This window comes from Hyposmocoma kahamanoa, unplaced genomic scaffold, assembly GCF_003589595.1.
Source record: "Hyposmocoma kahamanoa isolate Upper Pololo Valley unplaced genomic scaffold, ASM358959v1 88, whole genome shotgun sequence".
In the NCBI taxonomy this organism is placed as follows: domain Eukaryota; kingdom Metazoa; phylum Arthropoda; class Insecta; order Lepidoptera; family Cosmopterigidae; genus Hyposmocoma; species Hyposmocoma kahamanoa.
In genome coordinates this window covers 12,643,734-12,707,762 of record NW_020654466.1, presented here as the reverse complement: position 1 = coordinate 12,707,762, position 64,029 = coordinate 12,643,734, and the positions used below count along the sequence as shown (strand labels likewise).

Below are 64,029 nucleotides of genomic sequence, written 5' to 3'. Positions count from 1 at the left end.
CTTAATGGTGACCGCCGCGAATGTGTTATTTCCTAACAAAAATTTTCAATGGATATTTTCCTTCTGCATTAAAAGTGGCTTAAATATGTCATTAAATACCAGATGATAGCGTTTCTTTTAATTATCATCCGCAAGGCCTCCTAGAATTGATTCAAAAAAAATCATTGCTACTTTCGTATACGCCGTCAATTGCACAATTGAAACTTGTAAAAATGTATTCAGATAGAATCGGTGGAGGTTTGGAAATTGTTATCAATGTCGCCGGTCGAATGCTGTTAAAATTATTGCGTATCCTGTTAAAGTTAATTGTGTGTCTCGCCGCTTAATTGTTTCGTTTAAAGTAATTGTCTTGTGAAAGTACCTAATTGTTAATTGAGTCTCACGCTTTCTCTTGATTGAAGTTAATTCACCCCACTTTATGGGTATATAAGTTCACTTGTCTTTAATATTTTCATTCAGTGCATCATCGTCGTCATGGAGCAACCTACCTCTTCGTCGTCTGCCTTGGCCCCTCGCACCCGTGCTCTTCGACCACGTGTGTTGTCTTTCCGGGACCGATTTGTTTTGTAAACCATATTTTTGTAAATAAATGAACACTTTCGTCGTATACTGAGAAATTAGCAGAGGTCTAGTTTTAATACATGTTTTTAAATTATTTTTAATACTAGTTTTGTTAGACAGTTGTTCTATTTGTAGTGAAATATTTTATTAGATGTGCAAGTTATTTGAATAACGAACATAATTTTATATGTATTGAGTTTTCTGATATACACTTAAATATTTCCCATTTTACAATTCAGAACCAAGACGATTTGATAATAATTCTATTTAAGCTGCTTGTTAATAATGCGAGTGATGTGCGTTGTTGAAAAACACATCGATATAGTTCATCACAGTCTTTCTAACAATAACGATCAAGCTAGCGATGTATCGACAGATGCAAGCAATCGATAGATTAAACAAAATCATAAAATGTTAGAATCCCCACATTTTCCTCACATAGCGCCAATCCCCACAAAATCCCCAATCTAGTTGAAATTCCCTTGAAACGCACTCAAAAGCACTCGCTGGCACTTGCGGGCACTCCTGGCTCTCGCGGGCACTTAAAGGCGCTCGCGGGCACTCGAAAGCACTCGCGGGCATTCCTGGCTCATGCGGGCACTCGCGGGCTCTCAGAGGCACTCGCACGCACGCCTTGCTACCTCACACATCTCTGGTGGAATCGGAGCCTAATCAAATCTTGGATGTTATATTACAGGCGAATGCTCGCCGGTGAGGGAGGTAGTTTGTAATGTAATGCCCGCAAACGAATCTTGAATGTTACATTACAGGCGAATGTTCTCGGTGAGGGAGCGCCCTAACGTAATGCTCAAAATCGAATTTTGAACTATTACTACAGGCGAATGCTCCTCAGTCAGTAAGGTTGTATTGTAACGTAATGGTCAAAATTGAATCTTGTATGTTACATTACAAGCGAATGCTCGTCAGTCAGTGATGTAGTATTGTAACGTAATGCTCAAAATCTTTGTAATTGAAAAAAAATAATTGTATCTCAGGGTCGTATTCTAGAACTCTACTCAATGCTCAAGTCAGGATTTGAGTATGGTTTAAAGCACTCGAAATCATACTCAAGTCCCTGCCGTTAGGGTCGTATTTCCAGTGCTTGTGTTGCCAGTGCAATCCTGACTTGAACATTGAGTAGAGTCCTAGAATACGACCCTAAGACTCACAATGTTGTTCACTGGAACATCTTCTAATTAATTACATTATAACTTATAAAAACTCACAAAAGAAGGTTTAAACGCTATCGACCTCGACGCTATCAACCTAAGACACAAAAGAGTATAGATTATACAGTTTCCTTTCATTAGGAGTAAAAAAAACATCATTAAACAAATATTTTTATTTTTTTATTTTTTCCCAAGATCGAAACGCTCTCCTGACAAATTGTAAAATATGAGTTACGATGTTTTTCCTAGAGGATGTCGATTTATGCATGACCCATCTCTAGTTGTCGCATACCATACCTAAAAAAAAGTAAGAGTACTAAAAAAACCGACCTCAAAAGTTGAATGACTTTTCCCTTAGGTTTTCCCACCCTTACAGGTGGAATATTTTCTTCAAATTTAAACCACTACTGAGATACCCTCTTTTCGACAAAAAATAATCATCAAAGCCTGTTCACAAAGTTATCGCGTAACATACAAAAAAAACATACAGTCGAATCGAACCTCCTCCTTTTTTAAAGTTGGCTAAAAATTCCGTCATTGTAAGAAAAATACCATCGTGTTTATTTAGAAAATGAACTAATTACCATGTTAAAGTAAATAAAATACAAGGAATCACACACCAGGCGTAAGTTATCAAAAATATTTACATTGTTACTATATTATATTTATTTTTCTGTTTATTTTAATAAAAGAACAGTAGCTAATTGAAAATAGGGATAGCAAATTATTCCTGTGGCGAGTGCGATAGTGACGCATGAACTCCAGTCACAGATTATAAGCAATGATCGGAAAAAGGAGTTCCACATATCTGCCGTCCGCTAACTAAAACGCGGTTAAGTGACGAAATAACTTTGTAAGATATCATAAAAAATCATAACCCAGTTTTAGAATATTTAAATTGTTTAATGATATTTATAGATATAGAGAATTTTGTGCTCTATATTTTGCTTATAATCATAGACCTAATGAATGATATTTGCCCATTTGTCACTTAGCCGCGTTTTAAATAGTTAGTGGATGGTAGATACATAGAATACATGTATAGACATACTACAAGGAACGACATGTAGTTGTTAAAACCACCAAATATTAATTAATTACTTTATCGAATTCCGGATTTCCGGAAATGGTTTTACTGCATTGTAAGACAAAACCACTGACCTAGGAAGTCGATGTTAGATTTTAAAGTAATTCTAATGGTGCCATGTAAAAAATGCAGTAGATAATTTATCTTTTACCAAAGCAGAGAATAAAAGAGAAGCGAGAATGATCACTCTCCACCTCTCCCAAGCTTTGAATACCGCATCGAGTCCCGCATATTGACGCTCACATTGACGGAACGGCAACAAGGCTCAGTTCCATCAGTTCTGCATTTTTTTACAAGGCACTATTAGAATTACTTTCAAATCCAACTTCGACTTCCTAGGTCAGTGGTTTATCCTACGATACAATAAAACCATTTCCGCAAATCCAGAATTCGAAAAAGTAATTAATTAATATTTAGTGGTTTTAACAGCTCTATGTCGCTCCTTATAGCTACGTCTACACAATGTATCTATATATTATGTAAAACACATTTTTCCGACCAATGATTTGCAGATACTTGCATTGTAGGCAACAAAATCATCAATTTCGTAGATGACTAACTGTATTGTAGTCGGGAAACTTATTTATACAGATTTGTAACCCACGTCTTTATGCTATCTTACATTATACAATCATTTGCTTGTCTGTATATAAAAAAACACAGAATTAAAAAAAAAATAATTTTTGATTTGTATTGATCAAAAGAGCAAAATAATGTTAATGTTTAAATAGCGAGAGAACAATTTATTAAATTTAATTTAAATTTGTGGCGGTCTTTATGAAAGGTTTTAACCAGCAGAGGACGTTTTATTGACTGAAATGATAGTGATGATGGAAGGATAGGGACACAACAAATAAATCTATTTACTAACTTAGAATTAGCATTATTACAAGGTATATGATTATAATTGACTTATAAATATTTTTCCCCTTTGTTTAATAAATAACAAAATAAATTTTCCATTGTGATCTACTTTTCACCAGTTTCAGCCACTTTTCGGAATATTCATTCTATTCAACAAAATCATGATCATCTATAATGAGTCAACGCAAATTGACACGCGATTTTCTGAGAAATCTTGGGTAACATTTTTGATTAGCACGGTATGTCTGCTTCTTTACATTACGTAGAGATTATGTGAAAAACTACGTAATAACATGATTTCTCACAAAAATTATATTGCAAATATGCAGTTGCACTAAGACAATGAACTTTAGCAAATTTTTCATTAACAGATATCGAAAAAACACGTCAAGCTTGACACTTTGTACTTTGGACCGTTCTTATCATAAGCGGCACAGAGTTGGATTTAAGTCTTAAGTGTCAAGCTTGACGTGCTCTTGACCCTGTACTTGTACAAAATTTTTAACAAACGTTATATAGCGACCACAGCGACTATTGTTGTTTAGCACCTTTTTTTCCTATCCTAGCCATCCTAGCACAAAAAAAGAAAAAATATCGTCAGCATGTTATCTATAAACTCTATGCAATTACGCAATTTATGCGTTCCGTTAGCCACACTTAGTAGAATCGTTGTTTTATTACAGTTTATGGTTGTAAGATATTAAACTATTAAAGTCAATCGGGGCTTAGAGGATGGAAAAAAATAAATCGGGGCAATGAAAGTAATGAAATCGGCCCGTTCTTAAGGAATCCCAAGTCAATCCAAACACGCCACCTCAAATTGCCTATCCTCTTTGTGACGGCCATATTTACAGAAACATAATTAAACGAAGACATGGCTCAAAGGACTTGTATCCAAGCCAAAATTATTAATAAAAAAAAAAGAAAGTAATGAAACTGAAGCATGTATTTTCTTTCGTAACTGATTAATTTATGAATAAATTAAAAAAACCTTGATAATACTCACGTACAACGTGGACTCCATATCGCTTAATTATGAGTGTGATATAGAAATATGTTTAAAAATGATTGGAAATATGAAAAATTCCATGCGATTATAACGCATAAAAAATGTTATTATTATACGTTTTACTGGAGCACAGTTGGTTTAAACCGTGTAATATTGTTGGCGATACGATGTGGTATGCGGCTGTGGTGCGTTTCATCAGACGACGCCTGGTTTTGGGTATAATATTTGCGTCTTCCCTGACTTACTGTATTGTCAGTTTTTTAAGAGAGGTTAGTCATAATTTTACGCAAATTGAAACAGTAGTTAGTAGCAGTTAAATAGATATCAAGATACATAACAAATTGTGAATAAAATGTTACATGGTTGCGTTGATTAACCAAATATTTTTTTAATAACTAGTATGTGATGGTTTTATCTTTATTTAACCACTCATTATATTTGGTTTGTTGATAAAAGTATATCTCTTTTGGTTTAATTTAAAATTGTGTTTTAATTGAGCCACCACCATCTTATGTTGAATCAGTCAGCTTAGCTTGAACTCCATAATGTAATAGATATAAATTTAAATTCCAGGGCAGTCACCATCCAATGATGTACCAAGACATATCTATAGAGAGAAAGCCGTTTGTATGGAGAACCTTGCAAGAGCACAATGATACAGAAAGCATCATTTGTAGAAACTCTGTACAGGGAAAGATATTAATTGTTGATGATAGAGGTAAATTATAATATTGCCTTAACTGAAGTATCATTTTTCTCGCACTACATAATATGATAAGTGTTGTATCGTCTTCTATAACACTAATAAACTCAATTTACAATGATAGAAACAAAATATTTATATCCAACTATATAAATTTCTGAATTAATTTCCAAACTATGCATATAATTTTTTGTCAAAATTGTAAGTTACATTCCTTTGTCATAAAGGACTAAACATTATGCCCACTATTACATCTCAAAGTATTATTTGATTTTTTGTTATACAGTGTATACTAACCCCTCATCTGCAGCAAAATGACTGATTGTAGAATATTTTGAAACGAAAGAGATAAATTGTTTGGTAAATGTATTAGAAATGAATAAATATCAAAATTCAGACAATGGGGTTGTACTGATCAGTGCTTAGTTATAGAAAAAAAGGCAAATTGCTTATATAAAAGCTTACGATAATTTCTCTGCGTACATAATTTTCAAATGGTCCACAATATCAACTGTTATAGCTTTTTGCCCATTAAGACAGTTTAGACATTACTATCATTGTAATATATGGACTTTGAGAAGTTTTCGCCAATTTAAACATTTGAAATTGTGATATCTAAGAGTTATGTGGACATGCTTATTGGCTTAAGTGAGTTACTTTATTATTAAGGAAAACAATTTGAAACAAGTAAGCTGAATTGTTTTTATTTAATTTTTTTTGTCCAGGATATGTTTGTCAGCGCCCAAACCTAATGAAAAATGGATGTTGTGACCCTGATGCGGACTTCACAAAGAAATACAGTTGTGAAACTTGCATGAACAACAACTGTTGTGTTATTTATGAGTATTGTGTATCATGTTGCTTGGATCCCAGCAAGGTTAGTATCTATATCTAGAACAACCTTTTTCCCCAAGTTGCTAGAGTGAGGACTATATGTTATAATGAGATGTACTTTCCCGAATTAGTATTAACAGACATTTCCCATGTATGCATGATACAATGTTCAATCATATTGTAACATAAGACATACTTGTATAATTTGTTGTATCATACAACACCATATTGCTTATTTATAGTTACAGTGAAGTTGAAATATAACAGGTAAATGATGCCAATGCATCTGTATTCCTTTATTCGTTTCGGTTACACTCCTGCTCAACATCATCATCAACAGCCTATCGTAGTCCACTGCTGGACATAGGCCTCTTTCAATGCGCAATAGGGCGTCCTACACTACGTTTTCCGAGACATGGTCTCTACTCAGGAACTTGCTTCCCCCATCGGTTATTGGTTCTTCGACAGATATGGCCAGCCCACTGTCACTTCAGCTTGGTTATTGTACCAGCTATGTCGACGACCTTAGTTATCTGTTGGATAACCTCGTTCCGTACCTTGTCCTTCAAAGAAACTCGTGAAAGAAGTGGCCTGAATAACTTCTCGTCTTTTTGTCATGAGCTGTGGGACTCTACACTGTAGAGTCCCGTCCAAGAGTTTAGACTTCGAGTCGGCGCGCTGCAATCAGCAGAATTCCTTCTTTCCTCAGCATTTCAACCATATTTCGTAGGGCCTCGTCAACGTCCTCGGTACTCACTGCTCATTTTACAATTATACAAAATTTAACAAATAAGTGACTTACTTATAATTTTCAATAGGAAAGTTTGTATACAGATGTACAGCTAGATAGCTGCGGCCTGTACAAGTTAGTCTCTGTGAAAGTGGTTTATCATAGTTTGAATTATGTCCAAAATTTACACTTTTGTTCTGAACAAATTAAAAACAAAACTTGCTTGTTAACTTTATAACATTATTTAATTTCAGAGAGATATGTTAGAACTCATACTGTCAAAACTATCAGCAGAAGAAAACGTACTATTCCGATCTCTCAGTGACGACTATGAATTATGTCTAACAAAATGCCGTACCAGCTCCCACAGTGTTCTACACGAGAACTCTTACAAGGACCCTGCTTACAAACATTGTTTTGGACATGAACCGCCTAACTCAAGAACACCAGACTAGCGATGTGCAGAATCTTGGTATATTGTTATTATTGTACTCACATTTACTACAGTTATGTGTAACAAATAAGCAAACAACCGTACAGCACCCAAAGAGAATGTGTGTTTGGTATAGAATGACATTTGCATCTGCAATGGAGCCTGATACAAATGTCACTCCAAGTTCTTTATTCATAAGCGCTGTACTCAATAGAGTATAGATAAGCCATAAATATATTATGGCTTATTCTTAATTCTCATCCACATTTAAGGGCACATTCTACTTGACTTGGATTGTAATAAATAAGTATTTATGTGCCTATTCATTACATGGCAAAACAAGTTGCTGTGAGGATATGTGCCTTTGAACGTGCACTGACGCACCAAGCTGTTGGTTCGCTTGTTCCATGAATTACAGGATGTAGTAGCGGAACAGATTTCATGTGTTTCTTGTAGTTTGTATTTTATTTGCATGATGCCTTTTTCTAGAATGATACAATGGATACAGGAGAGAATGTGTACCATTCTCATCCGAATGTTCACTTGCAACTTGTGTTGTTTAAGCCTTTAAAAAAAGATCAAGTAATATACTCCTTTGTGACTTTTCTACCTGTAGTGGCGCTATTGTTTGTCATGGAATAATATTTTTAGATTATTATTTTATTCATTTTTTTACTCCATGTACACCAATTGACGTCATCTATATAACACCTATCTCGTAAAATAATAGCAAATTACAATCAAGTCAATAAATTATTTTATTGGGAAAATGCATAACACTTAATAAATTCAATATGCAATGTAAATAAGTTTTATCAAATTGACTTCTAAAGGTAACAGATAACAATGGCTATTAAGGTTTAAGTATAATATATTATAACATATTGACTTCGTGATACATTTTCTAAGTGATTTCTTTCAAGTAATGAGAGAATTTATGTCCATAATACATTGTTTATGCTCATATTGAGTATTTAAATGTGTCTGCGTGGTTAGTAGGAGCAATCTCAACCCTAAAACTGCGGATACCGTGGTAGTACTTAATGGACTTAGCGGAAAAGACGTGCACGTAAACAACCAGTGCAGTTCCATTATTTTCATAAAATGTGAGCAACTATGGAATAGTTTATTTCTAAAATACATCTCTCCACTCCGCTTCTTTCGCGAATAAACTTGCGTTGGCTAAGTGCGCTTTTGTGTGCAAGGGGTACCGTTTTCTTTTATACAATAATGTTACTGCGCAATAGTAATCCTAATAATATTATCCTAATTTTAATTACCCTTGATCATCGAATATATAACCAGAATACTCGATGCTATTGATTTATGTGAAATTTTAAAAGTGTATGATTACTTCCATTTCAAGGTTTTCTTTCAAAAAGCATATATATATATATATATCCATAAAAAAGTCATCAACAATGGTCAGAATAGGGTGCTGCAAATGAGTAGATAAATATCTATATATGGTAACCTATCACAAACTCGACTTTTTTCCGAAATAACGTTTGTTCGAATTTTCATTACACCGAATTATAACGAAACTGTTGTTCTTTCAGGATATGTTGGATGTTTATCGCAAAGACACGATTCGGTTCGGTTAGGTTAAGTTAAAGTTAAGTTAGGTTTACATTTACCTCTCAAAATTACTTTCGAGGTCATGAAAATTCGAGCAAACGTGTATATATGTATATAGATACAAGGAGTGACATGGAGTGGTTAAAACCACCAAAATATTAGTGGCACCATGCAAATACTAGTGGCGCCATGTAAAAAAATGCAGCAGATAAGTAACCTTTCACTAAAGCAAACATTTTTTATAAGCTTCAAATAATCGCTTGTTTTACTAAGGCGGATATTGTAGACACTTTTAGATTCATGGAATGCAAACCACCTCCGCCCTAATTGATGATGGAATTAGAAAAAGGTAATTAAACAATATTTGGTAACTTTAACTACTCCTTGTATCTATAGTATATATACGTATAGACATTTGTGTACTCCTTTAAAACACCCTATTCCGACAGTTGATCATTTTGATGGTTAACCTCATTTACAGTATGATAATGGATCTGCCCTCAGAGCTTGAGTTCACTATATATTATATGAGACTATTTCGAATGAGATTATTTATTTATCTTAACTACAAAATTTTATCTATGAAATTTGTTTCTTTAATAATAATAATTTTATTATAAAATTGTAAATATAGATATTTTTAAAACTCTTGTTGCATCTTCAGTGTTGGGGGTATTTTGTACTAATGTCTTTACTTCAGCATTTTAAAATAAACAGAGCCTCCATGTACCCTGTTGACTTAAGAAAATTATGTACATTTTTATCACAATCTACTATATAGTACGATAAATCTACCTCTACACAAATAAATTTGCATTCGCATTACTAGATGATTAATTAAACAAGTTCGACTGGAATCGCAAAAGCTTTGAAATATTTTTCAAAGGTTCTATCAAGTTAAGAACGTAGGAAAAGTAGGCACCTATGGGTATCTACTAATCAACATGTAGCAGTGTTAACCGCACAGGGAGCTCTGCGTTAGTTTTAAGAATTTGTTATAATTAGTTTTATGTTTTTCTATGGGATGAGACATAGAAATAGCAGTCGCAATCTTAAATCAGTTGTCACAAACAGTTGAAAGCGTTATTGGCAACACACGTCTCACCATTAAATTATGGAATAAAAATTTCACTCGACTCGTTTTATGAAATAAAACAAAACACAGTGAGTCACACGCACCGTTATTTCGGCAATGCAAGGAAGAGTATTTATACCCAGTTTGAGGTATATCGATTAGAGTTGTTATACTATTGTATCAGTTATTATTATTATTATTACCATAATATTATGGTATTCAAAATAAATGCCCATCACCACTTGATTTTGACGACATGCGTGGTAGAGTGGCTTACGTACCGGTTTTCATGGTGTCGCCATCTCTAAGATTCCAGGTTCAGAAAAACTGACCTTTCTATATTGTTCTGGGTCTGAATGTTTGTGATACCGTCGTGTCCGATTTCCATAACACAAGTGCTTGCTTACAACAAGGTACTTGCTTTGCGATCAGAGCAACGTATTTCGACGCCTTGCTTTCTCAAACTCGTATCTTATAAAGAGTGATTATTCAGGAGATAGTAAAACTTTGTATTTATTTTAATTTTCTTATAGATAAAAACCAGTGTATAAATATGAAGAAAATATGATGTGATATGATCAGCGTGCAAAACTTGTATATATAAACCATTTTTTGCTTTTCAGTAATTTTTTGTGTTTTAAGATGCGAATTTGAGAAAGTAAGGCGACGATTTAATGTAGGCATACAGGGCTATTTTTCAAATACTAATTACCTCGCAAGACTAGATTACTAACATCATAAACAACAACTCCATTTTGCTTTGACTTAATAATTCATCAGATTTTACTTTCATATAAAAATAAATAGATTTAAATAGATCGCTATAAACGGTAATAACTTTGTGCAGGACGGGGGTGGGAGTCATCGCGGAAGACGCGTGCACGTTTGAACTTATTCTACGAAATACAGATTTAAAAAGTTTTATATATTACTACAAAAACTTAAAAGTTTAATTTTTGATAAATTTATTACGTTTTTAAAAAAATCAAAGAACATAAGTTGTTGTTTATGATGTTAGTCATCGCAAGACTATATTAGCCTGAGAGGTTGTTAGGTTTTTAAAAATAACTCTGTATATATTAATTTTATATATACATGTATATTTCGGCGCTATCACTTCTTCCGATCAGAGATCGTTCTTTTCTTGCTGTCTATTTATATGACACAATAGTTCTGATTGAAAAAAAAATGGAAGTGCCGAAATTGTGCAGGTGATGAGATAATTTCGAGGATGTGGCACTACGTGAAGGTGCGATATCAGCACACACTATTACAAAAATTTGAATAGTAATGAATAACGAATGGCCGCCTTAAATTCAATTAACTATGTATTATTTAATTTAATCAATTTCATACGTATAATTAAGGAATGTAAATAATGTACTTTTCGTAATTTAACAAACATTGCGGCAATATATTTAAATACGTTCATGCAGGTGTCACTTAGGCTTTACACCCAAGATTTAAATACGACTGTGTCACTTGTGGTCAGGACTGTCTAATGTTCAAAATTACAAATGTAGTAAAATAAAATATCAGCTTTTCCAACAATATCGTTTGAGTAATTTTTTTATTAAATAGCTTAATTTTTGGCGATCTGAATTGGCTTTGAATTAAATGTTCTTGGTGATTTTATAAGCATAATCGTCGTGTGCGTAAGCGTCATGTTCTTTTTTTTCAAGAACCACCTATAGTTAAACCTTACCAATTATAGTAGAATTTTTATGTTTAGTCTTCTTCACATTCAGCATATTCAGTTACCCATCCACAACAAAAAGCTGTATAAAACAACAAGCTACAATTGTAACCTTGTCGTGTTGCGTAATTTCATAAAAAACAAAACGTTTTAAAAAAGAGCACACGCAAAAAGCATTTGATTGGTTAGTTTCTTAACATTCGATTAGTGATATTAAAAAAAAACTAAAAATGGTAATTCAGAACCTAAAACTTATTTGCCTTTTACCAAAATTAACTTATTGCTTGCTAGTACTTCAAGCACTCAGTGTATCCATATATGTATATTAGTGGGTTATCTTTCGAATTGAACTAGGTCACAACGTCTGCATAGTCAAGAGCACATCAGCTTGACATTTTGAGCCGTTCTTATTGTAAACTGCATAGAGTTGAATCTAATTAAGTGTCAAGCCTAACGTGCTCTTAACCCTGTACGAAACTTGAGACAGACGTATTGCCATACTTAATTCTAAACGTGTAAAACCACTTGTGTACCTATACTAAAAAATTTTGAGAGTATATTTGAATAACGTGAAGACTTATGAGTTGATAAAGTTACATTGTGGACAATGCTTTTGATCGGTCGTTAATTCTATTCAAAGAATGCATCATTTTGTATACTAGTTTTAATATTTTCACGGTTACCAAATTAGAAAGCTAAGTATTGTTATGTAGGTCGAATTTTTATGATATAATAAATATTTTTTACTATCTTAATTGCATTTGTTCATTTTTTTTATTGCCTAATTTTCTCTTTTATACATACAGTAACTCCCGGTACCTATCAGTGCAGTGGCAACTGTCTTTTACCTGATGAAAGTTATTTAATAACAACTTGACAAAAAATGAATGTACGGACACCGTCACAACAGACTACACATTTTAGTTCGAAAATCGGCTCCAGTGCAACGGAACAAGATACGTCAACGTGTAGCTTAATGTGCTGGCGTGTGTACATTATACAAAGAGTATGTTCATCAGGATGATATGAATGTACTGCAAAGAGATGGGTAGAAACTCCAAAGACCGCAGGCAATTGTCAAAATTGTCAAGGAAACAATCAATTTCAGTTCCATCTCGTCCATAACTATAATTAACCTTGCATCTCTTTCACTCTCATGGAAAATCATATTGCTTCTGATTGTGGAAGTGACGATCGATGAATTTATTTAATTTTATATGAATTTTATACTATTTGAATGAAATGAAGAAATTCAAGTCTTTTTGTGTTGAAACAAAATGTTGCCATCAGTAAGTATATAAAAGAACAACAAGCTACTAAAAGAGTCGCACAAGGGAGGCATTGGGTCCACATCTATATTTAATATTTTCATAACTTTGTCTCTAACCACGTTTACGTTTGCAATATTGGCTTCACGTAACTGTCATACGTTTCGTTGTCCGGAGCATGAGCGTTGAAATAATTATATATTTAGAAAATAAAAACGTTACGAATGTATTATAACCGTGGATATCTCTCGAGCTTTAATTGTTCACTTGAGCGTGGGGTAAGTCAATAAATCAAATAAGCTATACTAATCCTAACCTAACGTAGTATCACCTCTTCATTAAAAAAAAGTCTAACTTATAATATTAAAACAATTTTTTTTTTTACAGCGTCGCCAAAGCATACTTAAACCATAAGAAATTAAATTCTGAAGCCAAATTGAAAATGAAATTTAAAAAAATTAAACTACTGCAGCAATATTTTTTCCAAACTAACTCAACAATAGCTTGCACTTATGAAAAACTTCAGCAGTTCTCTAAAAGAAGTTGGTGATGTAGAAAACTGGGTTCTGAGTATAGAAAATTATATGAAAACAATCACCGATACTTCAAAAAGGTCCTATGAAATGGCTCAACAGAGGGCAGTTACTAGTGCTAGTAGCAGCTTGCTCTATATAAATGGTTATACATTTATATATATATTTAGAGCAGGGTTTCTTAACCTTTTTCTAGTCAAGGACCCCTCTCAAAATTTCAAAGAGCCCACGGACCCTTTCCGAAAAGATGAAGAAAAAAGGCTCGCGGATTGCATTGACGCACTGGTTGGCACGCATTGATGCGAAAATTCAAAAAGGTCACGCGCACAGTACCTATTTAACCACAACATATTGTATACCAATTTTTAACCGGCTTAAAAAAAAGGAATAGGTTCACAATTCGACTGTATGTTTTTTTATGTATGTTTCGCGATAACTCTCAATCTCAATCAATAATTTGTGAACCGATTTTGATTATTCTTTTTTGTTGAAAAGAGGGTAGGTACCTCACAAGTGGTCCCATATAAATTTGAAGGAAATATTCGACCTCTAAGGGTTGCAAATTGGGGGATGAATGACTTTTGAGGTCGGTTTTTTTAGAACTCTGTACTGATTTATTACATAATGCACTTGCCATGTTAGGTAGGCTCGCCATGAACCCCCAGCGTTCATTACACCCACCCCTTAGGGGCCCATGGACCACAGGTTAAGAAACCCTGATTTAGAGAAACACTTGTTTTCTATGAAATAATTTTCTGAATATATTCGGAACTCTATTATGTTATATTATTATATTACATTTATCATAGTCATAAAAATAGGCTATTTTTTTTTCCTTGTTCCTTTATTTTATGTTTATTCCTTGTTTATTCACAAGCAAGATGCAAAATTTAGTTAGTAGTGCATCATTAGTGCCACCATAAAAAAAAACTAATAATTATTTTAATTTAATATAAAAATGAGTTAACTTATTGTCCAGTTTTTTATTACTAGTTTTTAAGAATAATTTTTTAGTTATTATTATATTAAGTTTTCACCTTCTTCATTATCTGTTATTGTTTTAAGGTAAAGAATGGCTCTATAGCCATGTTCAATAAATAAATAAAAAACGTTGTGAAACCTGCCCGCTGTCCCTGTAAGGAGCATTCACTTTCCCGCATTGCAGTCCGTCTTGTCATCTGCCGCGAAATGCAGTGTTTTATATATATTTATACATATATATGTATATATATATATATATATATATATATATGTGTGTGTGTATGTATGTATGTATATATATATATATATGTACATATATGTAAATCTCTCTCTGTGGGGGCCAGTTTAGTGTTCTGTGGTGGGGCCCATCCATTCATTATCCTGCACTGCAGCCTACTCGGCCTTACGGCCAAATGAGTGCAAGTACGCTTGCGTAAGTCTCGATGTCCTGAAATAACTGTTTATAATATTTAAATAAGGTTATGGCAGAATAACAGAGGCCGTGGGACCCCCGCGACCGCTGAGTCATAGACCGTTTTGTCGGATTATTTTGTACCACTGTATTCTTTATAAAATGTATCAATGTACCATGTACCTATTCCGACAAATAAATGAGTTTATTATTATTATTATTATTATTATTATTCTAAGCTTGCAACTGCACTCTCCAACAACGTTCACAGTCACACATCGAGCGGCGAACGGCCGGGCAGGCTGCAGTGGTGCAGGATAATGAATGAGACCTTATATTGAAGATTTGACTTTGTCTAAAATTAAATCATTCAAGAAAAATTACAATCTTAGATCTGGCAGTATGGCGTAGACGCCTTAGCCTGTCACGAAAGACGAAAAATTTTTGCTGCTAAATAATGTCAAAGACAGATAGAAGGTGACGGATCACGGATTTATATATTTCATAAACTGGATCGCGCACTTCGATTTACCAATATTACAAATTTACACCTTATTTGGTTGTGTTAAGGTTATTTTTAAGTAAAAGTAAAAACCGGGGCACGTGAGATAGCTCGGCGTAGTGGTCTGTCCTTCTCTAACAAGTTCCCAGTAGAGATGGGTTTTACCCGATAAATGTCCGTCTTAGGATAAATATCCGTTATTACTAAGTATTTATCCTAAAATATGGATAATAATTTTTTTATGTTTTTTATAATAAAATTCATTATAATTCGTTTTTTAGTAACCCTTGAGCTGACCTATCCTGCGTCAATAAAGTGCGACTCTACTTTATGGTCTTGAGGTCTACTGCGTACTAAACAAAGTCATGCTTGGACTTGAAATAGCCTAAGGATTCTCTTTCACATTTCACACACAAAATGTATTAATTAAAACACATGATGTAGAAAATAAATGCTTATAATTGTGTAGGTACGCAAAAGTGTTTTAAAAATATATTTTGTTTTACTAAATTTAAATAATAAACCTCGATTAAAATTTTTTTTTTTATTTATTTCTTTTTTTGACTGCCTTCGTGGCCGAACGGTTACCATGCCGAACTGCCACGCATAGGTCCCAGGTTCGATTCCCGGGCCGGGAGAAATATTTATATGGCCTACATTTATTTCTCTCGTGAGTTTGGGTGTAATTTGTGGTTGTCTGTGTGTGTCCATAGCACCCGCGTCACAGGGTTTCCTGGGGCTAAAACAAGAAGGATTTTGTTTGTTAGCTGCGTAAGTAAAGCATGGATAGATGATGATATGGCATTGAAATATTGTAAAATTATGTCGCTAGATGGCATTTGGTTTAATTTTCTTAACGTACTCTAATCCAAAGTGAAAAAAATTTCCTTTTTAACATTTTGGCACCTTTATATCTTTCAAAATACAATTGCTATAATTATTTTTTAATTTAACGTTATAGTTTGAGCTATATATTATATTAACCATCTCTTATCAGGACAAGACGAGAAGGGAGGGGGAAAAGGTGCTCGCTCGTAGGTATGGGTAATATAGCTTTTTCTAAATATCTAATCGAAACTATATATCGATATTCGAAATCGGATACTTAAACTATATATTTTCTAAAACTATTCATTGATGCAGCCGGCGGCGGCGTGCGCGCTGCGTTGATACATTGCCACTACTGATATTCGAAATCAGATTTCGACACAAGATGAATACTATTGGATATAGCTCGCGTGCGCCCTGATATGTCACCGTTTGCTTAAATCGTATCGTCCACCATTGAATGGGAACGCGTTACGCCAGAATACAATAATTTTCAACAAAAAATTAACTTCCCTTCATACAGTACACAGTTTCGAAGATGCATAAAATAACGGTTTCGCGTTGATATCCACGTAAATGGCGGGTTTTAATAGTTACATTTTTTACACGAATTAATTTTAAGTTTAGGTATATTACGTTGTGCTTTTCTTGAGTATTTGTTACATTAAGGTGATGGCTGTGAAGCCAATGCTTTATAAATAAATAAATAAATAATAAATGATATCCACTCAGTGAATATTTGATACGAAGCAATATCGGTATATAGTTTGGAAAGAATACGATTTAGAATACGCGATGCGGAGCAATATCGACATATAGTTTCTAAAATACACGATATCGGATATTCGATATTGTCACAACATATAGATTCAATAACTATACGATTTGTAACGCCCATCCCTACTCGCCCGTTCGTTCGTGAATGACCTTACCTATCTGTTATCAGTTTAAACGTCTTCATATTCAATTTATTATCTATTAATTATAATACACTCAGTGTTCACAGTACGAAACGTTTAGTGCAACATACTCTACAAGCTATAAATCACGTTTTGTACGTAACATTACTTACACCGAAATAATTATTCCTTTGCACACTGAAGTTAAACTACAAAGTTATAAGAAATTTTTATTAACATGGCCTCAGTTAACACTCCCAGAGTGCTGTCCATCCAAAGTCACGTAGTTCATGGTTACGTGGGAAACAAAAGTGCGATTTTTCCGCTTCAAGTAAGTATCTGTAATATTTTATAACATAATTAATAAATTATATAAATTCCTGCTGAACCAACAAATTTTTAGCTTGTACATCCTTTTTATTTTATAGTATTACTTTATTTTATAGGTATTAAAATATTAACAAAAAATAGTTGCAATGGTTTCATTTAGGTATTATTAATTTTTCTGCATATTTAATTTTTGTTACCTATTTTCCGTTTTATTTTATTTAACATGTTCTGGTATACATGTAAAAATAGCATAAAGCTATAAACAAGGATATTCTTAGTATATTCTATTTAGATATATATTTTTAATTATAATATCAAGTGACAGGACGAATAAATTGTGTGCCTGATGGTAAGCTGTACACGCCTATCCATTACAATTGCAACGCCACTCAGAGCTTTAAAATCGACAAAAGATCTGAGTTGCACTGCCACTGTGCTCATCACCCTGAGACATGAGTTGATAAGTCTCATGTGCCTGTAATTTCATCAGCACCCTTACTCTTCAAAACTGGTACACAACATCACAGTAATGCTTACATTACTGCTTGACGGTAGAAATTGTTAAGGTGGCAGCACTGCCGTCCACTAACTAAAATGCGGCTAAGAAACAAGTAGTTAAATAACAGTTATAATTAGCAAAAAAAATCAGTTAAAATTAGTTAACATGGACTTATCAGAACTTACCCTAATGATGCATAACTGAAATTTCACTAAACAATTTCCAAAATCCTGGCTTTTGGTTTTTTTATGATATCTCACTTAGCTGGGTTTTAGTTAGGGGACGGCAGAGTACTTCCCTGGAATAACTTTTTCACAAGGTGCTCTACTGCTACTAAAATATAAAAAAACTAAAATGACTAAAATATATAAATCTATACCATTCACCTTAGTGGATTAGCACATGCTGAACAGAAATTCAAAACATTTTGCCCTGATATTTTGAAATTAGTTTTCCTGGAAAACTGTAATCTCTCGACCAATCTGAGCCGGAGAGTTGATCAATATAGGATAATTAATTAATTCGTAATTCTTGATGATATTGTATAACTTATACTATAACAGTATACATGTATCATTCTAGCCAGTTTTAAAATGAAATCATTGCACTACTTTTTGTCGAAAAAAGTTTTTCCCTGTAAAATTTATTTGAAAAAAAAAGTTCCCTCTTATGCACCACATCAACTTTTTTGAGTCTCCTAATTGAGAGTGTTAGCAACGGCATGAGGAATGTCAGTAACTGAATCTTAAAATTTCTTTAAAATTTTTTGCATTCTTAAAAACTTTTGGCATTTTAAAACTCTTAGGATTTTAATAAAATCCTCAAATTACTTACAAAAAAAAATGTACAACAAGTTACTAGTGAATTTTAAACATTTACATGATTATGAAAACAAATGAATTAAGTACAATGTTCAGTCCTCACAAAAAAGTATGGAACAATTTATAAAAACTTTTCATTATTACCGTAACTATTGGACAAATATTCTGATGCTTTTACACCAATGTTCACTTTTTCCTGTGAATGACTATTGTAGTGTAGTGTCTATGAAGTCGACATTTTATATTATATTATTAATTTAAATCCCAGGGTGACATGTTATGAATTTTTATTTTAAATATATCTTCACATAACTTACATTATTCCCTTTAGTACAAAAAAGTGTTATGCCGTTGGCACAATGTGAGTGTTTGTGTTAATAAGTTAGTAGTTTCGTAGCTGAAGTACTTTTGCACCTGATTAGCCGATTGAATCGTGAATGAATTGTGAGTAATATGTGACACTGTTAATAGCTTGGTGTTGTTGAGAATCTAATGAAAAATAGTACATGAAGAATATGTCTCTATGACGAGCTCTGCTAAGAATGTCGATTATTATGTCGCAAAATTCAATTTTATTAAGGTGTTGGCAAATTTGATATACTAAAGGTCTTCTGATGACCAGGAGTTAAATCAACATACCTACTATGTCAGGTATTAAAATAGTTACAAACATCTAATTTCAACTTAGACATTCAGTTTCATTAAAATTTCGGCCCCCTTCGAGTATTCAAGATCTGATGATGAATGAAGAGTCAAACTTTCAGTTTGCCTAAGATTTAGGCACACATTAAATATTGAAGGACCTGCTCATCATTAGAATGATGAGCATGATTAGAATGATGATATAACAACTGGATTTCAGTCTTGTGAACAGGTAAAAGTATGAAATTTAAACTCAAACAATAGTACATACGTAATGGTTTCAGATTTCTTGATGTTCAAAGTGTTTACAAATTTCACTCTCTGAGTGACAATTTAACCTGAATACATGAATCTTATTAAATATAAATAACCTTTGTTATTTAATAAAATTCATGTATTTAGGTTAAATTTTTATACAGAATAAATTTATCTTTATCTTTAATTTGGTCGAGTATTACTTATGTCACAGTAATTCGGACGCATGTCGGACGGAGAACGGGACTAGACCCCCTGATATGCGAAACGTGATGCTCTCGAGGCTAAAACTTCCCAGCCACCTTTATTACTTTGTTGACAGTGTCCTTACGTGTCGCCACTATTCGCGAACGTTTCTAGTAAGATTTTAGTAGCATTTAACTCCTTGTGAAAGAATTCGTCCAGGGAAGTACCGCCACTTTACCTACATCTGCCACAAGGCCATAATGTAAGCATTATTGCGTTCCGGTTTTGAAGGCTAAGGGTGCTGATGAAATTACAGGCGTATGGAATTTTTCACCTTATGTCTCAGGGTGACCGGCGCAGTGGCAGTGACCCTCAGATCTTTGTGATTTAAAGCTCTGAGTGGCACTGCAACTGCTACTTATGTCACGACTACTTCGTCCCGTCAGTTAGGTTGGAATCATAATAATGAAACTAAATTATTAAATAAAGTAAAACCCGACTGCAAAAATATTTAGCTGGAAAGAAAACAAGCCGTTTAGCCGATGAGACATTTATTCATTTATACTGTTATATACATATAAGTTATACAACATACAAGTATAATAAATCTGAGATAATTATTTGTAGACCTACTTACTTTGTAGGATATTGAGAGTTAATAATATTACTATTCGTTTCTCTATGGAACAAGCAGTCAAACCTTATCAATATAATATGAATATAACAAATGAAACCAAGTTCTTACAAAATGAGGGCAAATCTGTTAGCAGCCATGTTTTGTAATCTTTATTTACAAGATAACCATGACCTATTAATTAAGTCAATTTATTAATGAAGCTAGTAAACAAACGGTCATTACAGTTTGAATAAACATAAATAACTTTTGCTGTTTGTATGAACAAACCCACTTTGTAAAGTGACTTTTAAGATTTTAAGATTATTTGAGGCTATGACAGAAAACCTATCAGCAATGACTGATTTCTGTTCGTCACCAATAAAATTGATATGCATACCTTTTTGTCTTAAGGTGCTTATAATTTTATGATTGTAGGTGGTCCAATAAATACCTGGTGCAATAAAATTATTGTTTATTTGTGTTGAATAAACTTTTATTTCATTACCTATCGTTGTTATTATTAAAAACCCACTTTTTTTGTTCCTTGCCTCTTCAAGTCCTTAAATTTGTATTTTTTTTGTTCACAAGCATGTCAAAAAGGTTTAAATTCAACTCTACACTGCTTGCATATAAGAATAGTCTAAAGTGTCAGGCTTGTAGTATTCTTGACTGTACAACATACATGCTGTTTTATTAATGAATTCTTATTATTCTTTTCCAGGTGTTAGGTTTTGAAGTGGACTCTATAAATACCGTTCAATTTTCAACACATACAGGATATAAGCATATAAAGGGTACCATCCTTCAAAATGAAGAGATGGCAGAATTAATTGAGGGCCTCACATTGAACGAAGTAGACTATTACACGCATTTTCTTACTGGCTATTCTAGATCTCCTGATTCTCTAAAACAAATTGCTGGGATCATTAAGAAATTGAGAGAAAAGAATCCGGCACTAATTTATGGTAAGTGCTACAGTTTTATGCATGGTTCATCGTCGACCTCATCGTCACTTTCCATCAGGTGAGATGGAGGCCAAATACGCACATGTTTTTTAATGAAATAGATCTTTCTAAACGGTAAAAACTCAGTGCGGTAACTAAAGATAGCGCTACCATAAATACAGCAGGGGTCGTCGGGGACGATGGCTTGCAAATTTGAACTTACTGCCAAAGACAGATATAAACAGCGTTAAATAGTACAAGAAAAACATTAAAGTGTATTTTTAGTAAAGAAGGATGGCGAAAGCTGCCCCAATAACGACGAAGAGCCGTTCATGGACTTTGCTAGTATAATTTTGCGTTTTAGTTTATGCCTAGTTATCAATATATTTTTGTATATTTTTAGAAGTCGGGAATAAAATAATTGTAAATCATTGTATTTTAGAATAGATGCAAGAACACAACGCAATTGATTCAGTTTGACGATAGATTAGATAACGTTCTTGTACGTACGCTTCATTTTAAGCATGATTGAATGTTTACCTACCTGAAGCATTGGTTATTTTATAGTACACACATAAAATATTAAAGCTATAAAATACCTAATAAAATAATCAATTAAACAGTAATGACATAAAGCAAAAAATAAAACACAATGTGACAAAAGTATTTAGACAATATTTAAATGAGAGATAATGAAAGTTTCAAAGGAACGTTTTGACAAGAGACCTTTTGCCAATGTCAATGTCACATAGATATTTTTTTGTAATTTATTGCTAGCCATGGAAACAAAGTCCTTCAGCCGACTCTCGCATAGATATTGAGAACAGTGTGACCATGGCAGAAAACTGCCATTTTTGCCATTTAGGCAGATTTAATTTTTATTCATTTTCATTGCTGCAGAACATGATAAGTTATATTAAATGTGGCGGTTTGGCAGATTTGGGAATATTCGGGAAGTTCTTTATTATTTTTGGGAACAAACTGAAATCTTGTTGTTTTCTGCTACTACGATCAAACATCTGAAGCGAAATACAGGACAATGTTATAAATATAACCTATATCAACTTTATAATCCCAGCTTCTATAGGCTGTACTCAATTAGCTTTTATGATGCTTTGATAATGAATCACAAGTATTGATAGGTCTCCTAATGCACGCCGTCAATAACACGGTCACAAAATACACGGGATCTCGCCAGCCTTCTTTATTATGTTTTGTAAAAAGTCCCGAAACAAAAGTTGTTATTTATGATGTTAGTAAGATAGTCCTGCAGTTGGCAATATTTTAAAATACCCCTGTATATATAAAAAAATTAAAACTTATCTTAGAATATTTCTCTATTTTAAGGAGAACACTAACTAGATTTAACTAAAGTTCATGGATACTTTTTTTAAATATTATCTAATATATTTGTAAGAATGTAAAATCTGATGTATTGTTAAAACGTGTAGTAGAGCATACGTTGTTGTTTATAATGACAAACAAATAACCCTGTACACAATTGATTTTCTTTCCAAAAAAATACACCAGGTTTGATACCAGGTTTATGAATAAACAACAATTGATATAACTTATTCGTCTGTCACAATAGGTCATTAAACTATTTCGTCGGCTTGTTGCAAGAAGTCGTTAATTGCCGTATAAATTATATGGCAATTAATGACTTTTTGCACTAACATTTTACAATTTGTTATATTTACTATAACTAATTGGACAAGTAGTTCTATTAAATGGAAAGTTCTGTACTGTACTATAAATATGTACTTATAAAATACTTACACAAATATTATTATAATTCATATTTTAAATCATACGAGTATGAACTACAATACAGAAACAAGCAAGCATACGTGTGTGCTTATAAAGTACTAGCCAGTACCCGCGACTTCGTCTGCGTATAATAGGTACCTACTATTTTACCCCTCAAGGTTTAAATTAATTGACCAAAAACACTAAAACATTGTCTTTTCTTACAAAAGTATTAAATATGAATTTTCAAATTTGCTTAAGAAATTATTGGTTCTCCTTACAAACTTTCCTTTTACTAGGTTTAGATTTTTTTCTATACCAAAATTACTAAAATTACTTAAACTGAACTATTAAATTACTAAAACTATTCGTTTAAATAGAAAATAATTAGTTGTCACGCAAATTATGTATTGATTATGTATTCGAAATTGATTCTGTACCTAGATTAACGCTCAGTTGCACAACCGTCCACTAATTTAATGCTTCATTAAGTAACCTGTTGCCTTAAGGTTAGCTTTGATAAAGAAAGGCTCAATTTACATTACGGCAATGGTACGGGAATGGAAGTGAAATTTTGTAACAAAATTGCACTTAACATAATGAACTTGTCTTGTAATGTCAATTGTGTAACGTAATGTAATGTAAACTAGATACTATAGGTACTCTTTTTGCATACACTCATAGCCCCGCGCTACGAAAAGCCTGTGTCGCCGGTGCCATGGATACACACATAGACAACCACAAATTACACCAAAACTCACAAGAGAAATAAATGATGTCTATTACAAATATTTTTCCAGTCAGGGAATCGAACCCGGGATCTCTGCGTGACTAATCAGCATGGTAACCGTTCGGCCACTGAGGCAGTTGCTGACTGATGAGTGAGAATTCTCCAGATAACGCGCGACCTGTTTACACAATTGACATGAAGTTCATTATGCTATGGTTACAAAAATTTGCTTCCATTCCGTTCTGTAACGTAAATTGAACCTAAAGTCAGTCTTATAGTTAAAGACACTAAGTTCGGTCTATGATTCACCGATGATAGTTAATATAACATATATAAAAGGTTTTCGCAGTTACCTATCTCTTTTAACAACTATTTATCATGCAAGATAATACAAAAGTTCATATTATCTATGATCTTATCATGTTTGTTTATATATATGTTTCCTTAAATCTTTCCTACCATTAATAAGATACCAAGTGTTCCTCGGCCATTTCAGACTAGTGTTCAGTAAATACCTAATTTCTGTGGCAATTTTTATTATTTAATTATTCGCTTTTTTATCGTGCAATTATTTAATGTTCGAGAACTGTATCGTGAAATGTTTTTTTAATAATTACACGATAATATGCTTGAATATTTAAATAATAAAAATTGACACGAAAATTAGGTAGTGAACACTAGTCCGAGATTGACCGTCCTATGTATTGTAAATAATCATCACATTACTAATAATTTGAACACCAATAAAAAACTATTTATATATTTCGTTCCATTTTCATACACGCAAAATGAATCGCAAGCCGAGAATTAGCATTAACAATAGAGATAAATGTACAGGTGCAAGCTAGAAAGGTGCGACGCTGTTGTGGTCGACCACATGACAAGCGTTTGAAACGTGCATTTTCTAATGTGCACCTACAGCTACGCGAATTATATGCGTAAGTAGGGAAATACGACCCTATGTATATATGTATGATTTCTAGTGCTTTAAATCGTATGATTTAATATGCTCAAGTCAGGACTTGAATACTCAAGCATTGAGTAGAGTTCTGGAATACGAGCCACAGTCACCTTGAGCCTATCAGAAACAGTTTTATGTGCGTGGAACAAGAGAAACATAAAGTTATGCCCTCCGGCTTCTGAGCGGAAGCTTTTCAAAAATTGAAAATCTTTTTTGATCGACTCAAACCGAGGTGACAATGACTCGTTCCTAATAATTGTGGTGACTACTGTAACCGTAGGTGTTCACATATTGACGCATTTTACTTACGAACTAATGAGCTAAAATTAAAAGTTAAGAAGGTATTATCTTTTCTTAATGGTGCGTTGCCACGGCCCGTGAATGACGTGATGTCAAAGGCGTCGATTTGAGTGAGCGAGCTCGCGATACCGGCGAGTCCGGGCGGCCTCAGACCAACGCGCGTAGCGACAAGAGAACAATAGTATAGGCCGCGCCGCGCCTTTGAGGTTACCTGCCAGAGGCGAATCCAAACAGGCCGCCACGCGCGAGCATGGGCACGCTCGGGCAGTCCTCTTTCATTGACGCGTTATTAAGAAATGCACGGCGCGAGCCGCGATACGAGTCACGGGCCGTAGGAAGCCGCCTTAAGTATATCTTAAACAATTTTGTTTGTTTTTTCGAATTGACGGTTTGCTCGCTATTCCAATAGATAGATATGCTCCTAAATGCAGCAAGATTCCCAATATGTATTTTTCTTTAATGAAGAAAATTACTGCGATTTAAATTTAATCAGCAACACGGGAGTAATCGTTTAGTTGGATAGGTACAACCTGTAAGGATACAGGTTATGTACAATTTTTTTTATAACGTTTGTTTTGTAGTTAGATGTTTTGCGGTTTTTCTCACACCACCGAATGGAACAGCCCCCATTGTTAGAGATATTATCTTTATTATAATAAATACAGAATATTTTTGGAATATACGAAGACGTACACACAGGTCAGTTGTTGGCGCTGTACTATTTCAGCTTTCTAATTTGCGATTTCAGCGCAAACGAGAGTTGATATTTAAAAGTGATATAAGACCCATTTGCCTGATGAGATGTCAGGAATGGATGGCCCTTATTTCGTCTCTATTTCTGGCTATATACTCGGATGACGTTGACAGTCTAACAGCACCATTATTCATGCGCCATCTAGCGGGAGAAATTGCCAGTGTGCCTCCCTATTTCAATCTAGTATGAATAGGATGTACATAGACAGGAACTTATAATATTGATATAGATATAAGTATATTGAAATATAGTAATATTTAACAAAGGAATTGATATTTTATTAAAATGAAATAAATTTCCGCCACGCCGCTTTTACACCGATCTGGTTTGTGTATGCGATAATCTAATCTCAATCGGTTTACCTATTAAAAGTTACCACTCCGCCACTAAAATGTATTTAATCGCGGTACTTGCCACTTGCTAATAAAAACGTAGATACCTCCTACGTAGATTCCTATTACACGCTTGAACACCGTATACGTGTTCATAAAATAACGAGTTTTTTTTTATAATACCAAGTGACGATAACGGGATGAACAAGTCGTCGGATGTTAAGTGACACGCCTGTCCATAACAGTTGTAGTGCCGCTCAGAGCTTTAAATAGCAAAGTTATGAGCGGCAATGCCTCAGTTCCCGTCACCCTGAGGTATAAGTTGATCCCATGTGCCTGTAATTTCACCAGCACCCTTACCCTTCAAAATCGGAACGCAAAATGCTCATATTTCTGCTTGGCGACAGAAATAGGGCAGTACTTCCCTGGACGAACTCTTTCACAAGGAGCTCTACTTTTTTTTATTGAGATTTTTTGTGGAATAACTCCACTAGTTTTGTTTTATATTCTTAATCAAGGTGCTCTACTGCTACTAAAAAATATTTAGCATAACTTCAAACAGAGCTTCTATGATTACATTTGTTATCCAGGGAAGTACTACTACCATACCTATATCTGCCTCCAAGTAGTAATGTGAACATTACTGCGTTCCGGCTTTGAATGGAAAAGAAAGTTGTAACTACAGGAGCATGGAGCTTGTCAATTTTATGTGCCCCTCAGATCTTTGCGATTTAAAGCTTCGAATGGCTCTGCAACTGTTATGGGTAGGCTTGTCACTTACCACCAGGCGCACGACCTATTTGTCCCGTCACTTGATATCATAAAAGAAATCTGTGTTTTACTTATAGTATGCGATCCAGTAATGGGAGACAACGGCCAAATGTACGTCCCTGCAGATATACTACCCGTCTATCGTGATGTAGTTGTGCCTTTGGCGGATATTATCACTCCGAACCAATTTGAAGCCGAACTGATGACAGGTCTCAAGGTCAAAGACTTGAAAGGGGCCCTGGAGGTGATACAAGCGTTGCATGATAAGGGTGTGAAAACTGTTGTTCTGTCTAGTACAGATTTGGGAGATGACACGAAAATGATTGGTATTGCTAGCACCAAAGGTAAATTGACTTGTACAACATTTAATTTAAGTAATTTAATTTCTAAATGTACGGTTTGCGTACAAGATTTTTTTGTGCTGAACTGTGGTTTACTTTCAGCACATCGAACTCACGTTCAGTGGACAGTGCTAAGTTTCCTAAGTACTCGATGTTTCTCAATTCGTTTGATCCCCAATTTGGCTCAATTGATCACAGCTCATTGTCAACTACGTCTTTTCATTTGCGCTAAGGCGTTGTATTGATAAATAATGTAATTTTCAGGTGGTTCCTGTTACCAAATTCAAATACCAAAGATGGACGCAACCTACACCGGCACCGGTGACCTATTCGCCGCACTATTCCTTGCTTGGTCGCATAAAACTAATAATGACATCAAATTAACATTGGAAAAGACTATAGCAACGTTGCAGGGTATCGTAAAAGATACGTATCAGAAAGCTAGAGGTAAGTTAATAGTCAAAATGACAAAGAACATTTCACGGCGGAGAATTACCTACTTGACAATCACTACTTTATGTTTTTCATTGTTTGATTTGGTCTTTTTTATAGTAACAAGGTCTGGGTGCCTTTTACAGTACTATAGTGCTCTGGTAATTATTGATAATTACTAAAACCAAATAATGACAATTGTATGGCACATGTGATATTATATAGAAATGATATCGATGCCCTACTTTCTCAAACTCTTATCGTATAAAGAGTGAAGGAGATGGCAAAACTTTCAATTTATTTTAAATTTCTTATCGCATTATGCATTACTTTAAGAATAGGTAAAAATAGTGTGAAAGCATGAAGGAAATGTGATGTGAAATCAGCCTGCAAAATTTGTATATACACAATCCATTTTTTGCATTTCAGTAATTTTGTGCTTTAAGATACGAGAAAGTAAGGCGACGATACTATGATGTTTACAAAAAGAAATATATATATATATAATTATTATATTATCATATCTAATGATATAATAAAGATAAATATATCATTAAGGGAGTTACAACACTTGTCAACATGGAATCGTATTAAGCCGGTCAGAAAAACCTTTATACCCAAATAAGAACTCTGCTTTTCATCGTCAAATTGGCTTCCCATCCATGAACGTAGATTCTTAAGAATGTTAACCACTCGTTTTTCTATCTTGTTCAACCCGGCTGCACCTGATTACCTTTTTAGATGTTTTTTGGATGTCGTTTTAGATGTGTGATTTTTTAGATGTTCATTTAAATTTCCAACAGCTTGAGAAAACAATACTGTATTGTTGTAATGCGCGGTCTGTGTTTGATTTTGTACTACTTCATTCCAGCTCTCCAGCCAGAAGGCGAGATCCCTAAAGCGCTAATCGAGTTACGTCTAATACAGAACAAGACCATCATCGAAAATCCAGTCGTGGAAATTAAAGCTGTAGAGATCACGATAAACTAAAATACCTTACATAATTTTCCTGAAAAATTAGTTATACCCTTAAAAAACAGTGTTCACCGCAAGAAAAAAATTTACGCCAAAATTTAAATATCGCTCGTGGTCGACGGGACGAAATGAGATTTATTTCTAATTAATGAATTGGTACCTATACACTGTGTATACATAACGCTTTTGCCAAATATATTGATACATCTCTAAAAAAACAATAATTTTCGTGGTGTTACTCGCTCATAATATTTTCTTTTCTACTTCATGTGGCATTTGATTTTGTGAGAAATAAAACAATAGTTTAAAATAAGTACTTAATGCATTAATTGCATTCGAAACAACAGTTACCGTAACCACTAATTAACGGTGATGTCACATATGCTCGTGCTATTTTATCATACCAATCTATTGATTGATGATATATAAATAAGACAATAAAATGTATTATCTTATTTTTAGATTTACATATAGAAATATAGAACAACGTGCTTATTTATAGTCAAATTAAGGCCCGGCTACACATTCAAGTTGCATTGCAAGTAAACTTGCGCAAGTCGAGTACACGAGTCTATACAGGGTGTAATTGTTAAGCATGCTCAGGTAATAATTCCGTAGATATAAGAGATATCAAAAACCTTTAAACTGATATCGAAAGTATGTTATCTAATGAGTAAAACGACATCAATTTTTTTTAAATAAAACTAGAAATATCCAAAATTTTAAAGTTTAACGCTTCTATTCATTTAATATGACATTCAGAGAGACTTTAGTTTCCCTGCTTCGAACAACTCCTTTGAAAACAAAATTTTGTACTTACTTAAATATAAACATCACTTTTATTCGGTTTAAAAGGTAGTTTTATTACTTTATTTAAAACAGTTTCGTTATCTGTAAACTTATTGTTACGTTTTAAAGTTACGGAAGTATCGCCTGGGCACACTTAACAATTATACCTTGTGTATGGAATATGCTGTGTTGTAGAAATCGGTACACCATGCGAGCACGAATATTTTGACGTTAAGTAATTTGTCGGTTTTTATATAGGGTGATAAAATGCTTTGACTGAAGGAAATCAATGTTTAATGATGCTCTTACATAAACCGAACTCGTATTGCCACTACCAGTAGTGCCCGTTTACCCAGGCAAAGGTTGCCGATTTCCTCAACGATAACAATGTTTTTGTTATGCATTATCAGCAGAGCTTTTAATGTATTTGTATATATATATAGCGTAGGGTTGTCACATTGCTATTTTAGATATATCTACAAGTTCTAAACATAATTTGAAAAAATAATGTGTTCATTACATATTCTCGTGATACAATGAAATAACCTTTGTTAGATCCAGTACTTACGTATTGATATTTTTATACCAGTATCGCGGATTGGTATCTCGATTATGAGAATATGATTATGAAATAGAAATGATAGAATGCTGAACAACTCTCAGTTTGAGACACTCTTATTTAAACAACCATTTTTAAACACCAAGCGAATGCTTCAATTGTGTAATGAATGGCGAGTGCGACAACCCGCGCACTGACACGCGAGTGCACCGCGAGATTATGCGAATATGTGCGTTTGTACACGGCGCGTGGTAGGCGGGTCTGTATGGCGTTACCACATTATTATTTGTCTTATTATAGGTAAACACATTTTTAACCTAAGCATTAGTTTAGTCTCTTTAAACCGTCGAAATGAATTTGTGCATGTAGAGAATTATTTATACGTGAGTGATAACAACAAAAGTTATTTAGAGTTATTGCGACCAAAAAAGTCTTCCATTTGAGTTTAATCTGTGATAAAAACACGAAATTTTAGTTACATCGATTGAGCTTTGATCGAGTAACAAAATTAGTTAATAACCACATTCATTATAAGTATAAATAAGTCACAAGTGTGGTATAGAGGTTATTCAAGATGACAGTCTTGCGAGCTCTATACGATCGAAGTTTGATTTGGTTTTGTACATTATACTGACCAAACCTCATTAGACATGATCCAGTCACTAATATACTATGACCCTCGGTTTTTCATTTTCCTGTTAAAGCGAGGTATTTCAATGCGAGCCTATATTTTTACGAGGCGAGATGTGGGGGACTACCTCTCACGTCCTGCTACTCGCGCGCTGAAAATTAATATGAATAAAGTAAAAACAGGCGGAGAAAATTTGACACGGATCCGTCGTCAATAAGCGCCCGATGGCGACTGACTGACTGACGGAGCAGCGGCAGGGCAATTTTAAAATTTTGGGATAAATGAGAATTTAATAACTACAGGGCTTCTGAAATGAAGCATTTTTTTTCGGATCTAATTCGCGTATATTCGTTTTTCAAACAAACCAACGTTTCGGGCCCTTTAGGCCCATGGGTCCACGGGTGGTCGCCTATTTTCAGGATTTTATATGATCGGGTGAAGTATACATCTTATAACAAATTAACCCATTCTTCAGACAATATCCAAAGGTGTATAGTATTTTTTTTTTTGCTTGACCGTTATTTAATAGTAAATACCAAAAACATTTGATTTAGCAAGCCAGTTTTTCTCGCTTCTCCTCCGGTCCTTAAGTCATATTCATGGACACAGATGAACGCTAAAAAAGGAGTTAAATTATGATATGAACCATTGCCAACATATTCCAGAACGTATAATCAACATGAAAAAACAATTGAAGATTTTGTTTTAATTGAACGGTGACGTGACCATAATCAACCTAAACAAATATGCCCATGATTACACGGGTACAAAAACTTTCGATCTATTATTGTTGGAAAGTTCACTTGTTCACTTATTGGTGACTAACATCATGCTAAGTTGAATTTATAGTTCAAAACTTCACTTATTATTATTAGTGACTACCATCATGCTATTTTTATTGAACGCCTCGAAATTAGGAAAAATTATCAATACCTTATAGTATAAAAAAATATTTACAGAATTACTGTTGCTTTAATGAGCAAGAAACTAGGAGATATTGATCCAAAGCTTGTTTTTTTATGTATAGTATAAATTTTATTAATAGTTAATTATAATTTTAAGACAAAAGATTTATATAAAATAAATGTTGAACTTGCAATCATATTGTGTGTCATTTCAATTTATATTTTCAGTTGATAATCAATAATAATTAATGAGTGTTCAGGCTTCAATTAATGCATTTTTTTTATTCATTTAAAGTTTGTGCACACTGAACAGTATAAATGATGATTTAATGCCATTTGGCATTCTCTACTACGCAACCGAAGAGCTGCTGGGTTCAATAATAGGGCTCGGAATAATAATTAACAGGCGGTGCATAACATAACAAGCTAAAAAGTGTTGCAAGGTGGGCGAACAAATTTTTGGAGCCGTATAACTTGGGATGCGGGGTTAGGCAGGATGGACTAACATCTCCTTTTTTTCCCTAGATTATTCAATTTGTACGTCAAAGCACTGATTGGTGAACTCAGCAGCACGCATGTGGGCTGCTTTGTTGACGGAATTTGTTTAAACACCAGAGAGGCGTATGTAACATCCCATGACTTGTTATATAATGTTAAAAAGTACGAGTTTATGATCTTTGGAGCCGCCGGTGGGAAGAGTCCTACGTGTGCACTTCCTGTACTACTTAATGGTTGTCCATTAAAAAAGGTTAGCCACTTCAAATACTTAGGACACTATGTTATCGACGACCTCAAGGATGACCTGGATATACAGCGCGAACGGAGAGCACTATCGGTGGGAGCAAACATGCTTGCCCGCAAGTTCGCCAGATATACGGCTGCAGTTAACATAACATTGTTTAGAGATTACTGCACACCAATGTACGCTAGCGGTCTGTGGAAGACCTACACTCAGTGCTCTCGGAATGTTCTGTGCGTGCAATACAACAACGCCTTCAGGATGCTCTTGGGGCTGTCACGTTTCTGCAGTGTCTCAGCCATGTTCAATGACGGGCGCGTAGATCTCACGGCTGTTGGACGTAAAAAGTCGGCGTCGCTACTGAAGAGAATACCTGGCGGCCCCAATAGCCTCCTGAAGACAGTTGCTGACTTCCTGTTAGCCCTGTGTGCTGAGTGCCCAATTATGCAGCACTTAATAAATAATACAAAGTCACTGGTAAAATATAAGTACTAATATAGTTTTAAGTCTGTACCTACTAACATTTGATTGGATCTCAGTTGTCTCAATAAATAAATTTTGTTATTGTTATTAAAAACGGATAGGATCAAGTTTTTTCATTTTAAAATCGGGACTTAAATGTTTTTAAATATTTTTTTTATAGGAAATGAAACTATTTTTCCGGATTTATATCGCGTGTATTTGTATTTTCCAACAAACCAACGTTTCGGGCCGAGTCAACCGTGACTATGGGACCTGTAACGAGGTCTTTACGTTAAACTAAAAAAACTAAACGTTGGTTTGTTTGAAAAAGCAATTACACGCGATTTAAATCCAGTAAAATAGTTTAATTTCCTATGTGTAACAATTGCGAAAACCTAAGAACTCGATAGTTTTTTTTTATGCCATCGTTGCATAGTGAGGGTTCTTAAACACGAGTACCGTGTTTAGGTTAATTAATAGGTTCAAGAAAGAACCTAAGGCAGGAGATTTTAAAGTATAATTGTATAATAATGGCATACAATACTTTTTCTATTAGTAAATTAACATGACGAAACATATTTAATGTATATTTTGTTAACAATCCATGACAACACAGTCAATCGAAAGCCAAACAAACACAGCACAACAAAAACCAGAGGTATCGAATAGATGTGTCCATGATTAGCCGCGAGTACCGATTATATTTTAACCAATCAAGACGCAGTAGAGCGTTCGAGTAGCGTTATATTTGATATTGTATATTGTTGTTAAATACACACATCAAAAGTGTCTAGGGATCAAGTGAATATTTTTGAAATAAAAATTATTTAAGCAATATTTACCAAATCCAGTCTTCCAGGACGACTTCTTACTTTAATGCTTATGTTTTATTTAACCGCTTACCCCTATATTTAATTAAAATAAACTAAAATTGATGTTTTTGCAAATTGTGGGAAAAAAGTCAAATTAACGGCGTCAATTAAATGACAAAAAAATGGCGGAAAATGATGATTTTGCTCATTTTTATTGTAAAGATAAGAAAATTAATAATCTGTATTTCCACCATTAACACGAATCACACAATTACAGCGATTTGGCATGCTTAAGATGAGTTCATCAAAATCACTTTGAGGAATGGTCGCCCATGTGTTTTGTAACAAGTCAAAATATTGTTGTAGAGTATGTACGGTATGCATACTCGGCACAGCTCTTCTTTGAAGCATATAGTATAAATAAGCGTGCTCAATTGGATTGAGGTCTGGCGATTGAGCAGGCCACGGCAGAACGTTGATACGAGCTTCGGCAAGAATGCGTGTTACGACTCTAGCCGTGTGTGGACGTGCGTTGTCATGCATTAGTTGAAATGAATCACCCAACTGGCCTCGCAAAGGGATGATAACATCTGAAACAATCCTCTCTGCGTAAACTTGAGCATTGAGGTTACCCCTGATCCAAATGAGATCGGTTCTTCCGCCGATCCAAATACCGGCCCATATCATTATTGTTCCCCCACCATATGGATGAACTTTCTGACAATATCTCAAACGTTCATGACGTCCAGATGTTCTCCAAACTCGAGTACGTCTTGTATCCGGTCTCATACCGAAGCGGGATTCATCCGAAAAGCACACATAGCGCCAGTCTTCTTCCTCCCAGTTTCTGTGTTCGCGAGCCCATCGTAAACGGGTCCTGCGATTGCAGGGTGCAATGGGTGGAACTCTGACCGGCCTTCGGGATCGCAGACCCACTTCACGTAAACGATTTCGGATTGTTTGATCGCTTATTAGCAAGCCTAAGGAGCTGTGGAGCCTCGCAACCAACATCAACTGCCTCCGTGGCCGAACGGTTACCATGCCGGACTGCCACGCAGAGGTCCCAGGTTCGATTCCCGGGCCGGGAGAAATGTTTGTATGGCTTACATTTATTTCTCTCGTGAGTTTGGGTGTAATTTGTGGTTGTCTATGTGTGTGTCCATGGCACCCGCGACACAGGGTTTCCCTAGTGCGGGGCTATGTTGAATGTGTGCGTTATTTATTTATTTATTATCATGGCGGTCATGGTACGATTCCGTCGAACAGTATTTTGGATATACCGGTCCTGTCTGCGAGTCGTGATGCGAGATCGTCCTCCATGTCGCTCGGCCACGCTGCCCGTCATGCGATAGCGCGTCCAGAGGCGACTTACGACGCTCTGTGTAGTGTTAAGAGTGAAAGCCACAGCACGTTGCCTGGAACCAGCTTCCAACATTCCGACGGCTCGCATCATCACTTCTCGGGTTAAATGATGTCGTCTCTCCATAATAATGTAAATTGTTTCGGTTCCGATGCAGATATTGTAATGATTTTGTCAAAACGCTATAACTCATTTTTATACAAAACCACATTGACAATCGATTTTCTTCTTATTAACGAATTTTAAACAATATTCCTTATTTAAATGTTAAAACTCACTAAAAAGTATCAATAGCGATACAAAAAAGTTAATATAATTAACCCTAATTGCAGCAATACTCTTAAACGTACTTGATCCCTAGACACTTTTGATGTGTGTATTTCTTTTTTGTAATTAAATTTATTGACTGTCGGGATGTTGCACCACCATGATATTCAATATTTTTTTGTGAAATAATACTTAAAACTTTTCTAAATTGATTCTAGTCTGTTTTTGGGAGATAATTCCGTTGCTCTGGTACAAATACTACAGGAAACTCCCTAGTTTGAAACTAGATTACCGATGTGGTTGTCTGGTGGATGCATTATTGGTACAAAGTCTCAAGAAATAGTGGATTATATAAGAATGAAAGCCGTTTACACCCTGAGCGTTTAGAGACCCGCTGCAACGTAAATTTTAGTTTTTTTTAAACAGTTTTAAAACATCAATTTAATACAGGGTACTAGAGTAAAAAAAAATTACCTACGAGGCTATGGTTTAGTGCGTTACCCATCTCATGCGATATAATGAACTATGTCTTTCACAAGTAGCAGTAGAGCTCCATGTGAAACAGTTCGTCCAGGGTTACTGCTACCTTACCTATTTCTGCCGGCAAGCAGTAATGTCAGCATTACTGTGTTCCGGTTTTGAAAAGTAAGGGTGCTGGTGAAATTACAGACACATGAGACTTATCAACTTATATCTCAGAGTGGCGGGCGCATTAGCAGTGCCCCTCAGATCTTTGCGATTTAAAGCTCTGAGTGGCACTGCAATTGTTATGTACAGGCGTGTAGTTTACCATTAGGCGCACGATTTACTGAACTTACCCTTCCATACTTGTTACAGATCATAAATTAAATATTTGTTTTTTGAAACAAACCGACGTTTCGGGCCCTTTACAGGTCCCATGGTCACGGTTGACCGGTTGTAAATCCGGAAAAATAGTTTCATTTCCTATGTGTAACAATCGCGAAAACCTAAGAACTCGATAAATTAAATATTATCAAATTTATACCTACCAGGTATGTTTTGTGCACACATCATCCCCTCCTTTGCATTGATCGAAAGCGAGATATCATTTTACATATCGTTTTTTAATATTCTTTTTTAATGACTTTACTTTTTCATTTAGCCAATGAAAGGGTGGGAAAGCAGAATTACAGATTATGGAAAAAGTACGGAATTCGAATGGTAGGTTGAGTACGTGATTAGCTGTTAAGATACATCGACGTCTCGAAGGCAACGACATACATTTTAAAGCTTGATATTATTATTTTCGATAAATAAGGTCAGTACATTATATACATCTTTGTTACATGAATACAATAAACTTGTAATGGAGGTGGGGGAATGGAAAATTGATTGCCAGAAGTTCGAATATGTAATAAGTATCGTGGTCAATTGAAGGGCAGGAGAACAAGATATGATTTAGATCCCCTTAGGCCCCTAGTGGTGAGAGTGCGGACGGATCATACGGTCGACCGCCATAAATAAGAGGTTTAGGCCGAAGGGTGTCGTACCTATAGCGCTGGTTCCGAGGCCGGTTACCTGACACCAGATGTCGCAGACAAGTATATATATATATATATATATATATATATTCTTATAGATTAGTTACCTACCTAGTTTTTATATTTATTACTTACCTATATGCTTGTTAGTCTTCAAGGTTTATATTATTTGGGTCGCAATTGCCTGATTAAATAAAAAATATATTGACGAATTACTTTTCGATATTAACATTCGATATTAAATTGAAGACTTCTGTAATTTTTTTTGCAATTTTGCAAATAAAAATCTAGTATCTTTTAATTTATTTATTTATTATTAATGATACTCAAGAAATCTGCTTAAAATAAGTCAATCCCAATTTATACCAAAACTTTTAGACAACATTACTAGCTCTAAACTTGGCAACAGCTACAGCGTATACCATCAAAGATAATAACACTACGTGATATATCCAATTTATGGAGTTGTAATATCTGAGGACCGATCTGGCGTCGTCTATCACCAAACACGGAGTTAAGTAGACTAGACACATCATCCGCATTATGGAGAACCCCATACTCCAAGATAATTTTAACTGAAAAGAACAGTAAATAAACAAGAAAAAAATGTTAAGCACTGTTTAAAAGTTGTTACTGTAAGGGCCAGCTTACACCATACATGGATTGTAATAATAGTAGGTACTCGGAGAAAGACTTGCAAAGAAATGGTAAAAGTATATTGGTATACGTAAAATACAGATATTATGGTGACAAATCTTTCCTTGAAGTGTGTATTGGTGGACAGTTGATAACGTACTATGTGAAAATAAGAGTGTGAATTGCGTGTTTAAATAATAGTGCGGCACGTGCCAGAAGTAGATCGCCGCGTGCGCACAGCATAAATGTGTGAAACCATACAGTTACTGTAGTAAGATTAATTATTTATCTCAAATTGCATGGCCAGTTCGGGATATTTTTAGGTTTAACGCAATAGATTACGTATTTAGGTATTACTGCAATTTATGAAAAGTACTTCTTCGTATTGCTACGCATATAACCAATATAAACATAAAACTGTGATAAAGCAAATATATTACCGAGCCAGTAGTGTCGTAGAGTCCTTGAAATTCTTCCTCTAGGTGCATGTAGATCCATAACGTTATGGACATGATAAATTGCGGAATAGTGGGGCTTAGCCACACCGTCCAACATAAAAATGTAAATGCACTCCTGAAAATTATAATTGAAAAATCTAGTAAACTCATTTAGAACAATTCACTTTCAATAGTACTAAAATACTATTGAAACCGCGGTGTGCACGTAAGTACATACGATTTCTTTTCTGTACGTCTACCTATAGGGCTAGCACGACAGGACGCGACAGCGTGAGAGCGACATAAAGCGCGAGATATTCTCGCATAGAGATCGCTTTATGTCGTTCTCGCGCAACCGGCGCACCCAGGGCCCTGTTTCACGAAACTTATCAGTCTAGTATTACTAGCCCCTGGACTATTATTTTGTACTATTCTACTAATGTGCGTTTCACGAAGTTACGATGATAAATTATTAGTTACTAGTTGCAAGGTAATAGTTACTAGGCCATAATTACCATTGTAAAATATGTTCTGTTTCATGAAAAACACTATAGTCGAATATACTCATATATTACAAGGGTATTCCTACCAGTCGAAGGCGTATTGTAAACTTATAAGAAAATTTTATCAGTGGCGTCACTTAAAGAAAGATGTCATGTTCGGAAAGTGAGGAAGAAATTGCAATAATACGACGTCGTCGAGTATTTCCACCTCGGAACTACCAAACAAAATCGATTTCTCATTTAATATGACCTCTAAAGCAGCAATTTTTTACCATTTTTTTATATTTTTACCCCCGTGGGCCTTCGTGTTTCTTTCGTGCGTTTGTTTCTCCCGCCTTTTTTTTAAACGCTCGACGGAAATAAGAATTTAGTAGCAATAGAGCTCCTTGTGAATCCCCATCTAGGGAAGTACTGCCTTACTTACCTTACCTATTTCTGCCGCCAAGCAGTAATGTGAGCATTACTACGTTTCGCTTTGGAAGGGTAAGGGTGCTGGTGAAATTACAGGCACATGGGACTTGTCAACTTACGTCTCAGGTCGACGTGCAGTGGCAGGATCCATAAGATCTTTACGTAATTAATATTTATTTACTTTAACGGAGTAGTTATTGATTATATTAACTGTAATTAATTCTTACTAAGTACAATGTTCTCCACAAAATTTCAATATTCTAAATTTTATTATGCCGAAAACTATAAAGTTCCGCTCTTTTTCCCGCCCTTACAACGCTTGGGACCAGAAAATATCGATACGTAGATGACTGCTCGACATTGGTCAAACATAATATTTACCTAATAGTGAATACAGAGACGACTTGAAATATTTCTAATTTATAACCTGAGTCTGACATTATAAAGACAAATTTTAACATTTCTTTTAGTTTCGTACATTATTATTAATATTATTATACTTATCGAGTTCTTAGGTTTTCGCGATTGTTCAAATAGGAGCTGTTTTTCCATCAACAGTCAACCGTGACCATGGGACCTGTATAGGGCCCGAAACATTTATTTGTTTGAAAAAACAAATATATGCATTTAAATTCGGAAAAATAGTTTCATTTCCTATTATTATACTTATTTATTTTAACATGTATTGTTTTACATGATATATTTTCATGTACACATATTTATAATTATTTACTTATTTGAACAGGAAATTGTTCCCGCCAATGTTTTAACACCTGTCGCATGAGCCAAGAAATAAAGATGTACTAGTACACAACCAATTTAAATCTAGTATTATTTACTAGTCTATAACTACTAGCTACAAGTATAATATTTTTATTTGTGAAACGGAATTTACCAGTACTTGTAATATTAGTACTGGGCCCTATTTCACGAAACTTACCAGTCTAGTATTACTAGTCCAAGGACTATTATTTTATACTATTCTACTAGTGTGCGTTTCACGAACCTACGATGGTAAATTATTAGCTACTGCTTTCATGGTTAATAGTTACTAGTCCATAATTACCCTTGTAAACTATGTTCTGTCTCATGAAAAACACTACTAGTTCAATATACTCATATATTACAAAGGTATTTCTATCAGTCGAAGGCGTATTGTAAACTTGTACGAAAATTTTATCAGTGGAGTCACTTAGACAAAGATGTCGTCATGTTCGGAAAGTGAGGAAGAAACTGTAATAGTGCGACGTCGTCGAGTATTTGTACCTCGAAATTCATATGAAAAGTTACAAACTACTTATTAATTTAGCAAAAGATTTCGTTTGACAAGCGAGAAACTGGAAGCTCTCTTGACTGCGATTGCACCTGAAATACAGCGAATAACCGATAGAAGCCAATCATTATCAACCAAAATAATTATACAAGTTGCAATGCATGGGTACCTACTGGAGTAACAGTACCTACCATGAAGTAGCCGATATGCATGAGGTTTCTAAAGCTAGCGTAAGTCGTGCTGTTCACGACGTAGTGAATGTCACCAAATTCCCAGGTCTTAAGTTAGGGAATTTCCTGTACTATGAATACAAGAAAAACGATAACTCTGAAGGCAATACCCAGAACAGAACCAATTTACAAATGTTCGTTTCTTAAATTTAGAAATCGAACCCGGAACCTCCTCATCAAGTGCCCATAGTACTAACCACTACGCCGCCGAAGATCATAAGCACACCCCGTAACATGTACTCGACCACGCCCCGCAGGCCGAGCCTGACCCCACCGTAGGTGGGGTACAGGGCTCGTTATTTATAAGCGTAAGTAAACCATACTGGTTCTTGGTCAGAAATATTAATTTACTTTAACGGAGTAGTTATTTAGTATATTAACGGTAATTAATTATTATAACGTACAATGTTCTCCACAACATTTCGATTTTAAAAATTTCATTATGTCGAAACAACAAAATTTCGCTCTTTTTCCCACCTTGAGATTGATCAGACTTAATAATGAATACAGAAACGACTTGAAATATTTCTAATTAGAACCTAAGTCTGTAAGGCACTCGAAACGACAATTTTAGGATTTGTTTTATTATCGTATATTATTATATTTAAACATTTTAACATATTTTTTTTACATAATATATTTTACATACACATAACTTTTTACATAAAAAATAATAACGCACACACTCAACATACATACATACATATATAATTATTTAATTATTTGAACAGGAAAATTGTTTTGGCCAATTTTTAACTGTTGACGTATAAGCTATGGAATTAAGTTGTACGCAACCAATTTAAACTAGTATTATTGAGCAGTCTACGACTACTAGCTACAAGAGTAATATTTTTATTTGTGATACGAAATTTGCTAGTACTTATAATATTAGTACTGGTAACTAGTAACTAGTGAACTAGTAAAATTGTAGGTTCGTGAAACAGGCCCGGCAATAATTGGCGAGTAGCAGGGCAACAATCAGCGAGTACCTTTTGCCCCGATTGACAAGTCCTTTCACCACGATGGCAAGCATTATAGTGTATATGCCATTGGTACGATAATAAGAAGAAGAATTAAAACAATTATACATATATTAGTTAAAATTAATAATAAAGAGAAAAGGCGAGAGTGAATAGGCATTATTTAAGTGTGCATGCTCCATCGTCGACCTCGTCGTCACTTTCCACCAGGTGAGATGAAGGACAAATGCGCAGTTACATTTTATTAAAAAAAAAAATATAATCACTTTTGTACTAGGTGTCTGATTAAATTTTCGAACTTTTGTTAAGGGTTGTTTCGATATACGCGTTATTCGCTACCGCTGTGGGTAGCGAAATCCATGTAGGTACGCGATTTTCCTACTTTTCAGACCTAACCGGATATCGCTACCGCTGTGGGTAGCAAAATCCATTAGGTACTTATTATCATTTATTATTATCGTTACTGACTAGCGAGGTCTAGAGAGGAATGAATTTGCTACTGCACCCGCGTCGTGCGGCGAAACCTGTACTGCAAAGCAAGTGAAAAGATACCCGGTATGGTGCGGTAGGTAATCCGGTTTCGCTCGTGCCGCGGAACTTCATACCCGGCGGGGTACCACGAGGTAATTTTCGCTACCCACAGCGGTAGGTAGCGAATAATGCTTATATCTGACCGGGTCTTTACTCGATAAAATTATAACGTACTATCTATGTCTATAATAAAGTAGCAAATGTAGCCTGTCTTCATGTTAGCGAGCTAATCTCTGTATGAAGTCCTTGTTCAAGCTGATGAAATTCAAAGCAATTGAAAGTACCAATTAATTAAAAAACAAACAGATATTTCCAATATTAATTTTATTGAATATCATGATGTATTTACGATGTTTTGACTACCATGATATGCACATACAGAAGCTGTATGCAATTATAAATAACCTCCAGTTTAAAGTTTTTGATTCACTATAGCTTTAAAACCCCCACTAGTTTGTTGTTATTATTGATACAAAGATCGATGCAGCCCCGGAATTGCGAGGTCGCTGGTTCGTATCCAGTCGGATCGAAGGAATTTTTCTTCGTGTTGAGATATTTTTAAGTTTTAGAATACCTAACTGTCAACGTTAGTTCCTTGTTTACCTTAATTCCTTGTTTGATTTCATGAAGTTTTTATACGGGTATGCTGTAAACCAATATCTGGTTGGCATGTCCCACGCCTGCATCGTGTCAGCCATTGTGGGACCGAGGAAAAGCTTTTCATTTTCGAAACATTTCAGCATGGAAAAGTTATACTCCTGTTCCATTGCTACTTCAGCAGTTGTTGAACTGTCAAGGAGCCAAAATATAACACTATATTTTATGTACGACGGGCTAAGTTAGCCAAAAGTGTTTTCTAAAATTTAAGCTCTATGATGCTTCAGTTTGGCAGTAAACAACGCACCTACCTACTTAGATTACTTAAGAGGGAGCAGAGGAAAAATTCCTAATCTTCGATTCGATTTTAGAGGGGTATATCCACTTTAAAGTTAAAAATAAAATATTGTATGGTAAATACAATGAACACGATATATTCAAGCATAGACATTAATCAGAAACATAAAACAATAAAGTTTCCTCGATAGATAAAAATCACGAAATGACCTCTAATTTTCACATTTTTTCGATTTATCCTCGAAATGCTACAGGTTATTAGGACAAAAATTAGATAATTAATTGTATTTATGCATGATCGACAACTGTTACTACGGATTTTTTTTTTAATCCCTTTAGTTTCAGAGTTATTCCGCTAAAACGAATTTGGTACTTTTAATGCTCAAAATTCAACATCTCCTGTCGCATGTCACGCGAACTTCAGGCATATATTTGTTTCACAAATTTGGGCGGAGCCAACGTCAAAACTTTTTTGGCATGCTCCCTCTTAATAAATCATTTTCTATGGGTCTATCAATCCAGAATACAATATGATGCCTAATAATAATAACAATAAAGTTAAATATTACTATAACGAATAAATTAAATATAGATGTGACGGGGTACCCCGTTTCGCTATATGGATTTAAAAAAACCGACTGCGGGCTTTACTTTGAGATTTCCAACTGCTTTCTGTGTAGTTGCCGCCTTATACATCTCCATAGAGAAGTATCAAGAACGTCCTTTCTTTTTTGACAAAATTCAATGTTTTGCAGACATGGAGCATTTTATATTGATTGAATATTGATTTATTGCCCTAGTGCTTATATTGATAAGCACAAGGACCAGAAAAGCAGTACACTTACAGTTTGCATTAAAATGATCTCAGCGTTAAAACTAACCAATAAAAGTAAAATTATACAGGTAGTTAAAAACAGTGAACAACATTATACGTAATAGGTAAATGGGGACTGATGGGGACCAATTTAAAAACCCGAAAAATCGGATTGATTAAATACCGAAAAATATTAAATGCACCGAGAATTGCAAAAAAATGTCTTACCATCTTTTGGCATTTTATAGGGGATCTCGACTTATTTATTTATTTCATGTATTTTAACTGTAACTATAGTGCCTCACTTCAGACCAGGGTTGTTGCAAATATCAGCATCAGTTTCCGCGGATAATCTGCCTAAATTAATTATTTTCAAAATGAGAGGTAAGGAGCACTATTATACTGTTCCATCCATTTTATAGGTAATTATATTACGAAATATGTATTTATCTAAGTATTTATACAGTTTTAATAATTTAATTTTTGATATGGTTTTTTTATTCATAATTTTTGTTTTGTCGTGCACGTGAATCCGTTATTGTAATTATTATCTCCTGTATTTAGGTCAGCAGGAAGAAATTTCTGTTAGAAATAAGCAGTACCATTTGTTTGTGTTTTCCTTCTTACTAAATGTGTTTTCGTAGAATAAATAATTAAATGAATTAATTATAATATCCGCATCCACAATATTATCATCCGCATTAATCTATGCTGATATTGATTGTGGATGTTCGAGTCGAAAGACACGCTGAAATATTTTACAAACCTTCCAGAAACAGACTGTAAACCGAAAAAAACAGCTCAGCTGTTATTTTTAAAATTCATAAAATAACATTCATATAATTCTAGAAGGATTAAGTTAGGCAAATTGATTGTTTTCATGCAGATTGATCGCTTCTTAATAAATGTCACAAAATCATTGAAATTATATTGTATTACAATATCAAAGAAAATAGAAAGCTTTTACAAGTGGGTATATTAGGTCAGAATACACTTCTTTCGCATTTTTTTAAATACGTAAAATCAGTATTTGTATCAGCATCTGCTGATGTCTAAAAATCTGTATCAGCAATAACTCTACTTCAGTAGTGGACTTATTGAAAATTTACAACACCGTTCTTAAGTCTGCTTTAAATTATCTAACTTACGCCATTTTCAGCAATCCTAGGCTCATAGTGGGCCCATGGCCTGGTACAGGTTGCGTTTTAGCAGGGTACACACCAAATCCAGTCTCGGTACACACCGATGTGCAAAGTAACATGACTATCTGATGTTTCAGGAAATACATTATTAGATGTGGCACAGAATATAAATATCTAAAGTCAGTGTCGTACAATTCATAAAACTGTGATTGAAAGTATATCTGAAAATAGAGATCACAAATTGAAATAAAACAATTTTATATAGTTGGTTTAACATAGGTATTTATGTTACACCGTACGGGGTTTGATTTGTTCCTCTTTAGTCTGAGGTTGATGCATGCTTGTTATAAGCGGTCGTTTACGAGTTTTGAGGCTCCTCTCTTGGGAGGAGTTTACGAGGGGACAGTATTCTACTCGGGGGAAGATGCAGATAAAATGTGGGCTCCTCATGGTAAATAGAACAATTTTGAAACGTGTTGAAGGCTGCAACATCTTGCATGTGCCAGACATCTACTTACTTACTTTTTAAGTCCGATCAGATACATCTTAGCAATGACCCTTTCCCGGTAACTCAACCAGTCACTAAACCCCTCAGGCTGAACTCACACTGTCGCAGAGTCGAAGCGTCGCGTCGCGTCCTGTTTTTTTAACTACACCGCCTGGGATCACAGTGTGGTCGGCGACTGACGATTCACTGCGCCCAAGGACCGTGCGGCGACGCGCGTCGACGCACAAAGCCGCTCGACTACTACCAAGCGTCGACGCTCGATTCCATATTTGTATAACACAAATTTGTACTTTAATAATGGAAAAATAGAGATGAATATACTATAGGCGAAAAGCATGACACGTCGCGACGCTTCAACTCCGCACCAGTGGGAGTTAAGCCTTAGGGCGCATTTATTCTATACGAATTTCATCGCGTTCGAAGAGCGAAGTCCGCGTTGCCGCCGCGCAGCGACCGCGTGCGTCTAACTGTCACGACAAAATACGCTCTATTTGTTTAACTTGTACGTTTTAATTTAAATGAGCGTCCCGGGCACGCGGGCTACCCTGGCTTGAATTTGGTCTACGCGACTACCCGCGCGACGACCGCGCGCCGGCGGCGCGGTAATTTTATTGAGCGGAATTTAAATGTTGTTGCATAATAGAATTCAGATTCGCCATTAATGTGCATGAAGGCGTGGTAAGTGGGCGGCCGCGCGAAAACTTTCTTCTCGTGTAACTGGGCGCTCACAGTATCTACCTAAACAACTATGGAAAGGAGTTTCCTTACGTTGGGATCATATTTAATTCGTAGTAATATATAGGCGCAGCCACATATTATGGCTTTCTTCAGTTTATGCTCTGTTATAATGCGGCAGTCCCCAAGTACCCCAAAGGAGTTGTAGAAGTGGTCATCGAAAATTTTCCACCTGTAGTAGGGGCCTGAAAATATACACGCACTTGAAATGTTCGTTGAACCTAATTTTGATAAAAAAAATTAAGCAGTAAGTAACCTTGTAATGTAAAATGTCCCACAAGCCGCAACTTGAGAAGTGTGGACAATTGCCAAGTACTAGTACGCTTGGAGTGTAGCCAGCGTACAATAAGTATCAGTCGCAATACCCACTAGCAAAACCAATTCAATTGTTATATAGCAGTTACGTTATAAATTGCCATTCGTGTGGCTACGTTCTAAATAGTTTTCTCTTCTAACACAATAAACATGTATCAAATCAATACTAGCGCTAACGTTGCCATTGTACCTTCGTTCCCAGTAGTTCTAATATAGTCTATGTACACCTGACCAGCATTTTCCCTTGTTATCTACGAGTACATTTTGTAGAATACATACTTCAGTAAGTTTTTTTATGATACTAAGTGATGGGACAAACAAGTTTTACGCCTGGTGGTAAGCAACACACCAGTCCATAATAGTTCCAGTGCCACTTAGAGCCAATTAAATCTCAAAGGTCTAAGAGGCACTGCCACTGCGCCCGTCACTCTGAGACATAACTTAAAAAGTCCCTGTAAGTTTACCAGCACCTCTACCCTAGGTAGCAGTACTTCCCTGGACGAACTCTTTCACAAGGAGTTGCAACTAAAAAATGAAAATGTAAAAGTGTAAATTATGTGAGCCCTTTACCTTTATGTAAACCAATAAAGAAATACGCATAAGAAATTATATCAACCGCAGTAGGATCTTTATACATAACATCCAATTCCAGCACAGAGTTCGTCAATGGAATTTTGGATACAGCAATATCGTTATTTTGCACATTTGCGATTTCCTTTCGATTTTCAGGCGTAATCGACATCCTTTCATTTAATGATTTGACAGCCTTATCTGCTGCTGCTACACTCTCAGAGAACCTCCTGGCTGTCTTGTCAGCTTGACTTAAGACATTTCCCGGGGACAACCGGTCATTAGCTGACCTCGCAACAGGTGCATTTCTTTGAACAGCACTTGGGGATTCCGTTGCCGACTCCTCTTTATTTGTATCTGATGGTACTTTTAATCCCGCCTTTGTGCTAAGGCTTTCACGCGCCTTTTTTGTGGCCGTTTCTACTGGAGTAACAGAAATAGAAGATTCCCTTGATGGATTTACTGATATTTTCATTTCGGTGGGTTCGGGTATTGCTTTTTTCAATGCCTCCTTTGCTACTTTCGATTTGTACGCCAAATTCACCTCGAATGCCATGCCGACCATTCTCAATGTTAGAACTTGGAAAATCCAAAGTTCATATACAGATTCTTTTACATTCAATTGAAAGTATAGGAGTAGAAAAAAAGTATACAGTAAACTTATACGATGGACATAACTGAAATATGTGATAGATTTTAGGCCACTATTTATATCACTACGGGAGAAATGCACACGCTAATACAGAAATACAGATATTGTAATTACATATTAAAATAGCATTCATCAAGGAGTGTAAGCCAACCTTTTATCGCAGCATCTTATTACGATAGCATTCCCCAATACCAGGAATATAGTATGCAGAATGTGTGATCCACAAATGAGGCACACTACCAATAAGCCGACGCCTGTACCATAATTACGCTTCGTTTCCGTACTATTGATCCTTTTGTATACATTTCCAAGGCACATACATACTAGAAGAGACGAAAAATATATCACGGGATTCCAAAACGTTTCCATTTTTATCAAGTTTCTTTGTTCATGTCAAATATTTACATGTTGATTTACGAATTTCATTACAGACTTATTGAATTAGAATTGTTGGATGTACATATGCGGATTAAGAATTTTGAGGTGTGAACGTTATAGGACATCCATCTTTTCTTTTTTTTTTGTTGTTTTGGCTGCTGTCCCACTGAGGACAAATCTGCCAGTGTCCGGATTGAAAAGGGCTAAGTTTTCTCCGTCTATGGCTTAGAAGATGGTAAAAAATAAAATAGTCTAAGGTCTACATGGGTCTACGGCTTATTTTGATTTTAATGACAGTTTTTAGAAATCTTGGTGATGTTTAGTTAGGATATAAAACACAGGAAAACCTACCTTTTTACTTAAGTTAGACTTAAGTAAGTCTTATTGTAAAAAAAGTTGTCTTAGTGCAGGGGAATAAAGTCGCGAGGAAATGTGGTTAATTAAAATTCTACGAGTTTTTGTATGTCTCAGTAGTAGGTAGGTACCTACATACCTTACAGAGTTCAAAAAATGATTTCTGACCCTTGTCATGTTGCGGAATTATTCACGTTCAAGTTCATAACAATCCGATACCTATTTTGTCAAGTCGGTATTTGCGCCACGAAATCTGAAAGTCCTTCTTTTATTTTTTTCAATCCTCTAAGGAAAGTCCGAAAGGCTGACATGTTAATTGACTTAGATCATGTCGATGATCTTTTTGTAAATCAAAGGGGATTTATTAAATTTTTGTTTTTTACGTGAATGACGAAATTATGATTTCGATTATTTCTAGTAGATTTGGAAACAGTAGAGCTCCTCTTGAAAAAGTTCATCCATGGAAGTATTGGCACCTATTTCTGCCGCCAAGTAGCAATGTGCGCTTAACTGCGTATCAGTTTTCAAGGGTGCTGGTAAAACTACAGGCACATGGGACTTGTCAACTTTGTATCAGGGCCAATAGGTTCAGTGGCAGTGCTTCATAAGATCTTTGCAATTATATGACAAGGTAGTATCATCATTGATGAGTATCATATATATTTTGTAGACGACTCCCTACCTTAAGACTATGGAAACCATTTCCGTCCTCCAAGCTCTATATGCGACATTTCCCATGCGTGTTTTTTTAGCTCGTATCTAGTTTGTACGTCACACAATTGACATAGTTCATTATTTTGAGTGACACTGCAACTGTTAGACATTCCAGCGCCCGCCCTTTGGGGCTGTAGTAAATACTACGTTTGATGTCACACTGCGCCTAACTTCGCGCCACTTCCCGCGGTTCACCAGGCGTCGCCGATGGCATCTGCGGAATTCTCGCGAATGCACCAGCATTCTCGAGCATGCGCGAGGATTCCGCGGAAGCGCGTAACGTGGTTTTAGGCTCGTATCTACTTTGTACGTTACACAATTGACCATAAAGTTCATTACGCTATGTACAATATCGTTACAAAAATTCGTTTCCATTCCGTTCCGCCGCAATATAAATTAAGCCTTATGGATAGGAGTATCACTTACCACCAAACTTCTTCGTCGCGTCACTTGATATCATAATAAAAAGTATTGATATCATAATGTTAGTAGCAGTAGAGCTCCTTGTGAAAGAGTTCGTCCAGCGAAGTCATAAGTAGGTACCTACTGCCACTTTACATATCGACCCCTCTTACGTAAAGGATCGTATGTCGAAATTGCCAACTTTACAGAGGAGCGTTTTAAAATTCTGCATTCACACGTTACTCATATAGAGTGATCATCTAACCGATAACGAGCTTTGCCGAATAAAACTGAGAAATGCTAAAATCACGTATTATGCTTATTTCAGTGAATTCGGAAGTTTAAAACGCCGTAAACTTGGCAATTTCGACATACGATACTTTACGTAGGAGGGGTCGATATATCTATAACCTAGCAGCAATGTGAGCATTACTTCGTTCCGGTTTTGAATGGTGAAGCGTAGGCCCGTGAAAGAAACTACGCTAACTTAGCTCACGTAGCCGGGGCATCTATTCATACTTCGGTTCATACCGCGAACTAGGCTAAACGAGCTAATTAAACTAACCCAACGATCTCGCTAAGCTGTGTAAAACATGTCGCCCTTCACCTCTGCACGTATCCATAGATAGCACGTCACTACTAGGCGTGTCGATTACCACTAGGCGCACGACTTATTCTTCCAGTCACTTAGTATCATAAAAAAGACTCCACGATTTTGGTAAAAATTCGATAAATATTTCCTGTAATTTCTAAAAGGGTTACCGATAGTATTCCATTGTTAATCACAGTGGATTATAAATAAAAATAATGAATTCCACACACCGAACGTAAGCGTAGTTTCCATACCTACAGCCAAAATAACGATCCATCGACATGGACCAACGGATATCATCGGCATCCCACACTATTTCGCATTTTGTATAGACAAAGTGCCAAAAGTAACGTATCTTGAAATATATCGATTTATTGTAATTTTTGTAATTAATATAGAACTAGTACAATCATTAATTTAAATTATTCCACGTTACAAATAAAACGGCAAATTGATTAAATAAACAATTTACTACACATAATGTAGGTTCACAATAAAAATATTTTCTAACAGAGGTATATAACATGGTCTGATGCAGATCTAATTATTATTAATAGCATGATGCGAAGTATACAAGTATGCTAACGCTCGGAAGGAAGATATATTATAAATTAACGCAGGAGTTTGTTTCGGTTTAAGTCTTTACGCCTCATTCAATTAAAAGAACCTTCTTTTTGGAGTCGGTTATTGTAGGTGTTGTATAAAATGGTGGTCCATGAAAAATCTAGTAAGCCGAATTATGAAGGTTGACATTTATTTAGCGACATAAAAAAACTTAATGAAAAATGTTGAAAACTTTACACAAAATCATAAAAATCACAAAAAGTTATCTCCAATTCTCCTATAAATCAAATCCGTTAAGTAGCTGGTAAAATCCATCATAATAATGACATGACAAATAAGAAACGCAATAAAGTTTGGCCACACCTGCATGGCATGCAAAGTAACATTGCAAATTTAGTCTTATATCAATGGTGCGAAATTTACAATAAACGATTAAAGTCACCTGTATAATGCGGACAACTAGGTTTATCAATTTGCTTAAATGCACTTTGTTACACGTTATTAACTAGTTTGGCAAATCGGAATGTTAAGAATTTTAGTCACTTTGGCATTTTGGTTGTTAAATTTCGAACACTATTCAATTAGGCTCAATTTTACGAGAAAATTAAAACGTTTCTAGAGATTTATAGTAAATATATATACTACATAAAGCATGCTGAGAATATACCCTGTCTATTAAATTATTTTTAAGTCTAGTTGATGCTTTTAACGGCGAACAAAATACGAGTACATCGTAAAAAAAGCGCAGCATATTGTTTAGCGAAAAAACTCTTTGAACAAACACACATTTGCTTCCTTAATTTTACTTTAAATGATTTAGTATCATTAATACATAACACAATTTATTTATATTAGGTTGCTTTTCATGTATAAAAAAAATTGAATTATTAATTTTTTTATATATTTAAATAGCATTTAAATACAAAATAATTATGTATTTTGGTATTGTGGCACCGCACTATGAGCAGCGCAAATCCCTATTGTCCCCTTGACCATTTATTCACTTTTTATTGCTAGTCTTCCATCTGTCTGCGAACAGTTCACATTGTGAATAACTCTACAATAAATATCTTATTCATCCAATCCGGCATTATTAATATATGTATGGCATAATACCCGCCATATTGGTGACCCCGACATGATCAAACAATTACGTAAACAAAAAATTAAATGATGTCAGAACACGAAGACACTATGAACGAAAAACCATCTTCAGAACCAATTAACTCTGCCGCAGACCGTGTGACTATGCGACTGCCACGGTCCTGCGCAGACGACGTCAAGGTGACAATAGTGATGTGTGGTGTCATAGCATCATTGAAATTAATATTGTGAAAAAAAAATGTACCACAGTTGCGCTGATAGCCATCACAATCAATTAATAGAAACAGTGTAGTGCTACGTCAAAATTGGTTGACAGAAAAAAAAAACCATCGTCATCAGGCGATCTTTGACCTTACATAATTAACATAAAAATAAATAAATTTCTCAACCCCTAACGAGCCATGATCTACTATGACTTAAACCGTCTCCTAAAAGTACTCTTGTGCTCACTAGTAGGACGTAGAGTTGATAGACATGTGAAACAAGACTCAATTTACACAATGGCAGTCATAATTACACAATGTGTGTCAATGTATTTACGTTTCGCTAAAGAGAATGATTCTCCAAATGACTGTCGGGTCATTGTTCGCCATGGTGCTCAAATGCCAATTGGGATCTATCAATGTCTTTGAAGAGTTTGGAGAATATTCAATATGCTATGGGTTTGTTATATTTCACCATTACAAAAATGGCAGCTTTTTAAAAACCTACCAGATAAGTATCTACCAAATACGATTGAAAGACAACATAATTAAATTATTCTCAGCTTGATTCGAAAAGCTTAACACCTCTGTACATGGAATAGTTTGTACCCTCTTGGACAGGATATTACATGGGCCCCTATTGCATGTTTAATATCATATCATGCACTTTTTAAAGTTATTCTTGTATTAGGACCAGAGATCGCAATGGGCAGTAATATATAAAGTGGACAATACCTCCCTCTAAAATCCCAGAATGATTAAAAATAAAAAGCAAAAAAAATTACTTACAATTAAATCCTCTACTTTAGTAACTGTTTACACGTCAAAAATACAGAACAATATACAATACAATAATTCCGTGATTTCAGAGGAAGATGTTATCCACTCTAGTGTATATACAATTTCGACTTCTGGGTATGATAGTCGCAACCGCAATACCTTGTTAATGTAATACCAATAGAGAAACGTCTAAATAATTACAAAATGCACCGTAAAAATTAAATTATATGTAGATCATAATTAGTGACAACTTTAGGTCAATATGATGCACAGGGTTCGAATTAAAAATGTATAGATATAAGTACCTTGATATTTATAAAATTTATTGAAACAACAAAATGCTACCATTAGCAATGTCGTACCTTGTGTTTGTATCAGAGACGTATCATAAAGTCAAACGTCAATCTTAAGAAAAGGTCGCATATTGTCTTCGCGTTTATTTAGTTTTCTCACTGTTTGTAATTTTTAGTCAAAAATTAAAGAGACGTAACTAGGAATCAGCAGGGATACCAGATATAAATAGGCAAATTATCATAGAAAATAAAATATCATGACCATTTCGAACCCTGATGTTGTGCCATATACGTGGCATCCTGTTTACACAACTACAATATTTGGTCACAAAGTTGCAGAGTTGTATAACAGATTTAAATTAAAATATATCACATAAGATAAACTTCATCAAGAAATAACACCTAACCTATAATACTGCTCACTGTTATATATTTACTACACACATTTTCTTCTGTCAGTAAATCAATTTTTTATTGTAGTAATTCAATTGACTAGCATCTAGGTTTCTTTTTCTCTTTAGATTAACTGATTAATGATTATTTGTATTACATTGTGTACGTAATTAGTAAACCAAAAGTTACCTAATATAATTTTTATAGTATATTTTGTGTGAACATCAAGCATTCTCCAAACCGAACATTGCTATTACAGAAAAAGGTTTGTAGGTTTTTTTTCTAATATCTATCAAATTATAAAATCGTCTAGATAATTTAAGGGTTGGACCTGTCGGCACGCACATCTAGCGTTCAAACGGTACGCCTAACGGTACACGAAACACATGTTCCGTATGGATACGGTTCTGATATGTGATAACAAGTGTAGTCTCACCCTTACAATGAGGAAAAACTTTATAATCAATATATTCAACTAAATACATGAAATGTATACAATGTAAGGTACCTATGCAAAATTTACCGCATCTTGAATCGATCTTTTCGCCTAATTTTGATTTACTAACTATACACATCATTTACAAAACAATAATTAAATAGTAATACATATTTAATTGTCCATAATTATTATGCTTACCCTACATCCATTACACATCAGATGAAAAAGAAATTACTAGCAAAGCAATATCAATTATAATCTTATTATAAATTCACCTATATTATTTGCATTAAGCTAATATATACAGAAGGTCCTCCATTAAATTTCTACATGATAAATGATTCCTAGATATAGTAAATAATAAAAGTTGCTATGTGATCTATTTATTATAACTACTTGTATTGCTTAGATTCCATTGTATTACTTTGTACATTAATATTTATAAAATTAATTCTAATATATGCCATGGTCAAAGAGCAGTAGGAAACTAAATCTGCATCAGACAACAACACGAAAGAAACCTTGCATTGCTATTATAAAACATACACAACGTACAAAATGTCATTTTGGCCAGGCCATAATAAAATTCTCAGTGGAATAAATACTAAGTTTTTAAAATAAATTCCCACATAAATTCATGAATATTGAACATGCTTTTAAAATTTTTCTAAATATTGCATATACGACTATTGTTACTGATCACCACACATAAATGTTTGTTAGAAAAGTATTGCCTCTAAATATTACAAGGATCTACTTACATGGGTTTTATATATTATAGACAATGTTGAAACTTAATAGTTGGTTCCGAACACAAAATTGAGTAGTGTATGCTTAAGTACCATTTAATTCATTCAATAAATAAATATGTAGTTCCTAGTGTTAGTTCATTACAGGAACTGTCAATCGATAAATTAATTGCACAGAGAGCCATCTGATACAATGCTAACATAAAGAGTTACGAGTGCAATAGTCGGAAATTTAAACGAAGTGCTAGAATTTCTAATTACGATACAAATCGACAAGTCGAAGCTTCTATAATTAAACGCACAACGAACATTGTGCGCAAAATTTTCAAGACTAATATTTCATTATTTGACTCGACCATTACTTGCATTTTTAAATTTATTATTTTTTGACCTATTGCACAAAACACATAAGTAATCGCTATACTTATCTACTCGATTTATAAGTTATTAAATTTTTACAATACCTACTATAAAGTTAAATACAACATCCAGAATGTTACATTAATAATTACAAAATTCAATCGGTGCAAATGATTACAAAAGTTTATTATTATCCACAATCGAAAATCACTGTAGGTAAACGAAATATTATCATACATTTTATTACGTTTGATCGGGTCCTATCACATTAATTCGTACAACAATAAAATGCGAACAGCATTCATTTAGTAATAATTGGCAGTCCTAAACTCACTATGGTCCTTGGCGCTGCGAGCGCCCGAGCGCAGGGACGCGGTATTGTAGTAGCACGTAATATCTATCACAATCGAGACTCGCGAGCGGTCCAGCCCGGCTACGGGGACACGAGACACTAGCACTACTCGAGCACGCCGCTCGACATTCGACACTCGACCCTCGGTACTCGGCACTGAGTCACGTTCCGCACGGCACTGCGCACTTCACTTGATAAGCTGCGCGGCGCTCTTGGAGCGGCGGAACATCTTGGCGCCCTTGTTGGGCGCAAGTTCGTGCTAGTTGCTCCCGTTGGGCGCGCGCGCCAGCGCCGGCGAGGCCTGCGGCGGCGGCGGCCGCGCCAACCCCAGTTCTTTGGCGCCGTCTGTGCCATAGATCTTGCCCGCCTTCTTCGCCATCGACGCCAGCAGCTCCTGCGAGCACTTGTGCGCCGACCGCAGCGAGGTCGCCCACTCCTTTAGCCCGATTTCGTCCTGGAAATACACGTGAATTATACTTTAGTAGCAGTAGAGTTCGTCCTGGGAAGTACTACCCTCGTACCGATTTCTGCCGCCTATGACATAGTCAGGTGTTACAAATGTGTTACGACTAGAGTGTAGTGACATGACCCATATAATAATAGGATAGGGCACTGCAAATACAATATAAGAAAATGTAATGAAACAAAATAAAAATTTAGAATAGAAATTGACAGGTGCAAACCAAAAATAGTAATACGAGCACTCCTGTTTTGAAGGCTATAGGCACATGGGACTTGTCAAATTAGGCGCAAAGACAGTGCCCCACAGGTCTATGCGATTTGAAACTCTGAGGACTTGCTTGTCCCGTCACTCGATATAATAAAAAAAAAGAAAAATAATAGGCACCATAATTGTTTGTGTTTTTCTACTACACTTTCCATATATTAAAAAAGTACATAATGAAAATAAAAGTAAGTTACTTTGCTACTCAGTAGCATATAATTATATAATACTTTCATTTTTAATAACATGGATTTTCGCAAAATCATTGGCAAATTACCGTGTTGGTAAGCACAATCTTAGTATCGTTTCTGGTTCGCAGTACGATGCACTGTTCACCCTTGACGGAGACGAGATCGGAGGACACATCTTCCACCGTGTCAAGAAGGATCATCTCAGGCTTGGCACTGTTCTCAAGATGCAGCTCAAGTCGGTTCGGGTAAAGCTTAGCATAGCGTGTCTGCCACGCGCTTGCAAATGGGCCGCCAAGTTTTTTGATATAACCGTGCAGGATGCAGTCTGACTCTGTAATTATATTAATACGTGTTATCTGTAAATATCTTAGATGAGATAAAACAACCGCATACAAAAAATAAAGTACCATGTACGTACACGTCGCATGTCTATGTAAAACTGGTCGGAATTCAATGTTTAAATGTCTGAATTAGTCCTGAATATGCCGATTTTAAGTGAGAAACATACATTTACTCCACTATTAAATAAATAGATTTTATATACACAATTTTCTAAATAATAGGCGTCCTAACCTCGACACGTGCTTGAGTCAGAAATAGAAATAAACATCAATGCTTTAACATTCATAATTTTAGTATAACATCGAGTATATAAACCTCATATAGAGACGAAATATGGGCCATCCATCCCTGGCACTTCATCAGACAAATGGGCCTTATATCACTTTTAAATATCTACTATCTTTGCGCTGAAATCACAAATTAGAAAGCTGAAATAGTACAACCAGAGAACGTACAGCGCCAACAGATGACCTGCGTGTACGTCTCCGTAAGTTCCAAAAATAATCTGTATTTATTGTAATAAATATAATATCTCTAACTATGGAAGGCTGTTCCATTCGGTGGTGTGGGAAAAACAGCAAAACATCTAATTACAAGACAAACGGAATCACATTTCGTCGATAATTAAATATTAAAAAATATGTAATTTTTCCATATTTGTCCATTATAACAAAGCTCAAGTTAATCTGGTCGTTTTGAAGTGAAACAATTGACGACACCCGTCAATTGTTTCGAATTCAGCCTGGCCAATCAGAACGCAGTTGTCACCTTAATGATTTGGCAGAATAGTTTTCAAACAAATTAAATGACATTTCGTCTCTATTTCTGGTTATATATTCGATGTGGTATAATGAGTTTGATTGAACCAATGTGCGTGTTAAACAATTTCACACCTTTCTCGTCTGCGTCGAACTTCTGCTTCTGCTTGGCCTTCCTTTTCTGCTCCATTTTGTCCGCCTCCTGATTGATTGTTTCGAACACGGTCTCTGCGACTTCAGCCTGCCAGCGCTCCGATATCACCAAAGGGAAGTCCTTGTATTGCATTTGATCTGCTTCAGTTAGCTGGAAGTAAGTAATTTAAATTAAAGGCAATGTCAACAAAATTCAATGCTTAATTCTCTAAAGTAGTCTAAAGGAACGAAATACTGCAATTAATATTGTGGTGTTTGTTTTTGTTTTGTTCAAGATAGGTACAGCAACTGCACAGAAAAAAGAAAGACTGCTGATGTTACCACGCAACAATGCGATTATGCGATTGTACTATTTAATTCCACCTTCCCCTTTCCATCGTCGGGGGACTTCACCCCTATGTTGTGGATATTTCAAGCTTTCGCACGAAACGTTTCGCTTTCACATTTATAATACAGTCATGACGTCAAGTGAGATGGATGGATAATTTTTAATAAAAAACTATGAGGTATCATCTGAAACTGAATACGAGTGGAATAAGAATTGTGAAGTTCTAATAGTAATCGATAATGATAAACAAAAACTTACGTCAGAATTACTAACCTTAATGCCTTTAGTGTCCTCCTCATCAAAGCTGCCAATGTCGAAGGCGTCCGCGGCGTTGACCTCGCCGCGTGGCGGGATAAGCGGGGGTGTATATTTCTGATGATACACTTGCTGCCAGTCGATGCCCGCGAAGAACACATGCTCCTTTACTTCGTCCGCACTACACAGGCAATGGGTGGTCAATTTAAGAACTTTTAACATTAACAAGACTGGAAGAGTAAAATTATCATCATCAATCTGTCGATAGGACGTTGTTTTCTCTTCGAAATTTCGTCAAAAACCAACATAATTTTTTGAAATAATACATCAAGTAATATTTGTAATAAACAGTTTTAAATTTAAAATTAAAAAAAAAGTGACTAAAGCACGTAAGTCATATTTCTTTCAACTCAAATTCTAGTAGCGTCTTTTTCAATCTTATCATTCTTTTCACATCCTCCGATACTTAATAAACAACACAACAACAAACTTCTTGGATTGTATATTAACTCGTTCATGGACAGTACGGTGTTTACCGTAATGTACCCCGTTTCGCTATGTGAATCCCAGGTTTCCAAGTGCTTTCTGTGTAGTTGCCGCCTACTGCTTCTCCAAAGATCATCAACGTATTGACAAAATTCAATGATTTACAGTGAACATTTTATATTGAACCAATATAAGCACTCTACGGCAAAAGTAATGAAATATTTTGAGTTGTATTAGTGGTATTTCAGTACTGTCCATGAACGGGTTAAAAATTAAGCTTTTTCTACTTATTGTGTCAAGTCTCCTAACCCTAGAATTATATTTCACCTTTTTACAAGGTCTCCTTGTTACCATCCCTACCTGGACAATCAAGCAACTTTCATTGGGCCATTTACGTTTACCTATACACTACTGAATGACATTACGTGAATGACATTACGTGAATGACATTATGTGTATGTAAATAAATGTGTCCCTAAGTCTTAGGCTAGGAACAAATCTAGTGCAAAATGCGCCTTTGAATCACGCTAGATTTTGAAAAGTTAGCCTCGTAAGGCCGCGTGAACATCAAAATTTACATTATTATGTGTAGTGATTCAGATACAAACAATATTGCGATTGCCTTCAAATTAAGCGCTATATATTATATATGATTTTTATACAAAACTGACAATTCATACAATACTTGCTTGAACCTGAAGCATTCAATTATTATAATAAATGTAATTGTTGTAATAAATGTTTATTCTATTCTAATTACATTTAGTACATTAGGCGTGTAGCGCATCAGCACCAGCGCGCACAGCGCTCATACCAATACGCCGCCACGACGCCGAGTAAAGTGTATCACGACAGCGCCACCGCGACGATGGTGCTGCTGACGCTTGTTTAGCGCTTTTCTCAACGTAGTCAGAGATATTATACATTATTAGGTGTTATACATTATATACATTAGAAACGCCAAACATGAGCGTTGCATTATTAGGTGTTGTTATTGGCCACTAGCTCAATTTAGTTGCGTAATTCAGCAGGAGTCCCTACCCAAAAGTTTAGTTCACAACCATTTTCGTAACATAACATTGCAAATACATAAATTGAGTAAAACTTACCCTCTGCCCTTGCACCCGAGTCGCTTATTAATATCTCTCTGCAGTAACCCCTCAAGCAGACTCTTGAGGCTGGGGCTGAACGAATCGGGCAACTCCACATTCTGGAATACGTCATAAGTCTATTGCACACATGATTCTGTCTCTGTTTCGCGTACTAGTGGCATTAGTCTATTCCAAACCGGTACACGTACAAAATTTCTTCATTTTGAGTACTACACACTGGCATTCTCAGTTTTACACTGTGGAACTTAACTTTAATGTGTAAACTGAGCCGGCTGTTGACTGTATAATTGGCAGTAAGAGACACAGTGTGCTTTGTAAATGTAAAAGACGTTTCTGAAAATCAATATCTGGCTGTCCCAGGCGTAGTAGAGAGCTAGTGCTAAAATCTCATCGTTAAGGTATTATGTGTTTAGAATAGACTTTGGGGATTTGAAAATACCTAACGGTGATTATAGGACGCACTGCAAAAGACATGTAAAATAACTTAAAAGAAAAATATAAACCACATCCTCTCCAATTCTTGTATAATATAAATAAAATATTGTTGATAGAGCTATGTCAATTGGAGAGGATGTGGGTTATATTTTTCTGTATCTAATAGAGCAATAAACATTTTTCAAGTAACTCCACTTATCCTATGATGGGTGCGAAATTTATACACAAAAACAGAGCAAATTTATTGCGTGATATTTAAACATTTGCCTTTTAGGAACAAAATCTACTCTCTAACTGTAAAATAAGCTCATAGTCTCCTGACGTATTTATTACGGAATACGGGAGAGAAAATTTCATTGAAATATGCCTAATAACAATCGAATGATACAGATTATTCCGACGATGAACGTAGTAAATAATTAAAAATTTTGCAGAACTTTGTGTTTTTTTTTTTTTTTTCAACAAAGTTTAGTCAATCGTGTTTCGGGTCTCATAGTTACTACCAGTAACTTCTGTTTTTATTGTTAATTTTTAAAAGTTGAATTTGTATTTTTTAACGTCGAAAACCCGATTTTCCGTGTGGTTGAACTACGTTAATACATCTATTTTGGGTCACACTTCATCTTAAGTCAGTGTTTCACCGGAGGTGAGATATGTACTGAGAAGTATTACGGATTCAACCCATGACAAGTTCCCCAAAGATTTTTGTAGTTATAATGTTTAATTATTACTTGCTCCGTCATGTGAAATTATTCCTCATTGAGCAAATTATGCCCTTACATTCCCCTCAGAAGAGATGCTTGCTCAGACGTAGGACACATATATTTCTATGTATTGTACCGCAATAACGGAAGGCAACTTCTTTTGTTTAAGCCAGATCTTTTACTTCCATCTCTGGCTTCATATAAAATTCTTCACATCTTTACAAAGCGAACATAGCGTCTGGAAACACAAATACAAATAACTTATACTGTTATCACAAAAAGACATTTACCATAGTAAGAGTCATCCGGTCGATCTCATGCTTATCCTTGGTCTTATGCTGGCGGAATGGCGAGTGCCCCTTAAGAAGCTTGTACAGCATGCAACCGAAACTGAACCAATCTGCTGAGGAGTCATAGCCTGTGCCTTTTGAGAGGACTTCTGGTGCCATGTAACCGTGTGTACCGCTGTAAAAGAAACACAAAAAGACTAAAAGACAATACCAGAATTTGCCGCACCACTTGTAGCTAATTTAAATTTGTAAAATTCTGATTTGAAATAAAAGTATTTATAAATTCTAGGAACTTCAAAAAACTAAAAATTACGAGTATTGACAATATCAGCTTGTATATTTCTGCAACGATATAGGTACTAATAAAATCCTCCTCAACGACAACAGTAGAGCTATCGTAAACTAGAAACCTAAAAATTTGTACCACACACAAAACGGAGACAGGTTACTTCACTGTGTACACTCCAATCCGAAAGGAGCCCCTTCTCAAGTGTGCGAAGGGTGAAGATGATGCGGTATGAACTTTTGTTATTAGGAGGCTTTTAGTTAAATTGACACTAATGATAAGAAAAATTGAAACACATTTTGTATTCCCAAGAAAACATGTTTGTTTATGATAAATTGGAAAGTTACGGTATGTATTCGACGTGCAATTATTAGAGTTTATCCTCGACGGGAAATATTGCGATTTCCTCGAGTGCTTAATTTTTTTTCTTCTTTTCTTAAAATTAAGGCGACGTAGAACGGGCCCCCATGAATGAGAAACTGCCCACTTTTTAAATTTTTATTTATTACTGTGACGTAGTAAAGTAGTAATTATATGTGTAACACAGACTAAGTAAGCAAGCAATCATATTAAATAAATAATGCTTAGCATTAATGTAATAACATAAAAGTTATTGAAAGGGACACATTTTTGGAGGTAATCTGAAAACGACTCTTGTATCTTTTGAGAGCGCTGGATTTTACTTATTTTACATTATGTGTTAAAAACAAGAAGTAAAAGGTTTCATTGCATAACATCACGATGTGACACGGACACAGATTAAACAGTGTATCCGTTTCTAAGTAAAAAAAGGATGTAATTAATTTAACAAGCTGACGACGAGTAAATCTAGTTGAATTACTTACACGCTAGCGTGGGGCTTCTTCTTGGAAAAGTCGCATGCGAGCCCCAAGTCGGATATCCGCACGTGGCCGTGCTCGTCGAGTAGAATGTTTGCCGGCTTCAGATCACGGTACACTATGTGCCGCTTATGCATGTGCTCTAGGCCTGGAGATGGAGACAATGTACAGTTAAAGATTTACTACTTAGATTATAAATACCTATATAAATATTTATATTAATAATGTACCAACACCACAGTCTTAGGTTTACTTGTTTAAATATTCATAATACTTTCTGTTCATTTTAGAGGTTAAGTATTGTATGTAAATCGATTGTATGGGACCCAAGATACAGCGGTAATCATAAAATTGTTGCTGTCAATCTATCAAATAAACTTTTTTTGTAACTCGATATGAAACGTCTCGCCATGTTGCGTAATTTCAGAGAACTAATTTCTGGTACTGGCAACAAGAATATTGATATCAGACACCATTACCCGTGCCAGTTCGTGCAGCCAATGTAAGGGTCAAAAGTAATGTATTAGCCATTAATATAATAATAAACAATTTATTTCGGTCATTGTTGTTTTATTATTCATGTATGTATGTATGTAAACACTTTATAGTACAACACAAATTACAAATTTTAACAAAGTATTTATAACGTTGGCGTTCAAAGGCGAACCTATGCCATAAAGGGATTTCTTCCAGCTAACCTTCTTTTATGTAGTATAAATAATACTTTTTTTTAAATATATAATAGACACACGCTTGGTAACAATCTCACCTGATGTTAAGCGACAATGTGACGCGTTTGCCTAAAAAATGCCTATTCGCCTCCGGACCTTCTAGTCGACCGAAGGAGGAACGGTGAGGGCGGAACCAAATTGAAAAGGTCCTGCGCACACTCCCCGAAATGTATCCGATAGAAAACCGATTTATAGCGCAAGGCACACCGCGAGGGAAGCTAAGTTAGATTTAGCTCACGTAGCCGCGGCATGTGTTTCAAGGATCTGTTCACACGGGTCTTGCTGTTTGTGTTACCGTCGTAGTTTCCGATTTCCAAAACACAAGTATGTGATGTTGTCAAAAAAATAGAAGTAAAATTAAAACTCGATTTTAACTTAAATCACTAAATGATTACAATAGTGTGCTGACAGTTAAATCTCATTTTAACTGGCTTCAAAAAAGGAGGAGATTCTAAATCCGACTGTATATTTTTTTGTATGTATGTTACGCGATAACTTTTAAAATTTGAGAACCGATTTAGATGATTCGTATTTTGTTGGAAAGAGTGTACCTCAGTATTGATCCCATTTAAATTTGAAGAGAATATGCCACTTCTAAGGGTGCAAAATATGGGATTAATCCGGTTTCGCGCATTTCCGGTAACCGATTTCCATGAACTTTTGAGGTCAGTTTTTTAGTACTCTGTACTGAGATTATGACGTTATCAACAGACAAGTCTTGTATCTCAATTCAGTTTATTCACACAAACAGATTTCCAATTATCTATATAACGTGCATGTAATGTACAACAAAATGTTACAGAAGTTAAGCTAACCTAACATGAAATGTTTACCTAGCAATGTGTCACACGAGAGCCTACAAATTCAGTACCACTTGTTCCTTCATATTCGAGCATTTACTACTTGGTGCTATCGATTTGGGTGAACCAGAAATATTTTATAGCTTCCCTAGAAATACGAGCAAAGAGAATGGATATATGGCTACTAAAATATCAATACATCACACAAGTGACACCCCGCTGCGGTTATATGCAGTATCCAAATAACTTCGCGGCAATGTCTACAACGACTTCGCTTGTGTGATTCAAACCCACAATTAGCTAGTCACGTTAGGTATTGGCGTTAGTATTGTTGTGTGTGACCATCTCGAAGCCATTAATTTTGATGGTGGCCGTAAGCAGTATAATAGAATATCACAATGCGTTCTAGTCATCCTTCGATAGATTTTTCAATAATACCACCAATAATATTCTTATTGTTT

General features: G+C 35.2%; 4 protein-coding genes across 6 annotated transcripts in view; 2 read left to right on the top strand and 2 right to left on the bottom strand.

Moving 5' to 3' along the window:
- Positions 1-4,828: 4,828 nt before the first annotated feature.
- Positions 4,829-8,300, top strand: LOC113235853 (UPF0454 protein C12orf49 homolog). The gene is made up of 4 exons (XM_026471776.1): positions 4,829-4,959; positions 5,264-5,408; positions 6,119-6,270; positions 7,212-8,300. Exons 1-4 carry the CDS (start codon positions 4,858-4,860, stop codon positions 7,410-7,412), a joined length of 600 nt encoding a protein of 199 aa, XP_026327561.1. The 5' UTR covers positions 4,829-4,857; the 3' UTR covers positions 7,413-8,300.
- Positions 8,301-16,872: 8,572 nt separating this feature from the next.
- Positions 16,873-29,583, top strand: LOC113235597 (pyridoxal kinase). Its single transcript, XM_026471358.1, has 6 exons — positions 16,873-16,890; positions 17,261-17,493; positions 21,233-21,476; positions 27,130-27,396; positions 27,658-27,840; positions 28,697-29,583. The coding sequence occupies exons 2-6, from the start codon at positions 17,401-17,403 to the stop codon at positions 28,813-28,815; spliced, it is 906 nt and encodes a 301-aa protein (XP_026327143.1). The 5' UTR covers positions 16,873-16,890; positions 17,261-17,400; the 3' UTR covers positions 28,816-29,583.
- A 7,579-nt stretch (positions 29,584-37,162) lies between these two features.
- LOC113235835 (lysophospholipid acyltransferase 7-like) lies at positions 37,163-47,938 on the bottom strand. 2 transcript variants are annotated; one of them, XM_026471752.1, is made up of 7 exons: positions 47,609-47,938; positions 46,806-47,482; positions 45,954-46,105; positions 44,684-44,898; positions 42,431-42,616; positions 37,903-38,035; positions 37,163-37,401 (listed from the first exon to the last, which is right to left on the bottom strand). In XM_026471752.1, the coding sequence occupies exons 1-7, from the start codon at positions 47,824-47,826 to the stop codon at positions 37,201-37,203; spliced, it is 1,782 nt and encodes a 593-aa protein (XP_026327537.1). In that variant the 5' UTR covers positions 47,827-47,938; the 3' UTR covers positions 37,163-37,200. The 2 variants fall into 2 exon arrangements, with proteins under 2 accessions (XP_026327537.1, XP_026327538.1); XM_026471753.1 differs by lacking the exon at positions 42,431-42,616.
- Positions 47,939-53,774: 5,836 nt separating this feature from the next.
- The window catches only part of LOC113235773 (G protein-coupled receptor kinase 1), an 87,969-nt gene continuing 77,714 nt past the window's right edge, over positions 53,775-64,029 (bottom strand). Inside the window, exons 10-16 of one of the 2 annotated variants that reach the window (XM_026471669.1) lie at positions 62,044-62,185; positions 60,913-61,087; positions 59,481-59,599; positions 57,904-58,066; positions 57,285-57,453; positions 56,136-56,380; positions 53,775-55,588 (exon numbers count right to left, since the gene is read on the bottom strand). In XM_026471669.1, the coding sequence (XP_026327454.1) occupies positions 55,394-55,588; positions 56,136-56,380; positions 57,285-57,453; positions 57,904-58,066; positions 59,481-59,599; positions 60,913-61,087; positions 62,044-62,185 (1,208 nt within the window). In that variant the 3' untranslated portion in view covers positions 53,775-55,393. The remainder of the gene's footprint in view (positions 55,589-56,135; positions 56,381-57,284; positions 57,454-57,903; positions 58,067-59,480; positions 59,600-60,912; positions 61,088-62,043; positions 62,186-64,029) is intronic. The other variant, XM_026471670.1, reaches the window with a different exon arrangement.

Excerpts from the sequence above, each read along its gene's own strand:
- LOC113235853 (XM_026471776.1), top strand. The coding sequence starts at position 4,858 with ATGTGGTATGCGGCTGTGGTGCGTTTCATCAGACGACGCCTGGTTTTG. Across the intron at positions 4,960-5,263 it reads TTGTCAGTTTTTTAAGAGAG|GGCAGTCACCATCCAATGAT; the intron begins GTTAGTCATAAT and ends TTTAAATTCCAG. Across the intron at positions 6,271-7,211 it reads GTTGCTTGGATCCCAGCAAG|AGAGATATGTTAGAACTCAT; the intron begins GTTAGTATCTAT and ends ATTTAATTTCAG.
- LOC113235597 (XM_026471358.1), top strand. The coding sequence starts at position 17,401 with ATGGCCTCAGTTAACACTCCCAGAGTGCTGTCCATCCAAAGTCACGTA. Across the intron at positions 21,477-27,129 it reads GAATCCGGCACTAATTTATG|TATGCGATCCAGTAATGGGA; the intron begins GTAAGTGCTACA and ends TTTTACTTATAG. Across the intron at positions 27,397-27,657 it reads TGGTATTGCTAGCACCAAAG|GTGGTTCCTGTTACCAAATT; the intron begins GTAAATTGACTT and ends TGTAATTTTCAG.
- LOC113235835 (XM_026471752.1), bottom strand. The coding sequence starts at position 47,826 with ATGGAAACGTTTTGGAATCCCGTGATATATTTTTCGTCTCTTCTAGTA. Across the intron at positions 47,483-47,608 it reads ATAAGATGCTGCGATAAAAG|TTATGTCCATCGTATAAGTT; the intron begins GTTGGCTTACAC and ends CACATATTTCAG. Across the intron at positions 37,402-37,902 it reads TCTACGACACTACTGGCTCG|TTAAAATTATCTTGGAGTAT; the intron begins GTAATATATTTG and ends TGTTCTTTTCAG.